Here is a 66,969-nt window from a genome sequence, read left to right as displayed (position 1 = left end):
TGGTGACCCCCGCAGGATGAACCACAAGAGCAAGAAGCGGATCCGTGAGGCCAAGCGGAGTGCGCGCCCGGAGCTGAAGGACTCGCTGGACTGGACCCGGCACAACTACTACGAGAGCTTCTCGCTGACCCCGGCGGCCGTGGTGGTGAGCGCGCGGGGACCGTGGGCCGGGCACGTGCGTCCCCAAGCGGTCGCGCACCTCCGCCGGGGCACAGTCCACCGGCCCCGGTCGCGGCACCCCGGGGTTCCGATAGGCTCACCCGCACCCGGCAGAGGTCGGGGTCCTCGGGGCCATGATTCCAGGGAGTGTCTCCTTTTTCCCCTGCCTGTGCAACTGTACTCTAACGCGTTTGGCGCCCCTAAAGACAACTCTTGTCGCCCCTTGATCTCTTTGGATGGCGAGGCCCTCGGGGTCCTGGCTGTCAAAGGCCACAAAAGTGGGAGATGATGCGAAGCCACCCGTAGTGCGGTGGCTCAGGCTACAACGTGCTCGAACTCACGCACGTCCTTCTCCTGCCCCCCATCCAAATCCATAGAAGCCGGAGCAAAAATCTTGCCCATTAGATATGTCATTGTTAATTGGTCCTGGGGACACCCTTATTTGCTTGATTTTTTTTTTTTTTTAACTGCATAGATCTTTTCTGATTCCCTCAGGATAACGTGGAGAGGGCAGACGCGCTGCAGCTGTCGGTGGAAGAATTTGTGGAGCGATACGAAAGACCTTACAAGCCCGTGGTTCTGCTCAGCGCCCAAGAGGGCTGGTCTGCGCAGGAGAAATGGACTCTGGAACGCCTAAAAAGGAAGTACCGGAACCAGAAGTTCAAGTGTGGGGAGGATAACGACGGCTACTCGGTGAAGATGAAGATGAAATACTACATCGAGTACATGGAGAGCACTCGAGATGACAGCCCCCTTTACATTTTTGACAGCAGCTACGGTGAACATCCCAAAAGAAGGAAACTTTTGGAAGACTACAAGGTGCCCAAGTTCTTCACTGACGATCTTTTCCAGTATGCAGGGGAGAAGCGCAGGCCCCCTTACAGGTGAGGCGCGGTCGCAGTGTCCTCTGCAGCAGCTCCTGTCCGCCCGCTCAGTCAGCTGCCCTTGTTGAGTCCAGCACTGGCACACCAGTGGTTTTTCTCTCTCTCCGTTAGGGATCAGTCCACGCACAATTCACTCGGCGTTCATGTGTCCCGAAATTCGTGTAGTCTTTGAAACAAAGATAACAGTGCAGTATGTAAAGTTGCAGTGTATGTGTGTGTAGTTTAATTTCTCTTCACATCTTGGATCTGTCCGTCCTTTAGGTGGTTTGTGATGGGGCCACCACGCTCTGGAACCGGAATTCACATTGACCCCCTGGGAACCAGTGCCTGGAATGCCTTAGTTCAGGGCCACAAGCGCTGGTGCCTTTTCCCCACCAGCACGCCCAGGGAGCTCATCAAGGTGACCCGCGAAGAGGGAGGGAACCAGCAAGATGAAGCTATTACCTGGTTCAACGTCATTTATCCCCGGACACAGCTTCCCACCTGGCCACCTGAATTCAAACCCCTGGAAATCTTGCAAAAACCGGGAGAGACTGTCTTTGTACCAGGTACAGAAGAGCTGAAACAGGGTCTTTCCTTGAATTTAGTGATTTGTCGTTTTGGAGCAGAACTACCTATAGAGCAAGTCAAAGAAATCCCTGTGGATGCGGACTGAATGAACTGGCCTGCGCCCACCTCTGACAGTGATAGGTCACTGTGCTGGCAAGTTTTGAGGGGGCCGCCGTGGCCTTTCTTAACACCTAAATACATAGTGACGATTGGTAACTTTCTGCAAATGAAGTTCTTACTCATTTTTATCCTTAGTGTTTACCTAGTGTCTTCTGTAATGTCTGTAAGTTGGGGTTTTGATACAATGTGGCATTGGGTGGGTTGGGTCAGGAAGTAGTGACTTGGAGCCTAGTGGCAGGGAATCAGCCCCACACTCAGTGCCTCTGAGAGGTCACGTGTGGCAAACGTGTCCTCTCCACGTTTTGGTTTCAGTCAGGCCTTCCCCTGCGAGAGGCCGAAGAACTCACTAATTTGGACGAGGAGAGGACACACTTATTCTGCCCCCATAGCAAGAGAACAGCCGTAGACAATCCCAAAACGAGCAGGCACAGCCCTACTCCAGTGAAACCCGACACGGACAGGTCCCTTGTGCCTCCGGGATCAGGAGCGAGGCCATTCAGCAGCCTGTCCCCGAGGCACTCCCTCGCAGCTTCTGAAGATCCCGTTAGATGTTGCATGAAGTTGATATCACAGTGACTGTGTCCAGAACCCGACCCCACTGAACTATTCGCTTGTTGGATTTCAGGAGGCTGGTGGCACGTTGTCCTCAATCTTGATACCACCATTGCCATCACCCAGAATTTTGCCAGCAGCACCAACTTCCCTGTTGTATGGCACAAGACGGTAAGAGGGAGGCCAAAGTTATCCAGGAAATGGTATAGGTGAGAGACCTTTTCTTCTTGTCTTTGCTTTGTTCCGACGCCCACCGCAGAGATGAAATGGAAAGAGCCCACCGCTGCGATAACGTGCTGAGCTTAGGCAGGCCTGACCGAAGCTGGGGCTGCCGGAGCTCTCGGGTGCAGGAGAGTGAGCCCAAGGTCAGGGCTAGCTCTCAGGATGCTTGCCAGCCTCGGGTGACAGGCGAAGGCTCTGCATGCTGATCAAAGACAGTCGCTCAAAACATGGTTATAATTGGGATTGTTTCTTGGATTTTTGGGGGTGTGTGTGTTTGTTTTTGACCCTCCCCGCTACCAGAGCTAGCGCTAGCAAAGGAAGTCATTTTGTTTGGGTTTTGTTTTGGGTGTTTCTTTTTCTTACCCAGAAGTGTTATTCCCATTTGAGCTTACTACCTTCAGTTCTTGCGAGTGAGGTCACTGCCCTGGAGACTTAGCTCCTTTGTTTATCCACAGAACAGATACAGCACGGGCAGCGGCAGTGCACGCCACCCCCAGCCACCCCGTGCCTCTGTGTCCCAACCCTGACCTGGAGGGACCAGCTCGCGGGGTAAGAGAGGGATGCCGGCTGGTTCAGCGCTCAGCCCCTGCTGAGAGGGCAGCAGGGGTGGCGGCTCGTTCTCCCCAGACTCTCAGGCATGTGAGGCCAGCTCTCCCTCTTGTAGGCTGCCGCGTGCTCCGACGGCCTTACCTGCGGCAGGGTCTTGTCCTTGGTCTCAGCGGACACCGCGTAGTTCCTAGGGGAGGGCTGCGGCCTCCGATGGTCCAGTTCCATTTCATCCCTGATGAGGGGACCCTCTCTGTACTTGACACTTCTTATTTCTTACAGACCTAGTTGCTTCCTCCCACAAACAGAGCCTCACCGAGCCCGACTGCAGCCGTTAAGTGCTGTCCTGTGGATAGGAAGGTTAAAAAAAAATCAGCTAGGAGAAGTTCAGGGAAAAAATGAGGACGACAGACTGTCTCCCAAGGGGAAAAAACTGAGACTAACTCAAGGCAACGTTGCCTCACGGCAGGCACACCCCAGCCCGCGCGCAGTGGCGGGAAGTCACGTGGAGCCAGTTCTCTTTGGGAAAAGCCTGACTGAGCAGCACGTTAGGGCTTTCGTTCCCAGCCTGCGGATCTGCGTGTCCTGGCCGCTCTGCAGCCCTCTTTCCCTACGGGCACCTGGCAGTCCTGGGCGCCTCTGAGAGGGACGGTCTCCGGCTGAGTCTGGAGTGTGTGTGGGCGCCGCTGCCCATCCCAGCACTGAGAACAAGGTTTCTTGTGCCTCAGGATCTTGAAGCAGGAGCGCCCCGAGCTGGCGGTCCTGGCGGACTCCGTTGACCTGCAGGAATCCACGGGAATCGCCTCGGACAGCTCCAGCGACTCGTCCAGCTCCTCCAGCTCCAGCTCGTCTGACTCCGACTCAGAGGTGAGGCCCGCCCCCTCGCCAGGCCTCCGGGGCCCGTCCCCGTAGAAGCCAGCTGCGACTCTCCCTCCTCCCATCCAGAAGCGAGAAAGACGTGAACTCCAACTGCCATCTTTCCTGCTGCGGAGTGAATTTTGTCCCCTTTATAGCTGTGTGTGTCTGTGAATCATCACAGTATCCTCAAGAGGTTAAAGGACTAGTTGAGGATTTCAGTAAGTAAGTGGCCCGGGACCACACAGCCAGCAAACAGCAGTGTCGAAACCCAAACTTCGAGCATTCTGAGCACAAAATCCAGGTCAAAAATTTTCCCTGTGGGGGTAAATTGTGAGCCTAGAAACCCAGCAAATTCAGTGACTTCGTAAAGCTCCCATAATACCGGGTGAGCAGGTCCTGTGCCCTGTGTAGAAGGAATTTCTGTTCCCTAAGTACTTCTCCACTGATTCAGTCTTTCTATGGGGTGGGCGGGGCATGTGCTGTGAGTGGTAAGTGCGGTGCTCGCCTTCCTGCCCCAGGCAGCGCAGGCCATGTGAGGCCCCCTGGCGCAGTCTCCGAGCACCCGCACACGTCCTCAAAGCAACTAGGCTGGTGTCAGATGGCCCTGCCACTAGCGAGCACGGGGTGTTGGCCACCTGCCGGAAGACTTGCGTTCGTTAGGAACCAGGAGTGTCCAAGGCGGTGGCTGCCCAGGCTGGGTTGCGAGGTGGTCACAGGCAGCTGCTCTGCTTGGGGGGAAGTGGACGATGTGCGGGCTGTCTCCTGAGGTTCCATCTGGGTTGAGTTTCTGTGTTTCCCCCATGTCCAGTGCGAGTCGGGGTCTGAAGGTGACGGCACGACGCACCGCAGGAAGAAGAGGAGGACTTGCAGCATGGTGGGCAATGGGGACACTGCATCCCAGGATGACTGCGCGAGCAAAGAGCGCAGCTCCTCCAGGTGACCGAGCATGACTCTCATCGCTGTCGGAGGATGTGCCGCGGCCAGGGGCAAGGCCCAGGGAGGGCGGCTGTCGGCCCCTGCAGACGCGGGGAGGGCTGGCGAGAGCCAGCGAGTGAGGCCGCTCCTGGAGTGAGGCCGCTCACTTAGCGTTTGCTGCGGCAGCCTTTCTGTCCGCTCCCGGTGCAGATCCCCGTGGCTCGTTCTGTGCGCAAAGGCAAGGATCTATGTGGACAGTGCCAAGGAAACCCTTTACATTATTTAATAAAAATGAAATGCATTTTACATCTTTGAGTTTTCTTTTCTTTGAGAACACCAGAACCTTCCTGTACTGCTCTTCCTGTCGTGGCCTTGGGGGAGGGGAGTGACTGCAGAGCTCTGTGCCCTCGATGGGGATATCACAACAGCAGTAATGGGGAAGGGGTGGGCCCTCCCCCTCCCCAGGGCCCTCCCCCTCCCCAGCATCCACAGGCTTGAGGGGTGGGCCCTCCCCAGCATCCACAGGCTTGAGGGGTGGGCCCTCCCCAGCATCCACAGGCTTGAGGTGTGGCTCCTTTCTTCCCATTTTGTCGTAGCTGCTTTGACGGTCGGGCTAAGCTGGACAGAGGCAGAAAACTCAAGACTTTTTGAATAAAATCTGAATCGTGTCTCCAATGTTTAAAAACCAGAATCGATTTAAAGAAGTTAAAACGCACAGTGAAATCAGTGAGGGCGAGGCCACAGGCATCTGCCCTGGTACTGGGCACGTCGTGGGCGCACAGAGGAGGCTGGTGACTCTGGCACCCAGGGTCTCTGGGCCACGGGGCCCTGCCTTCCACGTTCCAGCCTAGGGGCCGAGGCTCCGGGAAGACGGCGAGATGCTGGAGTTCATGGGAGTCCACATGCCTGGAGCCCCTAACCGCTTGTCAGGCAATGTTCCTGATCACCGCCTTGCGTCTGTGAGCAGCTGAGTGTTCTCCACTGTCGTGTTTTCCTCGTTCCCGCTGGTCTGGCCGGAACTCCAGGGGACAATGCAGGTGTCTTAACTCAAGTGAACTGACGGGATGAGAGCGTGTGCCTCCGCCTGAGATGTCCTGTTCACGGCCATACTTGGGTGTCCGTCACTGTAGACTTGTGTCTGCCCGTGAGGTGTGACTCTGTCATTTGTAGGAAAAACTTCCAGAGAAAGCCCTGCCATCGCTTCAGCGTGGGGGCCCAGGGGGCCTGCGGCAGCATCGTCATCCCACTTTGCACGCAGCTGTGCTGCCCACGTGCTGATCGCGGGCAGGTGGACTTGCCCTAGCCGGGTTAGGGACACTGGTGGAGGCCATGCTCACCCCCCAGCACGCAGAGACTCCCTGAGCCGGCTCTCGTGTCGGTTGTTGGTGTCCACCCAGCTCAGCTTCCACGCCAGCTCCCCGCTTCTCCTTTGTCTTGGAATTGGGATCATCCTTCTTTGGCCCAAGGCTCTGACTTTGGTCAAATGCTGCCTTTACTGTGCGACCAGCTCAGTGGAACACCGAAGGCTGCATGACGCTGGGTGAGAGGTTTCTGTGCGTCTCCTTTAAGACCACGCTGGCTGACCACAAGGCTGGCGGGTTGTGAATTTGCACTGTCCCCAGAGCCAGCTGCGTGGACGCAGACACACTGACGAGCCAGCGGGTGGACTTGGATTTGTGGGCGGGACCAATTACGCATGAGAAGCACTGTGAGTGTGCGGCGTCCCCATTCGCCCAGCAACGCCCCTGAGGCTGTAAGACATTTCACAGTTGGTGCCCCTGTCGGTCGGACCTGCACGGCATCCAGTGGGTGGCTTGCGTCACATCAGGAACAAATTCAGAGATGCTGCTCCTGCTCGTGGGGAGCTGTTGAGGCTTCTAGCCAGTTCTGCTACCAAAACCTGGGGGTCGACCCACAGGCTGTATCTCTCGCCCTCCTTAATCATCTGCTTGCCTTGATCTGTCCCTCACCCAAATAAAAACGGGGGGGTTGTCAAGGACATGCCCGGGGGAAAGCACCTTGTGGGCTGGGATGCAGGTAAGGCACTGTCAGCGTGGTGCCCCAGAGGAGGGAGGACTGGCATCGTGTGCCAGCACCTCCCAAACTCCTTCCTAAAAATAGGTACAGTCAGGCGAATCCAGGCTTCTTTGCTAAATGTGAGGTTTTTAACAGATCGGTTAGCATTCCTGACACTGGGCTGTTCATGTGACTTTTCTGTAGGAGTTTTGTCCCTGTTGTGCCCTAGCCCAGTTTTATGTGTCCTAAAATGCCAACCTGAACATGTGGGCGGTTGGATGGAATGCTGCTACTGTCTGTCGTGGGCACCTGTCCCTCTACCTGCCCTGGTGCTCCTCCCCTCCCCCACCAGGGAGCAGAGCCTCTGGTGCCAGGGTGGCCTGGCCTGTGTTTGGGTGAGAGTGAGGTCAAACCCTGAAGCCATCGTCTCTTCGTATTAATATCTGAGTGGTGTTCCTCCTCCTCTTCAAAGAACGTTTCTTGCCATCCTGAAAATGCTTTTATCTTTCCCCCAGTATTGCTGTCAGGCAATGCCACTCACTTTCTTCTCAAACTCGTACCAAGGGCTCCTCTCTGCATTAGTTTCAGAGAAAAACACCAAAACCAAAGGCTGTTTGCCACCAGGGGGCGTAGTGCGCAGTAGCAGTGGCTAGGATGGTGCAGTGGCAATCCGCACTTGGCCGGCCCCTCCCCCAGCCTGGGTGGCAGGTACTCCGTAATCCACAGAGCTGAGGCTGCCACTCTGCTTTCAGAGCCTGAGTGATGGGCTCTGGCCTGCCTGGGTTTTTGCTTTTAGAGTCTGACACAGACCCTATTTTTCAAAACTCAAACTGAGACAGATGGTCTGCCCAGTGATGTTTCCTGACTTGGCCATTTACTTACAATAAAAAGCCTCACCCTGCCCTGGCTGGTGTGGCTCAGTGGAGTGAGTGCCAGCCTGCAAACCAAAGGGTCAGTCAGGGCACATGCCAGGGATGTGAGCCAGGTCCCCACCGAGGAGCGTGCAAGAGGCAACCACACATTGAAGTTTCTCTCCCTCTCTTTCTTCCTCCCTTTCCCCCTCTAAATATAAATAAATAAAATCTTTAAAAAAAGATTAGCCACCCATTTTCTTTCCCCGGATGCCAGAAGTGACCCCTGTTTGATAAAGGACACCCAGAAGCAAGGGGTCAGGGGTAAGGTGGGGAGACGGTGACAAAGACGTGGAGTGGGGGCTGGGCAATCAGGACCAGGGAGGTTGGGGAACAAGGGGTTCCGTTAACCCGCTACCCACCTGGCTTAAGCTGCTCCTTTGAGTGGAGTCAACAATAGTAAAGTGAAGGGTGCGATGTCACACCATTTTTAGGGATGATTCTCCAGCTAATTATAAAACCAGCAAGCCGGGTCCTGAGAGGAAGGACCCAGGACCACACGGCTGATGGGGAGGGGCAGTGGGGCATGGCAAGAGTGGGGGCCTGGACACCTGGGGCACCAAGGGGCCCTGGTCTTTGGGAATGGGAGAGGCGCCCGTGGCTTTTCCATCGGCTGGAAGCCTCCAGGGCTGCACACAGCGGCCTCCAGGTCTTCAGGAGCACTGTGATGTCTAAGGTGACACCTTTGAGGAGACAGCCACCCAAAACAGGAACATTGCTCACACTTCATTCACGTTCGCACATGCCCATTTATTACACATCAAGCATTCAACATGTTTGCCTGCCAGGCACTGTCCTAGGAGCTGGAGGCGCAGCCGTGCGGAGCCCCTCAGGCAGCGAGCCCGCTGTTCGCCGGGCGGCTGGTCAGGGCGGCAGGGCCTTGCGCAGAAGCCCTTGGTAAACGCACGTGTGCGAGGTCTTCGTGAAAGGACCTGAGTGTCTTCATAGCTGTATTCCTGACAGTGGTGGTGTCTTTGCACACTCACTAGAGGTACTTAAGGACCAGCAACAAGGTGCTGGTGGAAGAGCTTTCCAAACCTATTTGAGGTTCAGCGTGGGCGTGATTTAGGACGGCGGGCGAGAGTGTGGGCTGGAACAGGAGTTTTGCATCAGTGTTGTAAGAAGGGCTGTCCAGGGGCAGGCGAATAAGCAAGCCGTGTAGGTTCCTGGACTTGTCTGCAGCCTTCCCCGAATAAACTGCTTGTCACCCGCGTTTTCAGTGTCCTCAGGCATTGGCCCTCAACCTGGTCTCATTGTTAGCTCAAAACCTGGGAACAGCTGCCCGCTTGCCAACTCGCAGGTGCCTGGGCACCGCAGAAGAACTGGGACTGCCTGCTGGGTGCGGGGCCTCCTGCCCTCGTCCACGCTGCCTCTCGCGGCGGGGCTCACCGCAGAATGCCTGCGGGCCCGCCACTGGCTGGGCGCTTTCACCTTCACTCTAACGGGCGAGACTTGTTCATCACTGCAAGTAAAGCGGCTGGACTTGGAGTTGGGTTTTGGGCATTGTCTTATCCTTGTTTCTTTTCATGGTAACCGAGTTCTTGCCTCCACATTAGGGCCTCCTACATACGTATTTTCATACAGTAGGGACAGGGGGCAAAAATAGGGCCTAAGCACTGTGGCTGAAAGTCCCCCAGGGGTCAAAAGCCAGTGGCCAAGAGATGAGCCCCATTCCACATGTTACTGTTGTGGGCCATTTCCATCAACCAGCACCGAGATTTTATTTTATTTTATTTTGCCTGTTCCCCTTCATATTTCTGTGATGTGGCAGGACTGGGCTCTCCTCCTGTTGCGGAGCCCTGTTCGGCTTGACGGGAGGGAGGAAGCCCAAGGGCACCCTTGCATCTTCCGTTTGAGAGGAAGCCCTCCATCCGGCATCTTAGCTGACGTCAGATGTCAGCTCGGCACGGCAGGTTTTCCCAAAGGGCACTAAATGCACCCTCAGCAAAAACCAGACCTTGTTTTTTTCAACAGGAGGCCTTATGTTTCCCACGGTACCGGACAAACCTGGCCAGCCCCGAGTTTGTTTAAAATAACTACAGTGGGGGCTGGGAATGGTAAAGAAATAATGTTTGGGGTAACAACATGTTTATCTCAAATATATACTCTTCAGCTGCAGATCCTGGGAGGATCTGGAGAAAGAAAAACAGTAGACTCCCTTTACCTCATGCCACCCTCCCAGACATCCAGAACTCCACACAGAAGGTTTGAAACGGGGAACAGGGTTGACCCCGAGGAACTGGAGCTGAATTCCAAAACCTGCCCCGGGGGAGTGGGGGCAGCTACGTTACAAAGAGGCTGCAGGGGCGGAGCGGGAAATGGCCTCTGTGAAAGTGTATGAGGGAAGCCCCACAGAATAAAAGCGGCTGTCCACGCGGCTGTAAAGTGGCTAAAAGTAAGCGGGGTGGATGTGTGGTTTTCATTGTCCTACAGGAAGTACAGAGCCAGTTTACAGAAGCCTTCCTGGCTGTACTTGGCCCAAACTAGCACTTACATTTCCAAAATGCTCTAAGATGACCTCCACAGGGCTAAAATGACTCCCAAAGGTGACGATAAGGGCACCTGAGTAATGAGTTCTGTCCGGTGTTCAAAGCTCCAGGCCTGGCCCCCCCCACCTCCCCCACCCCCTGGGGCAAAGGAGGGTTGGCCCCCTCTGGCCTCAGATGCGCTTCCCGAAGGGTCAGGGCTCCTGTCCCCAGGGTCTGTCACCCCAGGGGGCGGAGAAATCGGGGCAGGGGCCGGGCAACGTGGGGCTCCACCCCGGGCGGGGCTGGGCGGGGCGCAGAGGCTCCCTCGGGGTTCCCGTGGGCGCGCACTCCAGCCGCCGCGGCGCGATGGAGGCGCCGGCGGAGCTGTTGGCCGCGCTACCCGCGCTGGCCACCGTGCTGGCGCTGCTGCTCGCCTGGCTGTTGGTGCGGCGCGCACCGGCCCCGAGCTCGGACCCCGCTGGCGCGTCCCTGGAGCCCGCACCCCGGGCCGAGGCCAGCGGGACCTCCGCGCTAACCAGCCGGGGGGCCCAGGAGCCGGCGGCCGTGCCCGAGGAGCCGGGGGAGCCTGCGGGGCCAGCGGAGGCAGACGAACAGGCCACCGAGGCGAAGCAGGTACGGACCTGGCCCCCCAGGCACCCCTCCTCACCCCGGCCCGGTTCCTCCCCTGGCTCCCGCCGCCCCTGCTGCCCCTCACGGAGCTGGGAACCAGGCCCCCATCCTCGAGCAGAGCAACCGCAGGGAGGAGAGAGCCCGCGTCCGGTAGGAAGGGAGGGTGGGCGAGCAAACTCACGGTCCTGCCCCAGAAAAGTGACGCCCAGAGACGAGCCTGTCGGAGTAGTTTCGCTGTTTTGCTTGCTTTCTTCTTCCCGGCGTTTCCCGAGCCGGAGCCCGGTTCCCAGCTCCCTCTGCCGCAGCTTTTCTCTCCGGACAGCCGCCCCACCCTCCCACCCACGGGTTCCCAATCCACGTGCAAGTGGCTTATTTCGAGGCGGGCATAGAGTTGTCTTGCTTGGGAAATAATAATACTTAGAAAAAGAAAGGAAAGCTGCCTTTTCTTTGTGGGCCAATTTGAACGCCAGATTCCAGAGTCAGTGATGTCATGTTGCGTGGGCTGGGACTGAGAGACAAGGCACCGGACAGTCGCAGCCATTCTTATTGTCGTTTTCAAACTGCACCTGCGCCCTAGCAGGTCTCCCCTGGGAAAGCAGATCCGCCTGGCCAGTGTGGAGCCCAGAAGCCAGATGAAAATCCGGCAGCCCAGCTGAGCACCCCACACTCGCCCTCCTGGGGCTGCCCAAGCCCACTCCAGCCACATCCGTCAGCTCGGCCCATCAGCTAGCTCTGCCCTGCCCGTTTTGCTTCAGGGCACCCAGAGAGGTGTCTGGTAACTCGCCTACATTCACCACCCCCACCCCCAGCCCCATACACTTGCCCAAGCCCCTCCTTAGATTGGAAACGTGCTCCCCAGGCGGAAGCCCAGGCGCCGTCCCTGCGTTTCAGCACCATGGGCCCTCTGGGCCACCATTCTGATCCCAGGTCTGATCAGAATGCCTGCTTCTCTCTCCTGAGCTCCTGCTCTTGGGAGGACAGCCAGGGTGGTAGAAACCTGGAGCAAGCGGCTTTGGTGCGTTGCCAGCGCTGAATTTTGCTGGACACAATGGCTTACACTGGAGAGAGCCCGTGGAGGGGCGGCGGGGAGGCAGCCAGGCCACGCAGAAGCTTCTATCTTTGCAGAGTGAGTGTACCAGACGCCCTCAGAGCCGGCACTTTGCTTGACAAGTGGGTGACTAATTGTGTCAATAGAGCTGGTTCTAACCAGCCCAAGGGGGGCTGCTGTGTTCAGCCCGGGACAGAGAGTGGTCCCGGCTTCCCAGGAGCTGGCGTTCTCCAGGGGCAACTGAGGCCCTGCTGTTCTTGCTGACGTCACTGGTGGTGGTGGCCGGTGGAGTCTGCTCCCGTGTTTGGGATCCCTGCCTGTGCTCCAGCCCCTTGGGAATGGGGAGGGTGGGCTGCTCTCCGGCTGCATCTTGCTCTCCGTCAGCCCCACTCCTACAGTTTCCACGGCGGCCCATCTTCGCCCAGTGCAGCTTCTAGACTTTAGTTTAAAATGCCCGTTAGTGGCGCCCAGCCCTGTCTCAATCCTCCAGGTTACAGCACTTCTTAGAGAACTCCCTCCCAGGCCCTGGGCTCTCTGCAGTGTGACTCCTGATGCGGTGGGTTCGGCACTGCTGTTTCAGTAACAGCCTGCCTCTGTGGGAGGGTGCGAGTCCTGGTCCTGGCGGGGCGGGGCGGGGGGGGGGGCACCTTACAGAGGTCACAGGCAGTTTCCTCGCTCAGCGGGCTCACCCTTCCCTTCTGGGGTCAGGTCCCCAGCCCTTCCTGAGTTGTCCAGTGCCCCGGAACTCTGACTGGCAACCATCAAGTCATTGCTGAGCCTAAGGGCCTGGACTCGGGTGCTGGGGGACACAGCCACTGTCCCCCCACTCCCCTGCCCTCCAGTGGTGGGGTTAGCCCAGGAGGAAGCTGCTAAGAAATTGTCTGGAAATACACTTGCGCATTTCAAGAGCAGGTCCCAGTGCCTCCTGATCACCAAACGCCCCGAGAAGCACCCCTGGGGGAAATAACTCAGGTCAGGGGAAGCAGGGGTGAGGCCAGCAGGGCAGCAGGGGGGAGCAGGGAGCAAGAAGTCACTGTTCTCTGAGAGCAGCACTTAACTCGCCTCTCCCCTCCCCCTGCTTTTCCATTAACTGCATCCCTTCTAATCCCAATCGGCTCCCTTCCCTGCCAGCCCCCCGGAGCCTAGGGCAGCTGCTGCCACAACTCAACAAAGCCGATTATGGAAAAGGGTCTGGAGCCCAAAGAAGCAGCCTTCCGACACGGCTGTGGGTTGCTGGAAAGTGTCCCCTGGTGCTGGGGGCCCCTGCGGGCTGGGACACTGAGCATGGACTGAAGACATGCTGGCAATGAGCCAGGCCCGGGCAGGGAGGCCGAGTGGAAAGCGTTCGAACCTGTTCCTCTCCATCTCCCCCCGGGCTGGTGTGGGATGGGCAGCAGAGGAAGCGAGCGAGCGCTGCAGGCGTGCCCCCCACTCACCGAGAACTGCGGCCACTGCGAAGGCAGGGAGCCAGTGCTCCTTGTGCTGACACAGGCTGGGATTTTAGGGTTGCCAGACTTCTGCCGGCGGCGTGGGTTCTAGGAAGGCTGCGTTTGAGGGTTCCCAAACAGCGGCCAAGGGCGGAGGGTCAAGTGGCATTCAAGTAGTGCTGGAGTTAAATCGCTGCGTCTGTGCCAGAACGGGGGCACCGTGACCCTCGGTCCTGGCTCTACTCAAACATGGATCAGGGACTTCCTACGGAGCAGCTGGCCCGCGTCACCAAACAAAAGAGGCAGGAGACTCTTTTAGCTTGAAGGAGACTCCCGAGAGACAGGACAGACAAATGCAGCGCCTGGTCTTTGATGGGCTTCTGGGTTAGGGTGGGGGTGGGGAGCACCGCGAACATTCAGGAGATGATTGGGACATTTTTCAAGTGAACGGTCTATGAGATCATTTTATTGTAGCGATGTGCGATTTCTGGAGGTGCGGTTACGCAGAAAAATGTCCTTGTTCTCAGGAAGATGCAGGCTGAGACATTTAGGGGTGACAGGCCATGGTTCAGACAGTCACACATGAGTGTGGGTGCGTGTAGAGAGACAGCACAAAGATGGGGACGTGTTAACAATCGGTGATTCCAGGCGACCGGTATGAGTGCTCATTGTATTATCCTTTCCTTCCAACTTCCCTGTAGGTTTGGAATTTTTCAAAACACCATGCTGGACAAAAGGAGCCCAGTGGGGAGTCTCCCAGGAAAGGGGCTTGGGTTTTTGGACACCCCAGTGCTGTTCGTCCGTGGGGAGTACAGCCTCATTGTCCCTGCTGAGCAGCGGGCCCTGGGTCGCCTTGCAAAGTCATCCTGCAGCTAGGTCCCTCTTGCACCCCCTACCCTCACCTGCCTTCTTGCCACAGGTGTGCCGCCCACCCCCCACAGGTGCAGAGCCCCTAGCCTTCCCAGAATGAGCGAGGAGCAGGTGCCTCCCCTGCCCCACCAGCAGCGTGGCCCCATTCTGTGTTCTCCTAACGAAGCGGAAGCCAGAGAGCGGAGGCCCAGTCGGTACCTGCCTTCGTTCGCACCATTGTGGAACCTTGTCTTAGTCAGCTTGGGCTGTTCTAGTAACATGTCACTGACTGGGGGGCTGAAACCGCAGGCATGTGTTTCTCAGTTCTGGGCGCTGGGAGTTTAACGTCAAAGCGCAGGCAGATTTGGCTCCTGGTGGGCGCTCTCTTCCTGCTCTTCCTGGCTCCCAGACAGCTGCCTCCTTGCGGGGTCTTTCCACAGCAGAGACGGAGCTTTGCTCTCTTCTCTAAGGGTCCTGACCCCCTCAACGGGACCCACCCTCTTGACTCGCTGAACCCTAACGTCCTCCCGATGCCCCCCTCTTCACACCTACACATCGTCACGTTGAGGGGTTTGGAGTTCAACGTGTGAGTTCCGGGCGACACAAATAGCCTGTACAGGAGAGGAACTGGATGGAGACAGTCCGCAGGTCTGTGGTGTAGGACAGTGGACCGATTAGCAAACTGGCGGAAGTAAGTGGGGGGACCAACAGCACACAGGACGGCACCGAGCGACCACACGGCCTCCAACGGTGTGCGTCCTGAACGGAAGGGGCGGGGTGGGGGGGGGGGTGGCTGTGGACAGAGGTCCTGTTCAGCAGCACCAGGGGGCGTCTTTTGTGAAGTCGCTTACGCTCAGAACATGATCTGTTTTCATGGGAGGAGAAGGCTGGGGGCTTTCCTGATGGTGAGCTTTGTGCTTTCTTTCAGAGAGAAAACTTAGCTGTCAGGCAGTTTTCTGCTTAGAAGTAATGAATTTTTAAAGAACATATCTTAAAAAAAAAAAAAAAGAAGCTGCCTAGCTTTGGAGAGTTAGAAATAAAATGTGGCGCTCAGTCCCTTTTAGACAGATTCTGCTTCGTAGCCCTGCTCTCTCCCAAAGCTCTGTGGAGGAGGGGCGAGGCCGGCCTGACCACGGTGGGCCTCCCTCCTGGGAACTGCCAGAGCGCTGGTGTCCGGAGCATTTCCGGAACAGCCTGGGGCTGCCCATACGCGTTTGCCACCGGATGCTGCAGAGAACAGAGGAATCGGCAGGGCTCTGATCTGCTCGAGGCACCTCCCCCTGAAGGGCACTATCACCCTGACAGAGTGCCTGCTGGCTTTCGGTGGCCTGGGGCTCCGTCAGGACTGGAGGGGAAGTCAGAGATGCTCTGCAGTCACGGCCACCCCCCGGCCAGGGAGGTGGGAGCACTCAGGAATGCCTGATGAGATGAGCCAGTCCAAAGGAAGCCCAGCGCAAGAATCCAAGGAACTTGCTTATCCAACATTTTGCCGCAGCGCATCCACTCATCAGGGTCAAGGAGAGGGCGGACCACTGCCCCAGGCTGTTTGTGAGGCCTTGGATGTTCTCTGAACGCTCTCTGTGGGAATGACGTCAGAGCCCATTAATCCCAGAGGACTGAATGTGGCACGCTTGGTCACCTGAGGGACAGACAGTGTGTGTGTGTGGGGGGGGGGGACATGAGGCTGGAGACCAGGACAGTCCTTGTAGTCTGCACACTTGACCACGTGGCCCCGCAGGCTGGCTCCGCACTGGCCTGGGCACCGTGCGTGAACACAAAGTCTCAGCCTCTCCCGCCCCGCCCCGTGAGGCAGGGGCTCCCCTGGTAAAGGAGGGCCCCAGCTCTTCCCCTCCCTAGCAAAGGTCCCAGCCTTCTTCGGGGCCCGCAGCACAGGTGCTGCCCTCCGGAGCACGCTGGCCCCGTCCTCCTGGCCAGTAGCTGAGGACGCCCAGCCCACCCTCTCCCTGAGCTCCACCTCTAGGCCAGTGCCCCCCCTCCCCCGCCACTTCCCCTCTGCTGGAACAAGCACCTCAGACCAACAAGTCTGAGGAGAGCCTGGTTTCCGCCCCCCCTTCCCACCCTCAGCTCACACTGAGCTCCTGCGCCAGCCCAGAGCCCAGTGTCTCCCTGCTGTCTCCTTCCCCTCCCTACCCACTGCCTCTCCATCAGCACGTCCTGGCACCTCTGTCTGCAGAATACCTCCTGAATGCGGGCCCTCTTCTCCATCTTTCCGGCTCTACTGCCTGTTCCACGACTCGCCTGAGCTGTCCGAGAACCTATGGCCTGGACCCTCGCTCCCCCTCCTCCCTGCTGCCTCTCTCCCACGCTACACCCAGCAGCCAGCCTGACCTTGGAAACCGGATCTCACATCCTCCTGTTACAGCCCTCCAGTGGCTTCCATGGCATGGAGTAAATTCCAAATGCTTCCCCGCTTCCCCGGGTGGGACCCCGAGGCTCTGCCTCCTGTCCTCGCTGCCCCTGCCCCTCCGCCGCAGCCACCAAGGCCTGCCCAGCACTCTGACGCACCAGACCTGCGTGAGCCTTCCCTCTGAGCCTTCCTGGCGTTTGCTCTGTGCTCCGCCCAGCGAACCCTTCCCTGCTCAGGCTTCACAGGATCGCCTCCCCTCACCCTGTGGGCCTCCATGTCCTCGACCACTGTCGTGGACGTGCAGTGTTGGCGCCTGACCCTTCTTTGAGTGGCGTTGTCGGCACAGCGGCAAGTCCACTCGTGAGAACAGGGTCCCTGCCTGCCGCGTTCACAGCCCCTGCCCAGCTCCTGCCAGGGCTGCGGCACACAGCGGCTTCGTGAACGAGCGAGCTTCCACAAGGACAAGAAAGAAGGCACTGTGGCTCCTGTCAAAGGTGGGGCTGCCTCCCTGTCTGTCGGGCTGCTTGTTTCTCCTCGCGCCCCAGGCCTCCGGCCAGCGCTGCTCTAGAGCTGTGCGTTATGCCCCACGCAGGCAGACTGCTCTGGCAGGTAGTGAGCTCCCCACGGCTAGAAGTGTTCAAACAGAGACAGGATAACTGGCAATTCATCAAAGGTTTTATCGACATTTTTAAAAGCATGGGATTCCTTTTCTCCTCTTCGATCTTAGCTGGAAGGCCAGGACGCAAAGCAAAGACAGAGCTGCTCTGGGGGGGATGGGCCCCTATCCTGTCCCGTCCTCCTTGCTGCAGCCCCCACAGTACCCCAGGGAGCTCCTGGGCTCTGCCCACCGAGGTGAGGATAAAAACAGCTCAGGATGAGCCAAGGTCCAAGCCAGACCCAGCAACCCCAGAGGCCCCACCCAGGTGCAGGCAGGTGGGGGTCCAGAGGTAAGTGGGGAAGGACAGATGCTGTGCGGAAGGAGGCCTTGGTCCCAAGGACAACCCCAGGTGCCAGCTCACCTTCCCACTCCATGGCATACCCAGTAACCAATAGAGATGGACTACTTCACTGAATCTGGAAGCAGGAGGACTTGGAAAGCTGGGAGTATTTGAACTGAGCATGGCAGCCGTCGTTAGGAGGTTCCAAGCAGGAAAAGCCTCGGAAACTTGGCACTTTAAGGTGTCCCTTGAGGAGATGAACTGGAGGCGAGTGGGCGCGGGACCTGGGGCCATGCCGAGGCACGGAATGACGGCGGCCAGGGTGCGAATGAGAGGGCAAGTCCCAGAGACCTTCCAAAGGCAGGGGAGAGCGGAGCAGTGGGAACGGAAAGGATATGTCGGGCTTCAGTCCACTGTCCTGGGCCACGACGAAGTGTCCAGGATGCTGTGACCACAGAAAAACTGCCGAGGTGAGAGCAAGCCAGTTTGGGACAGGAAGACATCAGTTCCTTTGGCACCAGGGACGTGCTTTCCAGCTGCCAGTACAGAATGAGAGAGCTGCCTGAGCGTGGAGCCTGTGGTGGCTGAGCTGATGGGACGGTCTGTGTGCAGGGAACCCGCCGTGACCTCCACCAGCACCGCACCGGCGCCAGCACTCTCTCTGCTAGCTCTGCACCAAGCCGACGCTCCCCTCTGAATGCAAGAGATGAATGGCCCGATTGCCTGATGGAATCCTTCTGGAAGGAGGGAGCACTATCAGGCCCGTCAGCCTGCTGCGGGAGCTGGGAGCCCCTGCCCCTCGCTGTGCTTGGTGCCCATCTAGGACCCTCCAGAGATAGTGGGGTCTACTGGACCCCTCCCAGGCTGCCGGGAGTGCAGGTACTGTGTATAGACTGTTTGAGAGCTTCCTGTCATCTCCGTCCCAGCCTGCGCCAGGAGAGGGAGGGCAGACATTCCCATGGGAGTCAGGCCTCCCGCTCCGCCTTCCTAGTGGAGATGTGGGCCTCTGAAATCATCCCAGATCAACCACGGGGGCGGTGCGGTCGGAGCAGGAGGCAGCTCAGGTGGCTGGTCACAGGGTCCCAGCAATCCTGTTTGCAGGACCCTAGGGCAGAGCCAGCTCCTCAGCAGGCAGACAGACAGACAGACAGGTATCTGTATCTCTCTGTCTCCCTCCTCCTCCGTCCCTCCCCTGTCTGCTTCAGTGCTGAGGGCCAGCGCTGGATCAGCCAGGGCAGCCATAAATGGCAGTGTGCTGCCTGCAGGGTGTGTGTTGGGCTCTCAGTGGCTCCTAAAAGCCTCCCTCTGAGTCCCTCTGTGCCCTGCAGCCACCTGCCTGTCCCCTCTGCTACCCCTCCCCTCTTGGTCTCCAAGGGACCTACCTGGTACTGAGCCCCTGGCACTTGGGGAGGTGTCAGATGGCACTTCCGCTGTGCTCCCCCCCCCTTCACCCCCCACATCCACTGGAGGAAAAGCTGTACCAAGGAGTTCAAAGCAGTCGCCATCCCCATAACAGACTGCCGGGACTGCTCAGTGGGGTGACTGGGGTTGGGTCTTGGCCCAGGCCTGCTTTGGGGGCCAGGACACCACCAGCTGTCTGTCTCGGAGGGTGTCACCAATTCACAGTTTTCATTGTGTTGATTTACTTTCTCTCCGAGCTGAGGTCAAGGTGTCGGTTCCTCCTGAGTCCTCTCCTTGGCTTGCAGGTGGCCGTCTCCTCCCGTGTCCGCACGTGGTCCATCCTCTGTGCGGGCGCATCCCCGGCGTCTCTCCGTGCGTCCCAACCTCCTCGTCTTATAAGGACGCCAGTTGGATTGGGTCCGTGCCCGCTCTGATGGCCTCATTTTAACGTAAACTGCCTCTTTAAAGACCCGTCTCCAAATGCAGCCACAGGCTGGGAGCATTTCAGATCTTGTTTCCAGGCCACTGTTGTCAGTTTGGGCTCAAATCAATTCTTATAAAAATTCTTTCAAAAGGTACAGTCACAGCCTGAGGCACTGGGAGTTAGGCCCCGACCATATGCACCTGGGGAGGGACACAATTCAGCCTGTAACTCCGGGCTACCGCGCATCACTCATGACCAGGACATCAGTGAGCGATGAGCAGTGACAGTCTTTTTGTGAAGTCTGCCGTCAGCCCTCCCTCCCAGCAGTGGCTGCATTCAGGCTGCCTCTAGAGGGCCCGGTCCTGGCCAAGCGCAGCTGCCCCTCGGGCCAGGGGAGAGCAGGACTCTCCAAGAGTGGGACCCAGGCTTCGCAGTCCTGAGGGACTGCCTTTGGGCACCTGCGGCCAGTCCTCCTCCGACTCATTCCACAGACACCAAGGTGGGGCCCAGACTCCTCTAGCCTCCCAGTTCAGGCTCTCGTATCTCTCACCTAAGCACTGACCCTTCTCAGAGTGCTTCCTGCCTCCTCCGGCCTTGCCCTTTGCCGGTGCATTCCCATGTACGGCTCCAAAATGCAGCTCCCATCCTGTTTCTCCCCGTTTAAAAGCTCCCAGTGGCCCCTCACCGCCTCGTCCTATCATAGGTTGCCCTGTGATCCTGACCACTCCCCACCCTCCAATCACACGAGACTCCGAAGAGTCACCGGAAAAGCCAGGATGTTCCATGCCCGGCAGTCTCTTCTCAGAGCCAGCTCAGAATTCCTGCCCCACCCCAAGGCCTTTCCTGTGTCCCTGAGGCCCAGCTGAGCTCCTTTCCTAGACCCCTCTGTGTCACTTGCACACATCATGTGTTTCTGAGAACACGCGTGCAAAACCACACATGCCAAAGGACTGGAGATGGAAGGCGCAGTCAGATGGTGAGAAGGTAAAATCCCTAATGACAGCGCCTCAGCACACAGCTCGGGCAGCGCAGTTCCAGCATTGTGTGCATGCTTTCCTTTAGTTCTTTCCTTTGCTCTCAGGCCCAGGCCCACTATTCTGAGGCAAGGAGCACTGGCCCCAGGCTACAGAGCCCCTTCTCCCACAAGGGTTTCCATCTTGGTCTCAGTCGCAGTTTCTGAAACCCACCCTTCTGCCTCTTAGGGCCAGTATCGGCACTCTTGTTTTTAAAATAAGGGAATCTTTTCCGTTATTCTGATATTCTCTAAAAGCCCACTAAGAAACCCAGATAAATGCAAGGCCCTGGGGTGCCTTCACGGAGCACAGCTTGAAAACCACTGGCCCGCTGGGATTTGACACAACAGTACACCCCCTGCAACAGTATGCAACAGTACCCCCCAATCCCTCCACGCCTGCCCAGCCCGAAGAGCTTGCCATGTTCTTCTGGGCTTGCCAAGTGGCGCGTGAGTGGACAGTGACAGTGGCCGGGACTCCCTGGCCATTGGAGATAGGAACTTGGAGTTGAGTGGCCCGCACACAGGGGCAGAGGGGTGGGACAGCCTCTGGGGCCTCTCCACTCGAGCTCCCTTGTCCCCATGGGGAAGGCGGTTCCCTGGGTCACTTGCACATGCTGGCCGGAGGAGGGGCAGGGCAGACCACCCCAGCCGGCACTTCCCACCGGGACCACGGGCTTCAAAGGGCACCTTCCGCAAGGAGGGGCCTCTGTGTGGACGGGAGGCAGTACGCGGCCGCTTTACAGGGTGCTCGGCGCTTCATGGAGTCTCGTAATGGAAAATGGATTGAACTCGTGTATCTAGAGTGACAGAACTGCACCAGAACTTGTAAAACACTACCTACCTCTACCACACACACCACACTATTCATATTTAACTTAATCCTGGGATGCAGGGGCGCCCTCAAAGTCTTAGTGCAGTTTTAGTAACTTAAGAAGTGTAAATGCTACAAACCTACAAAACACATCTGTTGAATATTTACTTACTCAAATGCCTTTTACACTTAGTTTCCTGACATTTGAAAGCCAGGTTTTCCATTTCAGTTCTGCGCATGTGCCAGAACCTGGCCGGGCTGCTGGGGAGGGGAAGCCTCTCCCAGGGGCGCTGTGGGCATCTGGCCGCCCTCCCCTGAGGTCCCCACGCCCACACTGTCACATGTGCCTCCAGGCCTCGTGAGGGGGAAGCGACAAAGGCAGTCCCTTCAGCCGCTGACCAGCGTCAGCCCGTGACTGTGTTTTCAAAGTCTGAGAACCAGCCGAAGCAATGGGCAGTACCAGGTGGTGGTCTTACGTGAATTTGAGTAAGAGACGTCAGTACACTGAAAATGTGAATAACCTTTCAAATGTCATGTTTGGGTGTGTGTGCAGCATTTGTGCTTCTGAAGTTACTGAAGTGTAAAACCACACTAAGATCAGCTGCACGTTTGAAAGAACGACAGTAGCAATGGCCAGACTGCTATTGCGGCCCACCTCCCGGGGCACAACCACGCAGAGCGCACCGCGCTTCAGGAGTCAAGTGAGAAATCCAAACGCAGACCAGCCTCTCCCAGGAGGGTGTTGGCAGGCCAGCTGACGCCGTGGCCTTTGGGGACGACAGGTCTGCCGTGGCTTTTGGGCTACCTGTGCGTGTCTTGCCTGCTAGACCACGAGTTCCTTCTGGACAGAGACTGTGCTGGGTCTTGTTGTAATTTTTCCTCTTCATCTGCATGTGCCTCGAACATAATTGGAGACCTGACCTCCCCTCTAGTCTCAGTATTTAGCTATTTCCCGGGGCCCAGCCCTGGACAGGTTAATGGCTGTTTGTCTCTTTCTTTACTTAAAATAAAGAAAACTCTACACTAGCCCAATTTCAACCATTCAGAGACCACGTATAGCATGTTAAAAATATGTAAAGAGTAATTCGTGCATATTTATAAAATCCAAATTAAACAGAAATGGGTGAGATGAAAAGTAAAGGCTGCCCTGCCCGTCCCCGAGGGCAGCTGCAGTCCTTGCAGAAAACGTCTTCTCTGCACTTACGAGCAGGTACGTGCACTTCCGCTGTCACGCCTGCGCCAGAGAGACCGCGTCCCTCTCCCGGGCTGCTGCCTGCCGCTCCCTCTCGGGAGTTACCCTCAGGGTTGCTTTCTCATGTCACTGCGTCAGGCTGCCTCCTTTGTAATGCTCGGTGTTGCGTGGCCCATGTGCCTGGTAATATATTTAACCCGTTAACATTTCGGTGAGCATATTACCCAAACATACTTAACCCTAACACATTAACCCTTCGGGAAAACACGTAGCTGTTTCCAGTTTTCTTTTCTGCTGCGCACGATCGGAGTCACTGTGTGAAGGCCCAGGTTTTCCAGTCCAGAGCGTGCCTGGCAGTGGGTTTGCTGAGGCACAGGGGTGTGTCCGCTGTGACCCCCCCAGAACGGTGCAAAATCGGAGAGGTCCCTGGACACGGAAGCCCCAGGTGCGGACTGGTGAGCAGGGCAGCTTCGCCCTTGCCAAGACGGTGCCGCGGCGAAGGGCCTGCCGGGTCTGCTGCCCACCTCCCCCACTGCGTTTTGTGTGGGCCCAGAGAGAGCAAGTCCCTAGCTCTTGGGCTTGGGCAAGCACTGCCTCCCAGCTCCGCTCGCTCTGTTTAGTTTGGCGCCTGCCTGACGCTCAGTGCTCCTGCTGAGGCTGCCGACTCTGGCTAGACCCCCAGATTGGAGCCCTGAAAGCCTGGTTCTGGGTCTGCCTGCTGGGCTGCCCCTCTATGGAGGGGCAGCCCATTGGTGCTCGTCTCCCGTCTTAAACCTGCGGGTATTTCCCCACTGGGCTTCTAAGTCACAGTTCCTCGGGTGGCCGGTCCCCTTGCTGGAGCAACTGGCATATCTCATCCTCCAACACTCCTGCAACTTGAAGTCACTCCTTCCTTCCCCCGGGGCCATTCTGGGATGTCCCTTCCAGCCACATGCTCATTGTATCTGTGTGTGGGCGAGAACTGGGCTGAAGGAGGCAGAGCTCCGGTTCTGGGAAAATGGTTAGGGACACAAGCGACGTTAGAGGAAGCAGAGGCGGACGGAGCCTGTGACCATAAATGCAGCTTCCCTGTGGGACCCGGTTGCTTCGGCCTCAGAGAAGCTACCCGCTCTCCTCGTTGCAGTGAGGGCGTGGGATTCCACTATTCTACTCATCAGAATGACATTCACATCCTTCGACCAGCGCCCAGCTGAAAAGGGACGGAGGCACAAGGACAAACACTGTCCCTCGGCCTGGAGTCTCCCCCTCCCTCATCTTGGCCAGACAGTGTCTGCGCTGACATCATGCAGTTTCCACGGCTGTTGACCATGGCCTGCACCATCCTCCCGGATGTGCTCATGGTCAGGCTGGCCCTTGGCAGTCCCTTCCTCTCTCCCCGACATTCTGCCCACCACTGCCCCACCTCACCAGGGTGGTCACTCGCTTCTGGTCCCCATGCTGCTGCAGGACATGTCTCCCGAGACAGGGCCCAGGGGTCAGGTGCTGGGGAGTAAACCGTCCTGCACTCCGGGCGCTGAGGGGTACTCCTTGTCTTGCAGGAGGAGGAGGGGCAGGAGCAGGAGCAGGTCGGGGAGCAAGACCCGCCCCCAGCAGAGCCTGAGGAAGAAGAAGGTGAGTAGGCCCTGCCTCCGGGCCACACCCCTTCGCCCCTCCCAAGTCCCCTCTCTCTGGCCACAGATGCTGGGCTGTGCTGTGGGCCTTTGGGGTTGGTCCCCTGCTGAGGATCTGAGTAGCCGCAAGAAAGCAGTGGGTGGATGGGGAGAGAATAAGGGAGAAGGGCTGAGACATCGAGCCCCGTGTGGTCTTGAGGACGTCCAGGTTGAGCCCGCTCGCCGACCCCACCTTCTGTACCCACCTCCCCGTACACCTCCTTGGCTCTTTCAGCCTCCGCCTCTCCACCTATAAAATATGAGCTGGGTCCAAATACAGGTGCCCCATCTCTTAAATGAACTGAGCACCCCGACCTGCTTCCTGAGGAGCCTCTTAACCCCCCTCTCGGCACAGCCTTATGCATTTCCCGTTTCTTTCCCCACCTCTCCAATCTCTGTTTTGGAGACTGAAGTCACTCACAGGGCTGCCGCCTGTGCTTTCTGCAGAATAAAGGCCCTGGGGGAGGAAACGCCTGATTTCTGAGCAGCTGTTGCTGACTAGCCAGGCCTCCCCGGCCATCAGATTCCAGGCGGCCGGGAGATGAGAAAGGGAGTGACCAGGAACGTTGAGGAAACTGACCAGTTCAAAACTCGACCCCATGGAAAGTGATGTTTGCCCAGGCCGCCCACCCAGGGGCAGTCCCTGGACAAAGAGAACCAGCACGGGTGGGGCTTCCGCTGCATTCATCATGTTTCATTTCTCTTTTAAAAAACCTGAAGCAAAACAGCAAAATACCACCATTTGTTATATGTGTGCAGCAAGTACGTGGACCTACTGCAGTACTTTTGTTCATGTTTGAAACATTTCATAATTTTTTTTAAAGGAAAGGGAGGGAGGAAGAGAGGGAGAGAAACATCAGTGTGTGGTTGCCTCTCGTGCGACCCCACCCGGGACCTGGCCCGCAACCCAGGCTTGCGCCCCGACTGGGAATCAAAATGGTGACCCCCTGGTTTGCAGGCTGGCACCCAATCCACTGAGCTACACCAGGCAGGCAAATATTTCATAATTTTTAAAAAGCGAGGCTGTTGCTGTGACTTTAAATCGACTACTGGCAGGAGCCCTGGAAAGACAGGGTTGCAGGAATGCAGTAACCAAGGCCAGTGTGTGTGGGGGGAGCAGGGCTGGGCTGTCCGCTCTGTCAACACAGCCTCAGAGGCAGGGGAAGGGCAGGCGGCTGTGGGGGGTGTGGGTGAGGTGGACCTCAGCCCCTTCTAGTGGCTCTCCCTCTGAGCTGTGGCTTGTCCCAGATTGTCTGCAGAAACTGTGGCCCCAGGGTCTGTCTCTGTCATGTTAGTGGGTCCTATTAGTGACTTGGGGACACAGGCAACAAAAGCTGAGGCTGCTGGAGGCCCCTGGGCCAGTGGTCTACAGACTACTCTCCAGCCTTGTGCCCAGTCCCTGGGCCTCCCTCCTTCCTGGACTGCTGCCCTGGAATCCCCCACCCCCAACCATCCGCAGTGGGCTCTGTCTAGGAGGGGGAGGAGAGGTTTGAGGCCCCAGCTGGTAGAAGAAAACATGAGTGGACTGTGAGGCTCTCTGCTGTGAGCAGCTCAGCCCCTGGGCTAATTGACTTCTGTCCCCTAAGCACACCGTGGATTCACAAAAGAGGCAGGAGGAAGCCCGTCCTCCCCAGGGGCTGTACGCAGAGCCCTCCTGGTCTGGCAAAACTGGAAATGGCTATGTGTCACTTGGTACACGCATGTGATCACATGAAAGCCTTTTTACATCTCCCTGGCTCGGAAAATATAAAACTAGTCAGACATGCCCCATAAATTGAAATCCAGCTGGCAGCATTTTTCAAGTTTTATTTCTCTAAAACGGCAACACACTGACAGCGACGTGGAGGTGAACCAGCTTTCTTTGTTGCCTCTTGCTGAGGTCCAGGGGCGAGCACCGGCGGCCAGCTCTTTCTGAGTCTGCAGCTCAGTGTGACTTCAAAGGCCCAGGCCCTCAAACAGTGGCCCCGCGTCACTCAGCAGAGTTCCTAGACCCCAGACGCCGTCTCTCCACACCCTGTGCTGCTAGAAGCTCCTGGTTCCGAGGGACCAGGAGGAATGGTGCTTCCAGGCCCTGTCCAGAGATCAGCCTGGAGGGAAGAGCTGGCCCATGGGAGTGGGGATCTCAGTGAGGAGGGAGGGAGTCGCCTGTCTCCGCATGGAGCCCCATCTCACCCAGAGGAAGGCCATGTCCTCCTGTCCCTGGCTCTGCGCCACCCAGGCTTCCTTGCTTTGCTGGCTCTATAAAGCCCTCCCTACCCCCCTGCCTGTCCCCCTGCTGTCCTTTCCACGAGCACCCGTGACCAGCCGCAAACTCGGTGTTTTCATTACTCCTCTCTGCTCGCTGTGCTACTTACTCACTGCTGTGGCCCCAGCACCTCGAACAGTGCTCACGAACCTCCGCTACGGGCGCAGGCAAGCTAACCCTTGCGCGGAAATAGTGACTGCTCCGAAACAAGAGGTTTCGCCCTCGGGCAGTTGGGGCATAGGGTGAGGAGCCACTGGACCATGAGTGTGCCAGTGCCGGCCTTCCCCCAGGCATGGTGTTGGTAAGAGGCAAGCCAACCCTCACTGCAAATGGCTGGGTTCTCACTTTGCATCCAGAACCTCCTTGGTTTGGCCGAGAGAAAACGAGAATCTGAGAGGCCGAGGCCTCTTCCTCCCGTGGGCCCCCATCAGCCTCTCTGATCACGTGGGACAGACGGCAGCTGGAGGTCCGGGTAGGCTGGCAGGCAGGACGTGGAGGTGTTTGAGGTTCCCAATGCTGGAGTGAGACCAGGGTGAACCCTCCAGAATGGGACTGAAAGAGAATACACCGTGTGGGAGGGTGATTTGCTGGTCTCTGCTTTTCCCTCAGTTCTTTTTGCCTTAATGGAAATGAGGGTAAGACAAGCCATTCAGCTTCTGTCCCCGGGCTGGCCAGAGGCCAAGTACCCTGCACCTGCCAGGCTGAAGGACCCCTTAAGGTCATTGCGCTCCAACAGGCTTCTCTCCACATGGATGCTTGGTCTCTTCTGCGCTTGCTGCCCTCGGCTGCGTGTGCCGCCTGCGTCTGGGTCTGTGTGCCCAGCGCCTGCCTTCGCTCCACATCACATTTCCCTGCTTTCCTCTGTCGGACCCCCTGCTGCCCCCTCCTCAGGCCTCGAGAGCTGCCCTTCTGTGCTTCCAAAGGCAGCTGTGGCATGGAGAGAATGAGCCTGGCCAGCATGACACCCCGGGACTGCAGGGCATGGACCCCAAGTCCGTGAGACTAGAGGACCTCAGCAGGAGAGGCAGGGGTCCCTACACGGGACCCAAGACCCCGGAGAAGCAGGGAACCAAATGCCTTTGCATGGCCTGCTTCCCAGTGATAAGCCCCCTCCGTCTGACTGTAATTAGCACGGCAGTGGAGAGGGGCTTCTGATGAATAGGCCTCGCAGACAGCGGCTTGGTGAGAAAGGGGCAGAGAGCCAGCTCTGTGGACAGCGTAGCCTGGCCCTGGGAGGGAAGCATGTGGTGGCAGGAGCCGTATTATTCTAGGAGTGGGCGCTCATTTCTCTCTGGCTGTCTCAGCAGGACGTCACAGAGAGGGTATGGGAGGAGGACCTGCGAGGTGCAGGTGAGGGCGAGAGTCCTGTCCTGGGCCGAGGCTGCACCAGTGGCGCTGGGCTGATGGGACCCTCTGCTCCTCTTCGAAGGAGGGGCTCTCTGGCTGAGATGGTTCTCCAAAACTAACAAAGGGGAACGGGATTCAACCTGTGGGAGGGGCCCAGCGCCCAAACTTCTGCCAGCTCTTACCCGGTCCTCTCTCCACAGGAGGAGAGGCCTTCTCCTTCAAGTACAGCCCTGGGAAGCTGCGGGGAAACCAGTACAAGAAGATGATGACCAAAGAGGAACTGGAGGAGGAACAGAGGTAGGCCCCCGCGATTCCTCAGGACGGCTCAGCTCTACTGGGGTCTGCAGGGAGCCCTACTGCCTCGCCCTGTGCCCTCGGCACAGGAGCGGGGAGGGAGGCCTGCCCCCCTGTAAGCTGCAAGGCCATGATCATTTCCACGTTCATCCCAGGGCTTCGTCCTGTCCCGGCACTATTCATCCGGGTTCGATGTCCCCTGGAGACAGGCCCCTTGGGTGCTCCGGGAGTCGGTGCCAAGCCCATGACTTGCACTCCCACCGTGCCCCCCCACAGAAAGAGAAGAGAGGCAGGATGCCAGGGAAGGGCCTGGAGCAAATCCGGCTACTCACTTACACACTGAGTTCACAACAAAACCAATCTATCGTTCAGGGCAGAACGTGATTCTTCTTGCTCATCCGTGTGGCAGCCGCCCCTGCCCCTCCCACTCCAGAGCCCGCGGTCATTTCCTATCTGCTCTGCTCGGTGGAGCTCTGAGGCAGCTGCAGCTGCCTGGCTTCTCATTTTTAGAATCAGGCTGTTCCCCCACCCCAGCCAGCACCCACTGCCCACCACGGGCACCCCTCTGCATTTCCCATCCATCCCATCCTGCCAGAGGCTAAGGAGCTCTGGAAGCAGCTGGACAGCTCTGGCAGGCCACGGGAGGGACTAGGGCTGACCCTGAGCCAAGCTGTCCCCATGCACATGGGTGGCCTAGGGCCCAGAGTTCTTTGGTTACAGCAGGAGTCGAAATGGCTGCTGTGCATTTTCTGTCTGGCCACTCTGAGAGGCTTGGGTGACTGCCACCCAACTCCCCGGCACCCAGAGAGGAACGTAGAGCGTGTTATTCAGGCTCAGCCACCTCTCATTACCCTCCCCAGCCACCCAGTGTCCACCAAAGGTCAGAGGCCACTCTGTCCCCATCTGGAGCAGTCATCTGTTCTTCCAAACCTGGCTCAGAGGCTTTTCACCTGGGGCGGAGGGGCGGCAGTGCCATCCCAGTGGAGGAAGGCCCTGCGCAGGGGAAGGTGGCTTGGGGAGTACCCACTCCTCCCTGCGATGACGCTGCCTCCGTGTGACCTGGTTTGCTGCCTTTGTATTTCAGGATTGAGCTGACCTCTGACCTCACTTCCCTGTAGCAAGTTCCTTAGGTCCTGAGACACAAACATTCTTGCAAATCCTTTTGGTAAGGAGACTGACTTCCTAGATTAGTGGTGCTTCCTTCACCCTGTCTGTGAGCGTGTCCCCAACATGACTGCTGTGGTGAAACCTCCCCTCCATCGCCTTCACAACCAGTGAACATGCGCATTGCTGTGCACCAAGCCTCGCATTCTCCTCGGGCGCAGGGACCGCCCTGTGAACAGGCCCCTTCCCGGTGCCACCAGGTTCCTGGAGGCAAATGGACCTAATGGGCCAGCTGGTGGGGGCTAGCACCCTCTTGTGGGGACCACGTGGGGCTGCGGGACGTGCAGGGTGTCACGCCACAGCTTTAGTTCTACCCTAAGAAGCTGACACAGCTTGGGGAACAGTGCTCGGCAGAAGGGACCCTGCACTCCCAAGGTGCCGGCCAGGCAGGTTCTTACGATCAGAGCGAGGGCTGGCCTGCCTCAGCCCTGTTCTTGTGGGTCTGGGGACAGTGGAACACGGCCCAGCTCCCTTTCCTACGGTCTGCGGGGGCTGTCGCCCTGCGGTGGCCCGAGCTGATGAGCTGCAACAGAGATCCCATGGCCCACAAAGTCTCAGAGAGTCAGCTCTTTACAGGGAAGGTTTGCAGCCCCTGGGTAAAGGGCAGAGAGGGGACAGCACATCTGTGGTCCCTCGAAGGTCCCTGGAGACAGAGGCTGCGCCCTTAGTCTGTGTGCACTATGTGCACTTGAGGGGCCGTTAGAGCAGGAAAGACCAGTCAGGGGACTGGACGCCAGGCCTCGGCGGGGGTGGGGGCCGGGCTATCAGGCTACACTGTCACTGGGTCCAGAGCTGGGACCTCAGGGATGTGGAGGGCAAGTCCCTTCTCTGTCATTTTCAGACAGCAGACCCTGTGTTACCCAAGCGGGTCTTTGCCACTGGGTCTCTGAGAGTCTCTAGGTCACTGATCCCACTCTGCTCTCTGTGGGGCAGGGACTGTGCCCAGCGCTGCTGCCGGGGTGAGGGGTTCTCACCCCCTCACCCAAAGGCTGCAGCGATCACCGGTGCATCCTGAGCTGAGAAGGAGGGACAGGTGGACTCTGTGGCCCTTGAACAGTTCCTCCCAGGGTGGGGCTGGAGTTCACGTTCATTTTCATCACTGCCCGGCCAGGCATGCTCCCTGTGGCTGTCCGACACGTCTGCCTGTGATGTCTGCTTGCTCCTCCTGCCCCTGCATGTGGTCAGCTCCCGCAGCCCTGAGGGGCCCCCTTGCGTCCCCCCCCCCGCCCCCCCCCCCCCGTCGCAGCCGCTCCTGTTCCTGGCATGGCGATGCTTGGGTTGCAGAGGCTGGCGAGTCTGGCTTTGACCTTCCATCTACAGCACGATAGCTCTGGCAGGGCCTGGGGCCGCTGATGGGTGCGAGACAGCTCGCCCAGCTAAGCCCAGAAAACCGCCCTGAAAGCATCAGTGTGGAAAACTCCATGCATATTACTGTCAAACCCTAAAACCACACGCCAGTGGAGAGTGTGTGCTCTTCTTCGCCGGCAAATTCTTATGACCAGGCTCTGCCTGTTTCTAATCCCTTTCCTGGCATTCAAGGTCCCAGTCAAGTTCCAAGCTAGTGACCAAATAAACACGGCAAGCCCCTGACTTTAACTCACTAACTCCACCAGCACACAGTGTCTAGAGCCTAACTTGTTCGAGGTCACATTACCCAGCATTCCCCAAAAGCCTCAGTTTATGAGTTTTCAGGGAACGGCCCTAAGAAGCAGGACTGAAAGCAGGAGACCCCAAATTTGTTCCTCTGTGTGTTTAATTCAGCAACCCCACCCTTGAGACTGCTCACAGATCTGATTCCTCTGCCTGAGGGGCAGAGTGGGGAGGTCTGTAAATCCAGAGGCAGCTGTTGCTTAAGAAAGACCTGCTTTGTCACCATCCGCCCTCCTCCTCCTAGCTCTCTGGGGCGTGGGGCTCACAGGCATCCTTGGCATTGCCCCTGCCTGGCTCGGGGACTCCCTGGGTTCCCACTGCAGCTTCTCTGGGAGGTGCCCCACGCAGCCCGAGTATGGCTAGGACAGTGGGCTTGCAGGCTGGTGACTGTGCCCCCGGCTCCCAGCAAGATGTCCCCTGCACTCCAGAGCTAGTGAAGCTTGTAGGCTTGGCTGGCTCCTAGTTTGGCAGGAAAAAGATGAAGCGCCACCATCCACTCCTCTCACTGTGCACCACCCGCTCTCCTCCGCTCTGGTTCAGAGGAAAAACGCAACCCTGGCTGCACCCCAGTCTGGCTGATAGATGAGGACCCGGGCCCCCAGCACCTGCTCCATTCTGAAGGTCCGCAGGACTGACGGACACCATTCCAGTGGACGGTATTTTGTGTGGCATAATGGGCAAGGGTGAGAAGAGGCAGAGAAACCCTGGCTGTGGGACAGTCTCCTAACATCTGGGGCCTGATATGGCCCCAAGTGATTGGCCAGTGTCCTTTTCTAAAAACACGTGCTGACTCTGACCTCCAGAAGAGGGCGCCAGAGGGACAAAATTGAATCCCTGCGTTCTCTCTGGGTCTCTGTGTTTCATTTAGAAAAAGTGGGGTCACTGTTGCCCTTGACTGGAGGAGCATGGAGTCCTAAGCTGCCAGTATCCCCAAAGGGGTCAAAACCCAGCCAGCAGGAATAGGAAATAGTCTGGAGTGGCAAGACCGTCCAGCACAGCCACAAGGCCCGAGTGCCCGGTGTGTGACCTGCCTACTACCTAAACGCGGGCTCTGCCCCAGTTACCCAAATGCCACGCAGACTTGGGATGGGGGTCGCAGGCTGTTGGGCCTCCATGCCGGGTCCCCTGGGGGGGCCCGCTGGCTTAGTGGAACAGACTATCTTGCTGAAGGTGACGAGAGGCGAGGCGCCCCTCGCGTGTCTGGGAAGCCAGCATCCGCCGGCTTCTGCAATTCCAACCTTTCTCCTTCCTCATCCATTGCCCCCTCCCTCTCCACGGCGTTCGGAAGATGCAACGAGTGGGATCAATGACCTTTTCTCCCTGTTTCTCTCTACAGAACGGAAGAGTAACGAAGTTGCCCTTAGCGCGCTCCTAAAGGCTTTTCCACTTGGTGTCCTAAAGGCTTGAGAGAGAAAACGAAACCCCCAGAGAGCAGCCTTGCAGGCTCCCAGGTCCTCGCGCCCGCAGTGCCGGGTCGCAGACCCCCGGGCAGGGCCTCCCCCTGGGCTGAGGGGCCCTGGACGCCTGTGCTCTCCTGCTGTGGGGTGCTCCTCCTTGCTTGGGTGGGGTGCTTTGTCATGCTGAAGGGTTTTAAGAGTTTGTTCTTGCTCCCTGCCCCCCACACCCTCCACACCTGAGCGCGCCACGGGGTGTGCTGCTTCCTCACTTCTAAATCCGGATGGTTTTATCCCAGCCCTTCTGCTTTTTCCTTCACTGACGCCCAACCCTGAAAGGCTCTGAGATGTGGGGGACAGAAGGGACGGAGCCGGGTCCTGGGTAGCCCACTGCCCTCCTCTGCCTGGGCCACGCCCTTCTTGTTCTCTGTCTGGCTCAGCCCTCGGGGGTGGGGGACGCTCTACTGATGTCTGAGCAGCAAGGAACCAGAGCTGGCTGACGTGCAGTCACCCTCGCTTTCCCCTCAGAGGGGGCGGAAAGCAGCGCCCGCTGCTCAGAGGCCTTTTCACTGACGTCTTGACCAGTTCAGCCAAATTGCCCGAAGCAGTAATAACAGTGTTCGCTTAAAATAGATGACTCGATGGTGCTTTTTCCTAGAAACTTTCAGAGATGAGTTAGAACTTTACCAGATGATCAGATCAGCTGGAATTCTATATTTGGCAATATTTATACTATGCCAAACTAGTCTACAGCTTTTAGATATGTTGGTTAAAACATTTTTTAAGGCAATAAGTTTATAGAAAAACTTTTTCCATGTAATGGAAGGCTGGGAGATGCCCAATGCCATAGGGCGTGTTGCGTCCCCAGTGGCCTTCTCTGGGCCTAATACCGCAGGTTCAGGGGCCCGGGCAGAACGGGCCACAGCGCAGCCACGTGAGGTGGCATGCTGTGGTGAGCACATGTCCCACACAGCAGTAGTGTCCCCGCCTGGGCTGGGCTCTTACTGACGCAGTAGGGAGGTGGCTACCCCCAGTTCAGTAATCTAATTTGTCTGGAACCTTTTTGAACGTAGGCGCCAAGCCTCACGTATGCCGATGGCTTGGATCTGTGTTTTCAGCCTTTGTTCAGTCCAATAAACTCTGAGTAGATGATCTTGATTATTGTGTGCTTTTTTTAGTTTTGCTTTGTTTTTAAAAAAAATCTGTGAACCCCTTAAAATTTGAGCTTCCTTTCATTTTGATGCCCGGTACTCTCCAGCAGAGTCGGAAGTCCTGTGTCCACCCTATTAAAAATATGCAAGTGTCCCAGCCACCAGAAACACAGGAGAGAATCTGCATTCACGGAGGGGGGGGCCCACACGTACATCTGGACTATGAGTCCACCCAAGAGGCTAAGTAACACCCTTTCTATTCCCAATACTGCCCTTTGTTCAGACAGTAGAGTGCTTATCACAGGCTCTTCCTCCTCCAGAAAGCAGTGACTTTCCCAGTGTGACAAAGAGAGGCTGGCCTTTGGGACTTCAGTACTTCAGCTTGTAGATGCCACTCTAGTCAGAAAACCAACTGCTGGGTGGGAGAACTGGGGCTCTAGCAGAAGGAATATGTTGGGACAGTGCCAGACACGATATCGGGGCACTCCCTGCCCAGGCAGCGTCAGGGCCGCGTGGCCGGAGGCTGTGCCGAAGCCTGCTCTGCTGGACATGCCGTGACCACAGCAGGCCCAGCTGCAGGGAGGGGTGGGGGGTCCCACCCTGCCGTTGGGCTGACATCCTCTGACGGTGACCGGTGCAGAAGCCGAAGCCAGAACAGTGAGCCGGGGCCAACACACAGTGCCCAGCCACATGGCAGCCTGGCAACCCAGGGCAGAGGGAGCCGGAGCCAAACTGTCCCCTGGCGAGCCGGAGCCAAACTGTCCCCTGGCTTCTGCTGCAGTCTCACCCCACCCCTTCATGTCTGTGCTTGTGGGCGTTGCCCTGTGCTGGCCAGGTGGCAAGGTGGAGCCTCAGAAAGATAAAGTTTACCTCCAGCCATGCCAGGTCCCTGGAAGAGAGTCACAGACCCCACTGGCCACATGGTGTCTTTGTGCAAACTAGGAAAAGGCACCCCTTCATCTGGGCAGCAGAACCCCACACCTAACCCTTGCCCCTTGGCCAAGCTTATCTGTAAGCACCTCTATTTCCCAGCCCATAATGTTTTTTCTTCCTCTATTTCTGGCTCATTTCTCTAAACTACGACTGTTTCTGACACATTTCCGCACAATCCCTGGCCACTCAGTGAGGCCCACGTTCCTCCTCCTCACCTCTGTGAGACGTGTGGTCAACAGGAAAAGGGGTCACGGGAAACTGAGCACCAAGAACCTGAGCAATAACGGGATCCCCAAATCTCCAGGGTAAACCCAACACTTAGAACCCCAGTGTTTAGAACCAGCTCCTGTGCTCTGAGTGGGTTTTGTCTGAGTTTGGTTCTCTTCTTGTTCTGGAAAGCTAACGCAGCGACACAGGAGAGGAGCGTCCCGACCGCCCTGGGGGCTCACTGCCTCTCTCTCTGCCTTGGGTCAGAAGCAGCTTTTTCCTCTGTATCCTTTCTTCTCGACAGAGTGCAGAAAGAACAGCTGGCGGCCATCTTCAAGCTCATGAAGGACAACAAGGAGACGTTTGGCGAGATGTCGGACGGCGACCTGCAAGAGCAGCTCAGGCTCTACGACATGTAGGCCGCCACCGCCGCCACCCGGTGGGATGTCCGCGCCCCCCGGCCCTGCTCTGACCCTTGACCCCAGCCCTCATTACTTTCGGACTTCTGTAGGCTTTCTGTGATCACGCACCCACAGCTGCAGAGGTGTACGGCAGACGGGCTGCTCCATTCTTGCAGTTTCTACATGATGTTACAGGAGTTAGGTCTTCGGTCTTCAGAGGACAAAGTCCCCGACTCCTCTGGCTTCTGCCTGCGGGGCAGGTTCCAGCTGTCACGTAGGCTGCCCTCCGAGACTGCCCTCTGATCCCAGCGAAAGCTCCCGTGCAGACCAGGGCAGGCAGCAGCCTGGGAGGGACAGCTTGTAGGCTCAGCCCCCAGTACAGGCTGCGGACAGGACACACGGTGCCGTGGGGAAGGTGAACATCAGGGCCTGTGAGTCCTGTCCAACAACACTACACTCTCACCCTGCCTTAGAAGGATTTCTGGAAGGTTCCGTAACTATGGAAGCAAGCAGCAGAGGAGCACTCTTTGAGCAAAAAGGGTAATTCAATCTCTCCTTCCCTCCTGGAACAAAACAACTGCATCTGAGTTAAGCCCTCTAAGAGTTTCTCTTATTTAAGCATGAGACTTCTCTGCACGTAGTTAGGCTCATTTGAGTGCTTATAATGCACCTAGAACTACACTCGACACTGCAGACAGAAGAGCTGGGTGACAGCCCAGTGCCTGCCTTTGCGGAGGTCGAGTCCTTCAGAGAAGGGGCGGGGACACATGCGCAGGAAGGAGGGCCGCACCGGGTGGCAGTGCCAAACAGCCCCACAGAACGGAGTCTGGGACGCCATGCGAGAGCGGCGCGTCTGAGTCGGGGAGCACGTGATGACGGCAACGCCCGGGGCTGCTCTGCGCAGCTCAGGCCTGGCTTCCGATCACCCCACTGGCAGGAAATTTCGTAGCCAGCTGAGTGAGGGAGAACCCATGAAGTTCTTATAAATATTTTTTATTTGCTGGAATAAAACTAAATCAGCCCTAATTGGTGTGGCTCAGTGGGTCGAGCATCATTCTGCAAAGCAAAGCACCGCCGGTTCAGTTCCTGGTCAGGGCACATGCCTGGGTTGTGGGCCAGGGCCCCAGCTGGGGTGCGTAAGAGAGGCAGCCGGATCAACATTTCTCTCTTTCTCCCTCCCTTCCCCTCTCTATAAAAAGAAATAAATAAAATCTTAAAAAAAAAACAAGAAACCTAAACACAGAATTAAATGAAGCCATGGCATCTGACGCACCTCCAGTAATAACGATGGGACAGCCACCCTCCTCTCAGGCTGGCTGGAATTCTCGGGCCTCCTCCACTGGCGCTGTAACTCCTTTTGCTGCTTTGCTGACCATATGCGTGGCGGGAGGGGCTGCTGTGTCTGGTTATAGCCACGTGTCAGTGCACCGTACTTCCCTTTCCCCCCTCCCTCCCCCAGGCCTTTTCTGTTCACCAGACTCTCCTTGCTGGAGGCTGTTCAGAACCTCCCCCTGTGCTCGCTCTCGGAGGGGTCCACGGTGGAGGGGCTGCAGGCCGGGGAAGGCCAGGCCCAGGCTGCGGTTCAGCACTGCCTTCCTCATAGTGCGGGCTTTTGTCACTGACCGCCTCGCCTCGTGGTTGCCAGATGGCTGTAGGAGTTCAGGTGTCACATCCAGAAGCAGCAAAAGGGTCATCAGCTCTTGCTTGTGTCTCCAGGAGTGAGGGAACCGGTCCTCCCTTCAGGTGCCATTTGGCCAGGATATGTCCTGTGTCCACGCTTCAACGGGGCACCGCGCAGACCACTGTGGTTGGCTGAGACGCCTGGGGCAGCAGCCAGGTCCCCTGAACACGCGGCCACTCAGACGAGGGGCAACTGGATCCCACTGGGCTCTGTAAGGAAGGGACAGGGGGTGGTACTGGGTAGACACTAGGACCACTGTCACCTGCCAGGGACTTGGAAGCCAGTGTCTGAAGTACCTGGGACATTTGACACTCCCCCTGGGCCGCTGAAGCTTCCAGAAGCCCTGCTGGCTCCCTGCAACTGTTGGGGGCTCTGACACCATTCCAGATAAGCACCCCCTTCTGTTTATACCATTCCTGTCACCTCATCTGCCTCACCGGGACACCCTCGAGTCCATCTGTGGCCAGAGTCCTCTCACCACCCACTCCAAACGGACACCCCTATGTCGCCCCAGATGTCAGTATTGCTACCAGCCAAGGAAATCAAAGCGCCTTCCAACACAACGTACCAGCTGATTCAAACCCATTCTTACCAGTCCCCGGGAGGTGATGACAAGAACATAACACACAACCTGAGACAACACCCGCCCTGCGATCTGAAACGCAGGCGCAACACCCTGTTTGTTCACAGGTGTTAAGGGGAAGACAATTCCATCTCATTGGGGCCTCTAAACCCAAACGGTCCCGGAGAAAGAAAGTGCAGGTGGGAAGGAGAGAGGACAGAGAGGTAAGACTTTCACAAGGCGGGCCACGGCAGGCCACCACCCCTGTGGCCCTACCACACAGGGCTAGAGCCACAGGGGCTGACAGAGGCCAATCAGAATGAACTCTCCGGGTCTGTAGGTTCAGAGACTTCAGGGCTCAGTCTCCACCAGCACCGACCACCAGCTCGGAGCCTCTGAGTGCCCGCCCGCCCCAGTCCAATCACCGCCCTACTCCGGAGCCCAGCTCCGGAGGTGCCCACACAAATAGCAGTGGCTCGTCACCCATCACACACCTGCAATGGGTTACAAACCATGGCCACAGACAGTCCATTTCTGTTTACCTAACTCTCCTTGCTAGAGCTCTTTCAGGACCTCCTTCTTTCCTCCAAGTGTCTGCAACTGCATCACCTGGACAAAATGAGTGTCTCCTCGCTCCCCGTCCTCCAAGTGGCTGCTGTCTCCCACGGCCATTCTGAAGATAACACGGAACACAAGCAGCGTTAAGAACGGGCTAAAGCTAAGGGCAAGCCTGCTGTGAGCGCCGTGCCCCTGGCTTTCCCCCCACTCTTTGGCTGATTTTTACTTGTTTTCGATTTTTTAAAAGCTGAAAATGTAAATAGTTTTCCTAAGAACAGATCACTTTGAGGTTGTTTTGTTCTTCCCAGTTTGATTAGAACATACACTTGTCCAAAGGACCTCTCCATACTCACAGTTTGACAAAGTTTATCTTCCGGGCAGCTTGCTGGGCCTGGAAGACGTCAAGTGTTAAGGCGGGGCCTCGTGTTCTGAAGGCCCAGCGTCGCGGACGTGGGATTGGGATCTGCCTCCACCTGAACCGCAGCTGCAGGGCGGCTGGCGTGGCCGAGACCCACAGCCGTCCGTAGGCCTCACCAGCCTCACCATCTGGGATCCACGGCCAGGCCGAGCTCTGCACTGTGGGAGGAGAGTTTACAGTACCCTGCAGCAGGTGAAAGTCATTTCCTCTCTGCCCTCTCCACCTCCAGATGCCCTCGGCCCCGCGGACAGCAAGGGCCCATTGTAAGGAACTTGAGGCCCAAGCCAAGCATGCCGGTCCTTCCAGGGTCTAGCCCTGGGTCCCTGGAGAGCGGTGGCCAAGCCGAGCAAATTCCCATTGTCACAGATTTTTGTGGTCTTTGGTTTTCTCTTACAATTATTGTTACTATTACTTTACTCCAATCCCCCCTCCCCTCAAAAGGCTTCCACCAGATTCTCCACCATCACCACCTGCACTCCTTCTGAGTAAACCACTGTTATTAGTTTGGTTCCGGGCGAAAGCAGCCCGTTTCACGAAGTCTCTGGAAATCACTCTAGAAAATACCGCTGGCCCCCTCACCTTTTCCCACGCTGCAAAGTCTGCTTTACAAAAATACTGTGCTGGTCCGATGCCCCACAGTTTGTGCCGCCACGTTCCTACTAATGGACGTTTGTGTCGTTTCCGACCTTGTGCTACTTCAGATACCACTATGAGTAAAGCTTCGTGCGACTCCCTGTGGAAGTGTGTTCTCAGGGTCGATTCCTGATAACGGACTGCTGATTCAAAGCTGGATTAACATGTTATTTTGTGATATTACATACCCATCCCCCACCCCATGCCAACTGGCCCTCCACCAGCAACACACGACAGAGCCCGATTCTACGCTGATTTTTAACGAAATACCTTGTTAAATTTTGGGTTTTTACCAATCTGACAGGTCCGAAATGTTAGCTCGGTGGTTTTAACTTGCATTTTTCTTATTATAAAAAAGGTTGAGCATCCATTCAAATGTTTAAGTGCTCCTTACATTTTTTTTCTCCTGTGAACTGTCCGTTTCTGCCTCTTTGCTATTGACTACCATTCATTCAATCTTGGCTTTAATTCACCTAATCGCACACACTGCCCATTATTTTGGCCACCACTTCCGGCGCGCCCCGGCGCGGGTTAGTCCAGCTCTGATCCTGCAACAGGGAAGGGGGCGCCTCACTAAGGGGTCCTGAGGCTTTAGGTAATTCCAGGAACAGTCTACCAAATTCAGGAGCCTTAGTTGAAAACCAAAATAATAGTTGAAACAAACACAGTCGCCTGCAACACAGTTTCATTTACGCGGTAATTAACCTCCCACTTTATATACCAAGAGAAAACACACACTGAGACAAAACACTTATCGCAGAATGGACGCATCATTTTCCACGGTCAATATCCCTCCGCGGAGCCTCAGTGGTTCGAGCATCTGCCAATCTTCTGCGGAAGTGAAACTCTTGACTGCCATTGGGTACTGCATCTTCAACCCCTCCCCACTTAGCACCGAGAGGCGTCTTCCCCGATGTCCGGCCCCGTCCAGTAGCCGTCCCTCAGTGATGGACAAGGGCCTTTGTCCAATGAGGAGCGCGGGATGGTTTAAACGGTCCCTGCGAGGCCGGCGCCTCGCGCCTCCCGTGCAGAACCCGCGGAGTGCCGGGGCGTTGGGTCCCGTGGTCAGAGGCGGCCGGTGTCGTGCTGCCGCGTTTGCCTCAGATCTCGAGCCGGGGCCCGCGGTGCCCTGTCTCTGTGCAAGTCTGGAGATGCGTCCCTACCCCGAGTCCCCTGCCGCGATTGGATGGGCGTCCTGGCGGTCTGCCCCGCCTGGAGCTGACTTCCAGTTCTCTTCCGAGGCCGGGCCAGCCCCTGAGCACCATGCTAGATCCTCAGTATGAAGATAAATTCAAGCCGGCCCGGTACCCCAGGATCCCACCATCTCCACCTTCCACCAATACTCCCCGGGCCCGTTCTAGAGCGGGCTCGAGAGAATGACCTGGGGTCTCGACCACCGTCCTGCAGCCGAATCCAGTATCTCCCGTCCCTCCACCCCTTGTTTTGCACATTCCCATTATCCCCGCGCCTACGGCCAAATCCAGCAAATCCTTTCCATTGGGCAAACTGCACGCACCCATTTTCTCACGGGGTGTCTTTGGTGCTGGCCTGCTGAAGGTGCAAGGCAGATGGGCCACACCTCTCACCTACGCTTGCCCTTTCACGTTGTGCCCCGGGCACTGAAGCTGGGGTTGGCAGAGCACCTGAGTAAGTCTGTAGTCAGGTGGACTCTCCCTCCACTTGGCTGAATGAATGATCAAATTACTGCCATTCCACCACCCAAATCCGGCCCACTGCGGGCTCTGCACCCCTAGAGAGGGGTGCCACCAACCTCGATTTAGGGGCCTGACGGTGGTCGGGTCCTTTACAAAAGAGAAAGGGGGCTGTGCCTCGGAGCAGGCTAGGTCATCCGGGTGACTGAACTGTGCTGAAGAGCTCTGTCAATATGTAATCAGGCTTTTTCAAAACCTCATTTCTCTCACTGCACTCAGTACTTGAATGACTTTCTGTCAGGCTCTCCAAAAGGGGACAGGTTCTTTTGACAGTCATTTAAGCTCCTTCAAAGGTTACTCATAGTCCCCTCAGAGCTGTGACAGGGGACGCCTTTGATTCTCCTGTAATCAGCTTCAATGATACTGCAAGTTAGATTTCAGGAGAGGAGGCAGCTGGCAAGGGGGATGAAATTAAGGAAATTGTTCCCAGAAGAAAAGGTCCAAGGAAAGAAATGGGAGCGAGGGGGCAGAGCACCTGGGATGGAAATTTGAATACTGAGTGGTGTGAACTGGCACGTTATACTTCCCAGACGTTTGCGGAGCCTGTCTTCATGCCAAGCGCTGTGCTAGCTGATGAAATGTGAAAGGAGTTCGACTTGGTTTCTACTTTCCAGGCAAGGTGAGCTGAAGGTCGGCTAACTTTTCAGAGCGCTGGGAACCTTGCCAGTCACTGCTGTCCTGACCTTAGCTCGTTAAGGAAGCAACGCCCTCCTTTCACAGAAGAAAAGACGAGGCTCATACATTACTGAAGATAATCCAACTTAAAGCAGAGCGAAGCATCTGAGCATCATTTCTGCAAAAAAGATGTACAAATGGCCAAAAAGCACATGAAAAAGACGTTCTACATGCAAATGAAATGCAAATCAAAACCACAAGGAGACACCACAGGATGTCTCTAGGAGACACTAGGATGGCCATAAAAATAAAACAATAAATAAAAACAAGTTATTGGTGGGGCTACGGGGAAGTTGGAGCCATCACACACCCTTGATGAGAGTGTAAAATGGGGCAGCGCTCTGGAAAACGGTGGCAGTTCCTCCAAAGATTAAACAAAGAATTGCCGCGTGGCCCAACAATTCTACTCCCAGGTAGATACCCAAGTGAAATGAGAACAGGTGTCCACACTCATTACAAAAAAAGAAAGGGATATGACAAGACGGAAGCGTGAGCTAACACCACGGTGGAAATCATTTCACAGTATAGATCTAGATGAAATCACCACATTGTACACCTTCAGTTACACAATATCATGTCAACTGTATCTCAGCAAAGCTGTTTTAAAAAAACCTGCGTCTGTCCACCAAAAAAACCCACTTATGCGTAAGTGTTTGTAGCAGCATTACTCACAATAGCTAAAAGGTGCAACCAACCCAAACATCTGTCAACTGACGAATGAATAAATAAAAGTGGTATATCCCTATAATGGAATATTATTCGGCAATAAAAAGGAATGAAGTGGTTACATGCAACAGCATGGATGGACCTTGAACACATTACACTGAGCGAAAGAAGCCAAACGCAGAAGGTCACATATTGTGTCATTCCATCTACACGCCATGTCCTGAGTCAGCGCATTGATAGACACACAAAGTGGACCAGGGGCTGAGGAAAGCTGGGAGTGGGGTGGGGGAAAGAGGGGTGACCGCTAATGGGGATGGGGGACGTCGGGGAAGTGATGAAAGTGTTGTAGAATCGATTGTGGTGATGTTTGCCCAGCTCTGTGAATGGACTAGAAGCTATTAAATTGTATGCTTTAAATAGTTGAGTCGTATGGCATGTGGATTACACAGCAATAAGCTGAACATATACAGTTTTTGCTTTTGTGTTTGGTCCGCAGACCGGCGCTCAATCCACTGAGCCACAGCAGCCAGAGCAAGAACTGACTTGTGATGCTGCTGCTATTGATGGGGATGAGAGTGTGTGAGCTGTGACTGTGTGTGGGTGTGCGTCGCCTGGCTGGAGCTCGGCTGGCTCTCTGACTGTGACCGTGCCTCCCCCCCCCCCCCCCCGCCATGTGGGAGACTAGCTGGCTTTGTGGACCAGTTTTTGCAACGCAGAAAATCTGGGGGACATTTGGCCTTTGTCCACCGGAGTGGCTTGGGGTACAACTCATCCTAAAATGAGTTTTCTTACTCATTTTTTTTTCCGGACAGATTTTGTTTTATTTAATGGCTTAGGAGGTTCGTATTTGTTTTTCCTTATCTGACATTATTAACACGCACAGGAAACGCAAACACAGAGCATTGGGAGGCTGTCAGGGGAGTGTGGGACACCTGTATAAACACAAGGTGACAAAAAACCTAACTCTGATTAAAATTAAGCAGTAAATATACCCTGCCACAGAAGACTTTTCTTAGAGCGTTTGCTTTAGATAACTTGGAAGTTCTTTCTCTCTTTCAAGTGTATATGAATCTTTTTAAAGGTACAGAATCCTCTTGCCATACCCTGGAATGCCTTTCTAAAGGACCAGAAGCATCATTTTGAAACATAACCAAAGACGATAGCACCCCAACTACCCAGCGAAGTTAGGACGAACTCTGCACGTGACAAACCCCGTAGTCAAGTCTTCCCACTTAAGGACCCGTCATTGTTTAGCTCGCTATCATGTTTGGGAGGGGCTGTGTCAGACTGCCTGTGCAGAAGTGCAAGATGTCTTTGTCCCGTGATTTTTTAACGGAGCGTACCTGGGACCCTGGTCGAATGCTTATTCAACAATAAAATTGTTTTCTTTCTCTTTCACCTTTGTGGAGAGGTTTCCTGGGTCATTGGCTTTAATTCTATTGGATACTAGCTAACCCTCCACGCTCCTTCCCTTGGTTTGCTCCACTCTGTACTGGACTTAACAAGCACTAAGCGGGTGCCTGCCTCGAGACCTTGAACTTCTGGTTTCTGTGGCTTGGCCCAGGTCCTGCCCAGCCCTCCCCGTGGTTTGCTTCCTCTTTTACCTGGTCACACCTCAGAGAGGACGCCGCTGGCACAGCTCACCCCCCTCATGTTCCTCACAGCGCCAATCACTACCGAATTAACTGATTCCTTCCATCTCTGCTCTAGGAGGGTGACCCCGGAGGTCAGGACTTGCTCTCTGTTGCTCAGCACTGTGCCTGCAGCCTGGACACTGCCTGGTGTTTGGGGAAATAGCTTTCAAAATAAGTCTCCTGCCAAGCCAGAAAACCTCTCCAAAAGGCACCTTCGCCACGATTCGATTATTAACATTGTGGGTGGACCCGGTGCAGATTGCTCACAGATTGTCAGCCCTTCCCCGCAGGGCTCTGGTGGCCAGGGTGGTTTTCCCACTCGAATCTCAGCCTCAGCTTCCCGCTTCAGCCACACCATCAGACTCATCCCCCCAAAAGCAGAGGACGTGAGAGTTTAGTTGGCTGGCATGTGCCGGAGAAGGGAACGTGAAGATCTCGGAAAATGAACAAGAGCTCTTTTGTCGATATCGGTGTCTTGCAGAGACCGAAGAAATATCATCAGATAAATTCGGTAGGGTCCACCTGGCCTTCCCAGGTGCCTGGAAGAAGAGCGCCACAGCAGCCCAGGGGCTCTCAGCAACCCCCCGACCCAGGTTCAGGGTTCCAGGGCAAACCCTGCTGCCGCCCAGGACCGCCCAGGAGGGAGAACACCCCACGTCCTAGGAAGACCAGAGTCACGTTACAGCGGAATCCTTGCCTGGGGCGCCCCTTCATCCTCTACTGCCCCCTTGAGCCCCAAAGGCCCGGAGTCATAGCTCTATTTTTAACTCTTCACCAGACAGCATTATTTTCACCTTTGAGTTTCTCTGAGAAACTTCTAAGAAATGGCTCTGCCAAGGGAGCCTGTGACAAAGTCAAATACTGTGTCTTTAGGAACCAGAGGCATTCTAGCCAGGAAAAAGAAGAAGGTTTGGCCAAAGGGGAGTATCCCCTTTAGACGCAGGCGAGAAGAGCCCCTTCCCTGGACCTTGCACTTTATTTTTATTTTTTAAAAGATTTCATTATTTATTTTTCAGAGAGAGGGGTAGGGAGGGAGAAAGAGAGGGGAAGGTCAATGTGTGGTTGCCTCTCACACACCCCCTACTGGGGACCTGGCCCACAACCCAGGTACGTGCCCTGACCGGGAATTGAACCGGAGACCCTTTGGTTCACAGGCTGGTGCTCCATCCACTGAACCACACCAGCCAGGGTAGGACCTTGCGCTTTAGAAGCACCCTGTATCACAAACATACAAACGCAAATGTATTGAGGAGCAGCGTGAGCCTGCGTCACCTGGATCTCTTGCTCAGCACAGGTGCAGCATGACCCTTAACTGTGCACTCAGGCCTTCGTGAGTAACACTGTTCGGGCCTCAGAGAAAGGTTTCTTCACCATGTGTCCCATGTCCTCAAAGTCAGAAGCGCCAATGTCTGGGTGCTGTGAGTGTTGGGGACTCTTCAGGGACCAGCACATTTTGAGCATGATACCAGTAGAAACAAGCACAACAGCAGACCAGCTGGAAGTGTAACAAAGAGACCGTCAGAGAGAGTCCCAGCCCAGGATCACACTGATCCCCGTGGGTCCAGAAGGCGCCCGCACGTGCCAGGCTGCACCCAGGCCTGTTCCACATTGGCGGCAGGAGAGCCCCAGTTTTAACCTCCCTTCCTTTCACAGCTATTTTACCGCTCTGCAAAGTCGTGTGTAGCCGAGGGCCCTGCAAATTCCCTCCACTCTGCGGAAAATCCAGTTTTGCCCCAACTTGCAATTCAATTTAATAATCCTTCCTCTCTATTCATTTGCGCTCCTGCACTTCTCTTTTAAATCGGCTCTTACGTCTGCCTGGTTCTGTCACGAGTAGAATAAAATCTGTAACACATTTTCATGCTTCCTATCTGCGTAAGGGTCACGGTCTGACCTTTCTCTGAACATCCTCTAAGGGTTCGTCTCTGCATTTAAGCTCACACATCCTGTTGGCTGGTGCATTAAAAAAGAAAACAGAAAAAGACTCAAGTCAGAAGCTTTAGCTTAAAAAGGAAAGTAGACCTCGCCAAACATGCAAATTGTGACGATGTTCAAAAAACTATCGGAAAGTCAGTTTCCACTAAAATCTGTACTTCGTCACATCTCCCCTTCTGCGCAGTCACACAGGACGGCCGCTTTGGGCTGGAACCTGAGAACCAGGAAGCTAGCACTGGGGATGATCCTGCTTTCACCAGTTGGCTTCCTGAACTCCCAAGTTCAATGCTCGCCCGAGGGGGTAGAAGCACAAGCTGTGCACAGTCGCTCAGCTTGCACCCTGGAGGTCAACAGATCTCCACGCTCTGTGGAGGTCAGAACACTGAGAGCCTGTGTCTTCTTCAGGCACCGGTGAGGTAAGAGAGATGCTGTGTTTAGTCGAACCAACGCTGGAGGTAAGAAAACACCTTCCCACTGTGCACCTGCTTGGCATAGCATTGCCCACGGGCACCAGGGCGGAGGGTAGTCGCTTGGGCCAAGTGTGCAGGCCACCCCGGGGCAAAGGGTCAATTACGGCAGAGCTATGACTTGACTCAGGTCCGCTGAGAAAGTGTTTACAGAGCCTGGGTGCCAGCGCTGACACATCAGGTGTGCTCGGAGAGCCAGCGAGGGGCTGAGCCTCTCTGCGCGCTCGCAGCCCGTCCCCCTGAATGGTGCCACAGGGACAGCAAATGGTGTGGGGGGAAAGGATGCCCATCAGTGCTCTGGATTCCTTTCGGCCACTCAGAAGCACGTTCTGACCTTTCCATCCCCCTTGGGGAAGGTTGTTGAAGCATTTCTTGGTGTGTGCCCGGGCAAGGCCAAGGACTTCAGGTCCAGCACCGAAAGCCACATTCAGAGGAATGGAAAAGGCCCCGTGTGAGCAGCGGGCCAAGCTCCCAATAGAGCCCTACTCTTCCAGGCCACACCTGCGCCACCTTCACTCCTCAAAAACACCTGCTTTCCAGCACCTGCGTGACACACTGTAAGCAATATTTTTAAACCGAATAACCCGCTGCTTCTCTGAATGTGCTTTTTCTGCAACTGATCTTGACGTCGTTTCTCTGAGTTGTCGCTTTGCTCTAAGCATTAGGTATTTTGCTTTTCATAACAAGGCAAAGTACACAATTTCTCAGGGGTGCACTGTGCCTCAGGTAAGGATGAGCCTCCAGGTCAGCGGGATCTGGTCCCCAGGCTGGAGGCTCACTCCAAGACCTTGGCTGAGCTGCTCACCCCTGGGGAGGATCCCCTTGACTGTGAAATGGGGTTGCTAACAGTGCCCAGCCCCTGGAGAGGCTGGGGGTCTGCGTGGGTGCCGTGGTGCCTGGCTCCGGGCACACCCGGGTCATCGCCAGGCTCCTGACTGCGGGTGAGAAGGCCGGACAGAAGGGTGGGTGCATGCCCTTCAATAGCGCTTTCATCATAATCCCACGAGGTAGATGCCTCGCTTTTCCCGTGTGTAGGCAAGGCCAGAAACTTAAGGAACTTGTCCAAGGTTCCAGGAAGAAGGAGGCAGAAGCTGTGAACTTGCGACGTTCACAAGGTGCACTTTCTTGGCCCCAGGTTCCAACAGGCGCACTTGTAGAGCAAGCTTCGCTCATTTGTAACTCCTCTGACACCCCTCCAACGCCAATAAATCAGTGGTTTGCCACCGGTTCACGCAGCTAGGTCACCTGGGAACTGAAAAACACCCACACCTGGAAAACACCTATCCCCGAGGATCTGGTTTCATCGGTTAGGGTGCAGCCTGAACGTCAGGGCGTCTCCGAGGCTCCCAGGCGACTCTGCTGTGAACCTGACATTGACAGCTGCTCCTCTACACGCTAAGGATGGTCTCTCAGGGGAGTGATCACGAGCCAGTCTCGCCCCTAATGGGTCCCCTGTCTTTCCCGTGAGACTCATGTTGGGCGTGGAGGCCGTGTAAGGCTCTGCCAGCCCGTGCCCTTGTCCAGGGTCCCCCAGGATTTGGGACCTATGACCGTGAGGTTCCATCTCATGCGTGTCTGTTTCTTATAAAGCTTTACATTCAGAAATTGGCTTCAGAGACACAGAAAAGGAATGGGAACTTGTTTGGACAAAAGGAGTTTTCCCTCGATCACGCCAGCCTGTAAGCCTCCATAAAGCAGCTGAAGTGGCTCCTCCTTTCCCTGGCAAAGGTGCAAAGGCTCGGTGTTTATCAGAGTGGCTCCTATGAGGACAAAGGGTGTGTGTACTCCCCACCCAGGATATCCCAGCTGTCCATCTTGCTGCTGTCCCACGTCCAAGCCACAGGGCCCGCAGCAGTTTCCCGAGGGCCTGGCCCACCACCATGAGGTCTTACCTGTGGAGCCTCGGTCGTCTGCGCCAAGCCGTCTGGCTCTTCACCGTGGTTGTGTTGATTTTCTTCCTGTCCACCCTGCTCTCCTCCACCAAGGAACCTAACACAAAGCCTACCAGGTAAGATCCTGACCCTTCCCAAGCCCATCCTCACTTAGTAGAGGAAATTGAAATGCTGTGCAGAGACCTGGGGGACTCTGCCACACCGCTGTGTCCACACGGGTGTCAGGGAGCAAGAACCACTGCCAAGAACAACCCAAGGGGAAGCCTGGGGAACACGGAGGTAGTGGGATCAGGAAGCCAAGGCCCCCGAGGCCACGGGGCCACGCGGCTTGTACGCAGAGGAAACGCAGGCAGGAGCTGGAAACTACTGCGCTGGGTCTCCAGAAGGCAGAGATTGCAAACAAGACTGTTTTCCCCTCCGGGACGTGAGCTAGCTGAGCAGCTTTGGGGTTAATTCTTACCTGCCATTCTCCGTGTCCTGGGGCAAAATTCGCCCTGTGCTCTCCACTCCTTTCAGATCATACTCTCCTTCAGAAGTCTGTCACTTCTGGCCACCGCTTGAATTCTGGGCCCCAAGTTAATCCTTTGAAAGGACCTTCTAGACCACTTTTCTTATGGAATAAACACATCTCCAGCAGCGAGGGACCCTGTTCTTTCTAGACTCGATTTTTAAACATTTTGTTTCACGATTCTTACAATTTGAAAGTAATACGTGCTCTTGTGAAGTTTAAAAAAATACAGAAAGGCGGAGCAAGAAGAGGGGTTCTCTCCATTATGGACACCAGACCTCCGCCCACTCTTCTGGGGTGACCACTCTTCATACCTGGGTGTATACATCGTTATTATGTGATTATAGCATTCGCTAGATGCCAGGCGCAGTCCTAAATGCTTCCTGTGCATTAACTCACTGACTCTGACGATTATGCGTATCCTGAAACAGAGCATCCGTGAGTCACCCACGCCCAGTTCACCCTGCTAGTAAGTTGCAGGGCCGGGATTCAAACCCAGCATTTTGGTTCCATAGCCTGTGCTCTTCATGCTGTGTAAACCCTTACAACAGGTGGACGAATGGGTAGGTTGATAGGGAGGGAGGCAGATGACAGACAGACACACTTAGTTCCTCAGGTCAGCTTTTTAAATCAACACGGTGTCATGGATATCCTTCCCCCAGTACACGCAGCTCTACTCCCTTCTTTTTCATGGATGTCTAGTATTCCGTAGACTGGATACAATTTATTTAATTAGTTCCTATCCATTGACACTGGGGTGGCCACTCATTTTTCACATATGTTTGTGTACTTGGCTAAGCATTTCTCTAGGTAGGTTTCTAGAAGTGGAATTGCCAAGACAATGGCTATGCTCACTTTGCATATCAATGGGTACCATCAAATCACCCTGTGAAAAGGCTCCATCAACCAGCGTGAGAATTAACTCTCTCCTCTGTGGCAACGCTGGATATCACTGATGTTGACATTTAATCCTCTGATGCGTGAAAGGGTATTTCTCTTTTTCGTTTGCATTTCTTAGGCCTCTGGGGAATTTGAGGATCCTCTTAAGTCTATTAATCATTTGTATTTTGTGATGAATGACCTGTTCATATCTTTTGCTTTTTTAAAAAAATTAAATTATTTATTTTTCTGATTTGGAGGAGCTTCTTTGTACATTAGGAATACCCACCCTGTCCTGTTATAGATTTGCAACAGTACTTGGAATAGCCTCGCCAGCCTGACATTTGGGGCGGAGGGGTTGTTGTTGCGTCATTTATCTTATGGCTACACAAGTGGCGTGCACGCAACTGGCCTGTCTTTTCCTTCATGGCCCCGGACTTTGTGCAGTTCTTAGGAAGCTCTGTCCCGGCCCGAAGTTATAAAAGCATCCTCCATACTGTCTACTAATATCTTTATTCATACATTGGTTCTAGTTTGCTTCCTTATGTTCCAAATCATTGATTTGATTCTCGGCTTCATCCACTCTACCATTTTTTCCTGTAAATTGTTATTTCAATTAATGTATCCTTCGTTTTGACTGGATCTTTTTTATGCTGCTGAGGTCCTCACTGAGTTCCTTGAGCGTCCTTATAACCAGTGTTCTGAACTCTGCATCTGATAGGTTGCTTATCTCCATTCCCTTTAGCTCTTTTTCTGGAGTTTTGGTCTGTTATTTCACTTTAGCCATGTTTCTTTGTCTCCTCATTTGGCAGCGTCCCTGTGTTTGTTCCTATGTGTTAGGTAGAGTGGCTATGATGCTGTGTCTTGGTCATGTGGCCCAATGTAGCGGTGTCCTGTAGGGTCCAGTGACTAACCCTACCACCCAAGCTCTGGGTACCCACGGTGTGTCCGTTGTGTGGGCTGAGTACATCCTCCTCTCGTAACTGAGCCTCAGTTGCTGTTGGCAGGTCAGTGGGAGGGATTTACCCAGAACGGTCAGCTGCAAGGCCTGGGTGTGACCACTGACAACCAACCTCAGCCCTCTGTGGGGGATCAGCTGTGCAGGGGCAGGGTGGTAGTGCTCTGACATGGTCTGTAGCTGTCCACTGGGTGCTCTGGCCCTGGGGTTTCCCAGGTAGTTCAGGCCAAGGTCAACCTGCACCTGTGTTTTGCCCAAGGCTGCCCTTCCTGAGCTATAAAGCAATCTGCGATGGCTGCTACTTGTGCTGGGCTTGGAGATTCCCAGGTGAAGCCGAGCTGTGAATCTAGGCTGGCTGCTGCTGCTGCTGGACCTGGAGCTCGCTGAGGCCAGCTGTTGCTTGTTTGAGAGGATTTAGGAAGCTGTGAAGCAGGAGCCAAGACCAGTTGTTCACATAGAAAAGTAGCCTGAGAGGGCCCGTAATTTGGGCGGAGCAGAGTCTCTGGGGATCTCCCAGGCAGGGCAAACGGTGCTAGCCAGGTTGATGGAGTCTCAGGTATGGCATTAGCCTGCCAGCTCCGTGGCTTTGTGGAGGGGAGGGCTCAGAAAAGGACAAGGGCCTCTGCCTATCTTGATGCCAGACACTTCAACCTCTCCCACTGGTACGCCACTGGTGCCCTTCAAGCTGCCACCCCAGTGCTGGAGCTCAGAGAGAGTGAGTCTGAGTAAGTGAGTCTGACTGTGGGTTTTTAAAGAGGACCTGCTTGGGGCTCTGGTGGTTTCTTCCACCGACTCAGTCCCTACTGGTTTTTACAGCCAGAAGTTGTGGGGACTTATCTTCCTGGCACTGGAACACTGGGATGGGGGACCTGGTGTGGGGCTGGGCTCCTCGCTCCTGAGATATCCCTCCCGAATTTTTAACCACCACACATGGGTGAGAGACCAGCCCGTTTCACATCTGCACCCCTTCTACCAGTCTGGATGGGTGTGGTTTCTTCAATTCCGTAGTTGTCAGAGTTCCATTCAACTCGATTTCTGACATTTCTGAGTGATGGTTGTGCTGTACCTCAGTCGTAATTTGATGGGGTTGTGCGAAGAGCCGAGCCGTGTCTGCCTATGCCGCCATCTTTCTGAGATCTCGGAAATCTTTTGATTGCAAGTGATAAAAACCCAACTCAATCTAGTTTAAATAAGAAGATGAGGGAGGGAGAGAAGCTCAGAGGATTCCAGTATTTCTGGCAAGACCCTTTGGGGGGAGACTGGGCTGCAGGACACCCACTCATCTGACCAGGGCACCTGGTCTCCTTCCCCAGCCAATGCCTTAAGCCCTGGAGTCACAGGGAGATGCCAGGAGCCCGGTGCCCATTTCCAGTCTAGAGATTTCTGAAGGTGGGAGGTGGTTGGAATTGCCCGGGGTGCAGTGTAGCTGGGAAGAAGGCCTGTGCCATCCTGCCCCGGCCCGGGGTCCTCACAGTCCAGGAAGCTGTGGAGGGCCGCTCAGCACGTCCCATGGTGCCGTGGAGCGATCAGAGCCCCAGAACCACCCAGTTGCCTTCTGGGACAAAGAAATGGGACATCCACTCCAGAAAAGTGTTTGGGGACACTGGATGCTGTCGGGGAGGAGGGACACATGGTCCTGCAGGGACCTTCGTGAGGAGATCCTCAGTACAAAGGAAAGCCCACCTGCCCCCACCCAGGAAAACCACATTCACTGACCCTGCAGAGTCCACCATGTCAGCATTACACAGAAGCCCGTGAACTTCAGTGCGAGCTGAGATGATACCAGTAGAGCTAGGCTTTCAAAAGGAAGCGACAGTGTTCTCACGGTCTGATCGTAATTCTTGCTGCCCCTCCTTCCAGCTTCCCAACCGCTCGCCCGCGTCTACGCCAGGATCTGAGCTCTGGCCTGACCGGACCGGGTCGGGATGGTGGTGTAGGTGTGGTTGGGGATGGGGGGATGGGACGGGGTGGGGAGGAGTGGATAAGAAAGCAGCTTTAAACCAGAGATGACATCTGGAGGTTTAAACTGAATTAGACTGAATTTGGGGGTGGGCGGTGGGGGGAAACCATTCTTGTAATTTTGTATAGATTGAGGGTTCTTAATATATATATATATATATATATATATATTCAAATTAATCTATTCATGAACATGTATGGAGTCCCCACCCTGCGCCAAGCCTATGCTGGGGCCATAGGAATGAACAAAACGAAGTCTGTAGCGGCAACGAGCGCACCCCGCGCTGGGCGCAGTCGCACAGGGATCACGTAGCAGCTTAGTCTCTAGTTCTCCGCAGAGCATGTTTAGACTCAACATCGGTCAGCCCTGTCGCCCTCGCCCAAATGTCCTAAATTGGAAAATTGCAGGAAGCTACCCAAGGGTGTCCAACCCACGGCCCGCGGGCCACCTGCGGCCCAGGATGGCTATGAGTGCGGCCCAACAGGAAATTGTAAGTTTACTTAAAACATTATGAGATTTTTTTGTTTTTGTTAGTGTTTGTGTACTTAATGTGTGACCCAGGACAACTCTTCCCCAAGCGTGGCCCAGAGATGCCAAAAGTTGGACACCCCTGCCTGGCCTCATCTTTACAATTTATTTACTTTTTAAAGATTTTATTTATTTACTTTTAGAGAGAGGGGAAGGGAGGGAGAAAGAAAGGAAGAGAAACATGTGAGAGATACAGCAATTGGTTGCCTCTCACATGCCCCCAACCGGGGACGTGGCCCACTACCCAGGCATATGCCCCAACCAGGAATCGAACTGGTGACCCATTGGTTCACAGGCCAGCACTCAATCCACTGAGTCACACCAGCCAGGGCTGACATTTATTTTTCAAAGTATAACATTTTATAGTTTTTACTTCCCAAATAGATGGTGAAAATAAATTGCTTTTGGCTTGGATGTGATCGTGATTGATTTGCCTATCCCTCTGAACTAGGGACTCTTAACAGAAAAAAGATGCCCATCTCCCCACTTCACCCTCACCCAGCCCATGGTGTGGAAGTTCTGGCCAAGACAGATGTAGGGCACTCAACATGTGGATGGAAGCAATTAGAATATTCAGTAACCACCACACCTGAGAATAGGTAATGCCTATGTCAATTGCCGCATCCCTAGCAATCACAGGTGTATTTAATTGTAGGAAATTGACATGAAATGTAATGACACAATTTTGTCACTACCTGGGTCATTGCTAAGACTTCCTGTAAAACATAAAGGAGTCTTCAAGAACTTACAGCATTTGCAGGCTGAACCCACCTGCCAGGGGTCGCTGTCCCCTTGCCCCGACATGGGACCGCAGAGAGGTGTCTTGTGCTGTATCTCTCCAGGGCCCGGGTGACTGCCAGGCAGGTGGCCAGCCTTCGGTGCTGCTGCAAGTGTGACATGTGGAATGTAACAGCCCACCCCACCTCATTGTCTCCTGAATCACAGCCTCGTCAGGGGCTTGTAGCTGGAAAGGAAAACTCCTGTGGACCTCTTGAGGTGTGGGGATGGGAAGTGGAGATGGAGGTGGATCTGCCCGAGAGTCACAGCCCAGTAACAAGAGTGGTTGCTAAGTGGAGGTCACACCTAGGCTTTTGCGATGCCCTTGGAGCTTAAGCTCAATTATCAGCTTAACGGGTAGTTCAGAGTCGCATCCCCAAGGTGATGGCGCTCAGCTCTTTAGGGGCAGCACAAGCTGATCGCAAATGTTCTGCACTAACTCCGGCTTTCCATGATGCGCCGGGGGGTATTCTTTCACAATGAATACTTCGGGGGTGTCCTACAGTTCTTGAGCCAGTAACCCCCAGTTTCCCTGGAGACTGTCCTCTCGCTACGCTTGGGGTGGACCCCAGGATGTCACCAGGTACCATGTTACCCAGACCCCTGGCCAGGGGTGGAGAGAGGACCCAAGTGGGTTCGAATCTCTCCTCACAAAATTAAAAATTGGGAGCATAGAGAGTCAACAGTCCCCAGAACAGGCGTTATGGGCTGGCCCTCCTCCACCACTGCGCCGGCTGAGAGCAGAGCGAGAAAGAGAAGGAAGCAGACTCCAGGAGCAGAGGCCGGAGCACAGAGCGAGTCCCAGAGACCCCTGGTTCTGGGCTCTTCAAGAGGCCTGATCAACCACCTCTTGTGCTTGGGTTCCTCAAAATACTTTCTAGCCTTATAATAAAATTTTTTTAAACTTAGTCAAAAATGAAAAACAAAAAAGGAACAAAGCCTTGAAGGCTGTTAACCTTTCCAGGTTCCTCCATGTCCCGGGGCCGGACCAGTGTGGCTCAGTGGCTTGGGCATCGTCCTGCAAGCGGAAAGTCACTGGCTTCCCAGTCAGGGCTCATAAAGCCTTAAAATAAGTAAACAGATAAATCACTGGTATAACAAGGCGCTGGGACAGGGCTGCCTCCTCAGGGTCTGTGATTTAAGAAAGAGATGACATTGCCCCTGAGCAGGTAGCACCCCAAAACAGGACAGATTCGATGACTTGTGGAGTATTAGTGTCCACACTGGCCTGGGGGCTAGAGCTTGGGGCAGGCTACTTCCCACCGCCTCGTCCTTCGCACCCATTTCCTGGCTCGGCTCCTAGTGACAGCTTGACATTTCCTTATGTGATGGCTCGTCAGCCCCTTTGTGTCTGGGGTTCCATGCAGGGAGGGGCGTGCCCCCCCCACTAGTCCAGTGTACACAGGCGGTGCTCAGTGAATGCACAAAAGAATGAGTTCTTCCCTGTTGAGTCAGGCAGCGGCAGAGGAGGTGGAGACCAGGCCAAACAGATCTGCAGCTTGCATGGGAAGAGTCCAGGCTAACAGGAAACGAGGCACCTCTGGGGGGCGGGGAGAGAAGGGAGGGAAATTATTTGGTTGAGTCTGTATTTTGTGCCAGGTGTGTAGCACCTGCTTTCCATTAATGCTCGCAGCAGACTCCTCTCAGAAGCAAAAGGCAGCAGCTCGTGGTGCCCATAATGAAAACCCCAAGGGCCGGGCAGGTCAGGAAGGGTTCTCCCGGTCACACCAGCTAATAAACGGAGGTGCGGGGATGCTCCCTCGGTCCACCTGGCTGCACACTGCGTGCTCTCTCTCTTCACGTACCCTCAGCAAGTCTGTTATATGTGGCTTAGAACGAGGGAGGGGGAAACAGACAAAGGGAGCCTGGGACAAGAGAGATCAGGCAGAGTGAGGTTGCTCCGACACACCAGGTAAGAGTTAAGGGCACCTGGAAATCCATCTGCACTGTGGTTAGGTCATGAGAGAGGAAGATTCTTTTATCCAAAGCTCCTGGAGTCCCCCCAAAACCTGCATAGCACAGGGACCCCACACACGAAGTCCAGTTAAAGGACCATGCCGAGCAGAGGCCCCACGCTTTCCTCCGCAGAACACCTGACACAAACTTGCATAAAGCGGTACCTTGTGACAGCCTCATGATAAAGCAGAAAAGAAAGTAAATCCAGTCCCTGGAGCCCCAAACCTTGAGTGCCGGGAGTCAGACCAGCCACGGCGAATCCGTCTTCCACGGTGGCTAGAGAAAGCGTTCAGGGATGGAAATCTTGCGTGCCCCGCTGTGGCCCTTCAGCCCCCTCCCCCCACCCCAGCCTCACTCGGGAAATCCTTCCACAGCTCCTCCTGGATGAGTGAACGGGTGATCAAGTGATAGCGAACGCTAACAGTGACCTGGCCCTGCCTGCCCCCAGGCCCCAGCCCCACTCTGCTTCATCAATACTCAACAGCTCTGACACACCGTAAATTTTCATGTTTCTGGGACTGAAACTTCCCCAACTCCTAACCCTCTTTGGAGGGGAGCTCCTCTGGGAAGCCTCCCTTCTTTCCCTGGTGCCCAGACAGAGCCCTTTTCTTCACACCCACTGAGCCGGCAGGTGCGCCCCTCCCCCCGCCTCCAAGGTGACAGATTTTCTTTTTAAGATTTTATTTATTTATTTATTTGAGAGAGGGAGGGAGGGAGGGAGGGAGGGAAGGAAACATCAACCAGTTGCCTCTTGCAGGCCTCCCCGACAGGGGACCCAACCCGCAGCCCAGGCATGTGCCCTGACTGGGAATTGAACCTGCCAGCTCTTGCTTTGTGGGTTGACGCCCAACCCACTGAGCCACACCGGTCAGGGTGCAACATGTGCCTGGCATCCTAGTGACATGACTGACCCCGCACTACAATGCCTCCTGCTTGTGGCTGGGAAACACGCCTTTCACCATCTCCAGCACCTAACACAGCGTGTGGCAAACGCAGGGGGCTCTGGACCAGCACTTCCTGAGTGCCAAAGTGCTTCCTGACGATGCCAGCAAGAAGCCCTTGGTCTTCACGCAGCATTGCAAGTAAATCTGTACGGCGGGTCGTTCTCAGAGATCTTGATTTCAAAGTCAGGGTCGGCAGCTCTAGTCGAAACACAGATGCGCCTTTGGACAAGGTTCCCTTTGTTCCCTACGGCTCGTTTAAAAGAGAAAAAGGTCGCCCTGGCTGGTGTAGCTCAGTGGATTGAGTGCAGGCCTGTGAACCAAAGGGCTACCAGTTCGATTTCCAGTCCAGGGCACATGCCTGGGTTGCAGGCCAGGTCCCCAGTAGGGGGCACGTGAGAGGCAACCACACATTGATGCTTCTCTCCCTCTCTTAAAAAAAAAAAAAAAAAAAGATAAAAAGGTCGACCAAATCAGGCAGCTATGAGGTGACAGGACCAGGGCCACACAAACTCGTTCTAAAATTCACAGTCCGGGACCGGTGCCCTTAGGCGGAACCTGGGAAGAGCCAGCACAGAGACCTGGTTTGAAGTCTACCTGTGCCCCGAGCACAACTACTAGTCACGTTCTGACCTGCTTCCATAATCTCCACCCTTCATCAAAAGTTCTCTCTGTCTGCAGGCCCCAGAATATAGAGAACATTAAAGAAAGGTCTTTAGAATTGCTGCGAAAGGCCACGCCCCCAGCACCCACCATGGAGAGGAAGACCCCTGCCCGTGGAGGGTCCGTGCAGGGGAGCAGCACACTGGAGATGCGTCCCCAGGCCACAGGCCGCATGGAAGCCAGAGCGCCCAGCACAGCAAAGACAGCGTCACTCAAGGGTCAGGAGAAAAAGGACACTGAGGTGGACATGCTGTCCCAGAGAAGTCGGGACAGGGGGAGGGCCTCCAGCGGGACAGAGGCACTGTCGCCAGGGAGGCAGGACACAAGGACGCTCGAGGGAAGGAGGAGCATGAACAAGAGGCCGACAACCGTGAGGACGGAGCCCGCAAGGCCCCTGGCTCCTGTTCTGGAACGTGGGGCTGAGGTGCTCAGCACCAGGGGATCAGGGCTGCCCCTGAGGAAAACGAAAGGAGGGGCCACAGCCACAGTCCTACCCAAGCAGCGAGCCCAGTCTGCCCCGAGCTCTACCCCCTCCCAGGGCTTCACCACACGGACGGGCCCAAGGCTGCAGGCTGCCAGCTTCAAGTCTGAGCCCAAGTGGGAGTTTGAGGAAAACTATAGCTTCGACGTGGGGGGCCTACAGACGGTGAGTTTTCCCGTGGCCCCTGCCCTAAGCTGCCCTGCTCCGAGGCCCCACCTGGCACTCAACCTGCCCCCACCCTCTCCCTCACCTCCCAGGCTCCACCCCAACCTTCCTTCCCCTAATGGCCAAAATGAGGGAGGAGAAGGCAGGCCCCGGAACCCCCATCCCAGCCCAGGCAGCATGGGAAGGTGTGAGTGAGAAAGAGCCCCTGGGAGGTACAGAGGGTCATCCATCGGGGTGACATAGTGCAGCCTGTTCTGGGGTTTGACACCTGATCCCCATCCTCTGGGAGGGTAGGGGGCAAGGGGGGCAGACACTAACAGATGAGAATACCCCACCTGGTGCCCAGCGCCAGCACCACCTGGGAACACCTTGCCGTCTGCACAGATAATTCCACCACCTCCCCTCTCTTCCATCCCTGAGAAAAATGCCCATAGGAGGACGACATTGAAAACATATCTGATGACACATGGTTGCAGCCATGTCCACGACAGCACACGGGCGCACACACCACATCCCAGGCTGCTGCATTTCTCTCTCGCTGACAAGGGTGTGCTTACCTTGAGGGCCAAGGGCAGCCTCCGAACCACAGCGGGCCTGCCAAAGGGATGGCCGAGGCAGCAGGGGCGGTGCCTTCCAAACTCCAAGGCCAGCTCTCTGCCCGCACCACCCAGCCCAGCGCCCACTCCCACCCCCGCCCCCGCCATGGCCCTGCAGGTCTCGCCCTGCCTGACCTGCCCTCCTGCATTTAGACCTGCCCCAACTCTGTGAAAGTGACTGCTTCCAAGTCACCCTGGTTCCAGAAGCTCTTTCTGCCCAACCTCACCCTCTTCCTGGACTCCCACCACTTCAGCCGGAGCGAGTGGGACCGCCTGGAGCATTTCGCGCCCCCCTTTGGTTTCATGGAGCTCAATTACTCCTGTGAGTCCCAGCCCCCAGGAACCTGGCTGTGCACTCTGCTGTCTCTGGGTCTTGGGTCTGCCTCTTCCCTGGGGGCCACCCGCCCTGGGAGAAATGATGGACCGGATCCCTGGCCATCCCCGGGCTCTGAATGGAGGGTCGCCCTTGTTCCAGTGGTGCAGGAGGTGGTGACACGCTTCCCTCCAGTGGCCCAGCAGCAGCTGCTCCTGGCCCACCTCCCTGCTGGGAGCACCCAGTGCATCAGCTGTGCCGTGGTGGGTAACGGGGGCATCCTGAACAACTCCCACATGGGCCAAGAGATAGACAGCCATGACTACGTGTTCCGGTGAGCTGTCCCTCATCCCGCCACCACCCCCACTCTTTCCTGCAGAGACAGGCTCTTCTGAGAGCTGATAGGGCGTCCCATGCCTGTACCTGGAAGGCGGAATTCCTGGGCTCCCCAAGAATCTCCGTTTATGTCGAAGGCCTCCCTGTCTCTCCTTCCTCTCGCCACCCACCTCCACGCCGCTCCCCCCAATACTCATGCGTCCGGTCTGATCGGTGTCTTTCTGCATAGATTGAGTGGAGCTGTTATCAAGGGCTACGAACAGGATGTGGGTACTCGGACATCTTTCTACGGCTTCACTGCCTTCTCCCTGACCCAGTCACTTTACATACTGGGCCGTCGGGGTTTCCAGCACGTGCCTCTGGGGAAGGTGAGCAAGGAAGAATAGGCCTGGCCATACAGACTCTGGGGAAGGGAGCACACAGCTGGCACAAGCTCATACAGGGCGGGGGCGGGGAGGGCAACGACAGGGCAGACTGCAGGCAGGACTCCTGGGCCACTGGCTGTCCCTGGTCCCCAGGACATCCGCTACCTGCACTTCCTGGAAGGCACCCGGGACTTCGAGTGGCTGGAAGCCCTGCTCCTGAACCAGACCTTTGTGAAAAGGAGCCTTTTCTGGTTCAGGTACTGACTGGGCCTCCCCTCCCCCCAGGCTGGGCTGTGTAGCCAGCGGCTGGGAAAGGTGGGACAGTTCCCCTACCAGATGAGGTCGGGGAACTGAGCCCGACTGAGCGGCCCGCCCACAGGAGAAGGCCCCAGGAAGCTTTTCGGGACACAGTGCAGTTGGACAGGTACCTGCTGCTGCACCCCGACGCCATCCGATACATGAAGAACAGGTGGGAGCAGAGGCACGGAAGGGGCTGCGTCCTCTCATCCTGGCAACCGCTGACAGCTCTGGGGACGTTTTACAGGTTTCTGAGGTCTAAGACCCTGGACACCGCCCACTGGAGAATATACCGCCCCACTACAGGGGCCCTCCTGCTGCTCACTGCCCTCCAGCTCTGTGACCAGGTGAAGCTGTGCCGCAGGAGCCCAGGGGACCTGGGGAAACCGCTCTGCGTGTTCCTGGCCTGCAGCGTGGGGCGGCAGCGGGGCTGGCTGCACACCCCATGGGTGGAGTGGGCGTGGCTGTGGGTGCATCCAGGGGCCCACACCCAGACCTCAAGGGACGGAACCCAGAAAGAGCGCCCACGCCCAACAGACACAATTAGCCTCTGAGAGGCAGCAGCCTGGGGCGGGGAGGGGTAGGCCACGGTGAGCCCTATTTCTCCTCCTACCTTTCCACAGGTGAGTGCCTATGGCTTCATCACCGAGGGCCACGAGCGCTTCTCGGACCACTACTACGATACAACATGGAAAAAGACAGTCTTCTATATCAACCATGACTTCAGCTTAGAGAGAACGCTCTGGAAGCGGCTACACGATGAAGGCATAATCAGACTGTACCAGCGCCCCATAACTTCCAACCAAACATCCGACCAGGGCAGTTCCAAGGCCGCGGCCAGGCTCCCAGCCCCTCCAGGCCACTGAGGGAACGTTGTACAGAGGGACGCTCTCGAGTGCCAGGTGGCTGAGGCTTTGGAGACCTTGGAAGGTTGCCGAAGGTCCTGTTCCCAGGATGGGGAAGAAGGGCTTCTTTCTTGAGACCAAAAAATTTTAACTAAATGGGGTGATGAGGGGCCAGGACAAATTTCTGCTGAACATTGCCCGTCACTATTTGAAAACTACTTGGCACGGAGGAAAGAGCCTGAATTTAGGGAAACAGAGGTTTGGGTTTGCATGCCAGATCTTACACTTAGCCGCTGTGAAACCTGGAAGGCGGCTATTTAATTTCACCCTACATCGTTCGGAGCAGGAATTTTCAACCAATGCACCGTGGCAGGCACAGGGGGGCCACGGGGAAGAATTTTTAAAACGTGCAATGCCTGGCTGTTCAGTCAGGGGCACAGACTTCTTTTCCCTTAGACTGTCAAATTTTAAAAATGACAAGAGTGGCCCTGACCGGTGTGGCTCAGTTGGTTGAGTGTCATTCTGCAAAGCAAAAGTTCGCTGGTTCGATTCCCATTCAGGGCACAGGCCTGGGTTTGTAGGCCAGGTACCGGGTCGTGGCATCTATGAAAGGCAATCTATCAGTGTTTCCCTCACACACTGATTTTTCTCTCCCTCTCTTCCTTCCTCCCTCTCCCTTCTCTAAAAATAAATAAATAAATAAAGGGGTGTGTGTGTGTGTGTGTTTTAATGACAAGAGCCAATACAACAAGAGCTATCTGGTGTGAGTGTATCAAAATTATACCTATGTTTTTGTTTTTTTTGTCAGATTGACAAAAAATGTAACATATCTTCTGGTGTGTTGCAGAATTTTAGTAATTGGTTTCTGTGGGCCAGGAGATGAGAAAGGCTGAAAATTGCTGGCCTAGAGGACCCTAATCCCGGGGGGTTATCCAGTTCTAAAAGGGCCGGCATCGTTCCTCGTCTCTGAGCTGTTTGACAGCTCTCCGGGTGGTAGAAAACTGATGGTGATAAAAATTCTGGTGCACGGAGATGGAAACGAATTTTGTGCAAAGAAGACGCAGTGCCGACTCCCCTGTGGCCGGCGACCCGCACTGTATCATGTAACGATCACCCGTTAGCGCCCTGACCGTCCCTCGCGTGTGCGTCTGTGGCTCTGGGTTCTCCTGGGAGCCAGTTTTTAACGTCTTACTAGTTCCTTCATTCATTCGTGAGCGAAATGAAATCTTTGACACGTACACAATTTTGTAGTTGTATGAGCGTCACAAAACATCCCTGTACATTTGCTTAGGCTACTGTTTTCTAGTCTGTAACACGACTTTTAGGGTACCCATTTCACATGGGTTAAAAAAAATTCTTGTGTGTAAAACGGCTGATGCAACAAGGAACTAGTTTTCCTTCCTCTTTCATTCTTGTCTCCCATCAGTCAAACCCCACGATAAGGATCAGGGCTAAACCACAGATATTTCAGTCCATCTTACTTCTTGGAGCTTTGTCCCCATGATTTGGAGTTAGTAGCCCAGCACGCTAAAGATGCTACACAGAATACGGGCCCTTGGTGAGGGCGTGAAAGGCAAACAAAAAAGCAGCAGCAGCAGCAGCAAGCTTCCTTTTAGACAATGCTCAGCATCCAAAAGCTAATCAACACCAATAGAATGGGATTTGCTTTGCTCAGAGGCTGTAGTACCAGCTCCGGGCGGCAGGTGGCGGCATCTCAGTGCCCCAGTCTCCTCAGTGCCCAGCTTTTCTTTTTCTGTTTCCCGAGCTCCTTTTACATATTTATTCTGCCATGTGAATTTTAGTATCCATTTACGACCTAGAAGAATGTTTTGGTATTTCTAGTCAAATTGCAGTAAATGGAAAGTGCACTTGGGGAGAACTGACAAATTAATTACATTGAGTCATCTTTTCCAAGAACTCCGCATTTGTCCAGGCCCACTTTTGTGACTTTTGGGAGCGTTTTAATGTTTCCCTCGCATAGACTTGGAACAGTGTTGGTAAATTTCCTACTCAGTATTTTATCTTCTTTGTTGCTGTTGTCCATGGGTTTTCTCTATATGGTCTGTGAAGGCTACGGATTTCTGAGTGTGAATTTTCCATCCTCCTTCCTCACTCTATTAACAATATGTAGTGGATTCCGTAGCATCCTGTCATATCGGCTGCACGCAGATTTCTCATTCTTATGCCTCTAATAGACTGCTTATCTAATCCTTCCGACTGATACCTTTAGGGTGAGTTAACTCAACATTTTATTCCACTTTGGATCCAGCTAAGCGTAGCCGGAGTTTAATGGAGGAGGCTGTTGGGGGGTTCTCTGCCGAGAATAAATTTTGGTAGACTTGTGTCTTGGGTAGACAGATGACCAGAAGAATGGAATAGAAATCCAGAGATCCCAGGAACACGCAGAAATCACTGGGTCAAATAGAATTTGCGACTGACGGTGCTTGGACCACCAGATGGCCGTTTGGAAAGAGATCAGCCTGGGCATACAACCGCACCACGCACAAGAATGGAATCCAGACGGCTCTGAGACTTAGTGGGGAAAAAAATGAAACGACAAGCACACTAGGGCCTCGTGGGTGAATACTTCTTAGGCAGGGGGGCGAGAAAAAATTTCTTAAACATGACTCAAAGGCAATGAAAAATTGATAAATTTGACTCCCTATAAATGATAAAACTTTGTTTGACAAAAAAAAAAAATCATCATAGGGCCAAAGACAAATTTTTAAAAACTGGAAAACGTATTTGCCACCTATATCATGGATTAAGAATTAATATATTTAATATATAAACAACTCAACGGGAAAGGAAATGAGACCAAAACCCGAATCGAAAAAGAGGCACAAAACACAAACAGCCCCAACTTCCCTCAAAAAGGCGCAACTTGGACACGGCCCACAGTTTGCTGCGTGTCCCCCGTGGTTCGGCTGGTACTTCTAGGTCAGCGGTCTCTGGGTTTGCTCTCTTTGTAGTGAGGCAGCATGCTGGGGTTTTTGAAGTTCATGAAAACAAGAGTAGGTAACAGTGAGCAGTGGTCCCTGCGTCTACAGTGCGACGCAGGCATGAGGAGGGTTAAGAAGCAGGATGCAAGCCGCTCTGTGCCAGTGGCGGAAGACCTGGAGTTGACTTTGGCGATTGGCAGCGGGCCTGGGCTGATGCCCCAAGCAGTCCTTATGCGTCCTGCCCCTCGGTGGGTAAAGGAAAGGTGTAAGTCGAGCACCGGTGTTCCCAGGAGAGGCGTAGGTCGTACCAGGCCTCAGGATGTATATACTTTATCCTCAAAATTGTTTGCAAATCGGTTTATACTAAAACGTGGAACGCACTGATCATCACCTTCTGCGCAGGCGCGCACAGCAGCAGGGAACCAGCCGCAGAGGCATTGCCCTGACCAGTGCACACACGCCAGCCCAGCAAGATCCAAAGGCACGTAGCACGCCCGGGGCAACGCGCCTGGCAGAGTCTCCACGGTGGGCTGCGCCAGGCCGGAGTGCAGGGAAATAAGCAGGCCCTGCGCACGCTCTGCTCTCGTTTCCGGCAGGCGCCACCCTCCTCCGAAAACGGGCTGACTCTTGGCCTAGGCCAGCCCCGCCACCAGTGAAGGATTCCTCCCCACCAGGTGCATCATCGTGTGGTTCTAACTGCTGCTTGTCGTTTGGGGGTATCACAAAACTGCATCGATTATCAGTATCTCAGCGTTAGGGGCCAAAGAAAAGTTTTAAAAACACATCCAGGTGATAGGGTGTGAGTAAGAGAGAAAGGCTTGGCGGGAGAGATTCGGGGTGAGGGAACAGGCAGGTTTCTGACTTCTGTAGGCACTATTTAGATAACCGGAGCTTGGCTGGGTGCAGAGACATGTCACCTCGCACTGGGGGAGTTTATGAGTTTATAAATACACCCGCACAGCTCAGCCGGCAGGAACCTCCTTCCTCTGCCTGTTGTCCTCCAGCCCCCAGTGCTGGGAGCCAGACAGAGCCCAGTGTTGGGCTACTTCTCCCTCCTTTTGAAGTTATCTGCCATTGGAAGCTTCTTTGTCTTTGGACTCCAGAGGTTCAAGGGGAAAGGTCTAGATGCCCATCGTCTCAGAGATAACCGCCCTGGGGGTCTGTGAGCCCCTCGCTCTGCAGACCCGACTCGATTTTTCACGTCGGAGCCATCTTTATCACTTGCCTATCCCTGTGTATTTCCTCCGCCTTCCCCCTGCCGTCTGTCCTCCAAGTCTCCTTCACTTTGCAATTTACATCTTTTTAACTTTTATTTTTTACCCTGTGTACCAATTACTTGGATTTCAACAAAGACTATCCTCTCTTTTCAAGTTATCTAATACATTTTTTTAACTTAAAAATCATGGTGGTTTTTGTTTGTTTGTTCGTTTTTTGGTCCCAGAACTTTTTGTTTTTTATGTTCTAATAGAATTTTCTTAAAAGGACTCGAACTACTGCTTCGTCAATGTTCCCATCGGGTCCTTCCCTCTTTCTATATTGGTGGGTGACAGTTGGGTGTTGAACTTGACCTTCGTCCCTCTGGTTGTGCAATCCTCCTAAAGTAGCCACTCTTGTTGGCCTGCTTAGAGCTTTGCATCAGGGTGGCCAAGAAGTCCCTTTAGTTTTTTCTGTAAAATAAAAGACACGTTTTCATTTTCACCCATAACCTTATTGATTTGGATGTTTTGAGTATGTCAGCTATCTCCCCCATGTATAATGTTGATTGTTCCCAATTAATGCCTCGATTTGGTCGCTATCAACTTCAGCTGGCCTACCCGACCGCGGAGCATCATCCAGCGAGAAATCTCCAGTGCGAAATTTCGCAAACTACTTTTGACATGCTCAATTCACCACAGCACTTTCTCCATACACGGCACAAATCTTTTTTTGTGTTTCAGTTGCATTTTTACCTTTCTTAAAATAATAAAGCATAACATGCCAAAAATGTTGCTTATTTTCTTCCACCTTCAATATTAAAATAACTACACGAAAATTCACCAATTTTGACGAGTTTTTTTTTAATGCACATTGATATGACAACCGTCGTAATACAATATGACAAAATTGTTTCCAATAAAGTTAAAGACAACTAAGCGCTACTAGAACCATCATATGGAAAAAAACAAATGAACTTTTTGGACAACCAATATTTCCTCAGCGACCAGGCCGAGTGTCTAGCGTCTGAGCAGAAGTAATGTCAGCAATAGTGGCTTCCATGATTGTGAGCAAGGGGTGGACAAAGAGCCCACCAGGGCCCTCTGTGCAGCCCCGCAGGAAGTGCCACGGTCGCCCGTGAAACTGACTTCCAGGTCTTCCAAAATTTGGAGGCTTCAAAAAATGGCCATGTGTTTACTCATGATTTCAGGAGCAGCCATTGGGATCAGCTCCCGTCTGCTCTGGGCCGGGGTTCCCCACACAGCTGCAGGCGTCCAGTGGCTGCCTTGGAGCTGGAGGTGGCCTCACTCCTCATCTGGCAGTGCACACAGCTGTCAGCTGGGTGCCTCGGTTCCCCACCACCCTGCAGGGGGCTGGCCGAGCTCCTGGATGCAGTGGCAAAGGGTTCCAAGAAGCTATAAAGCCACTGGAGGCCAATTGTCAGGCACCCAAGTCATTATGACCACATTCTATCGGCCAAAGGCCATCACAAGGCCCACCCAGGGTCAAAGGTGGGGAAACAGACCCGACCTCCCGAGGAAAGTGTGTGCGTTCAAGGCATTCAAAGCTGGGAAGACCTGCCGCCGTCATCTGCACCAGCAACACCCAACACGTCACTCTGGACTGTGCAAGCCACAGCAGGCAACACAGGTACAGGGCTTCCCACATTTCCAGAACGGTTACAGGCACATTGAGTGAGCACAGCCATCTTTATGACATGGGCGGTATTGCTGTTCCCGTGTGACAAACGAGGAAACTGACACAGAGAGGGAGGAGCTCGTCCCAGCCCACACAGTCAGGGGACCGTGGAGCTGAGCGCGGGCTCTGCGATTCCCCCCTCCTGAGCATCTGCTCCTCCGCCTTTTGCAGGTCAGCCTCAGAGGCATCTGGAAGGATCCTTGGATCCTCCTCCTTGGCATTCCTCCCTTCTTCTTCGTCTAATCCAAGGGGGTCATGCTCCGGGATTGGGGTGAGGAGGGCCGGAACTGGAGCACATGCCCGCTGCCTCTCTCTCTCTCTCTCTCTCTCACCAGTCACCTCTCTGAAGTAACAGCCAGCAAGGGCAGCCAGCAGGCAGGGCTCAGCAAGGACATCTGGCTCCAGGGTTCCCTGGGGAAGGAAGCAAGTCAGGACTTGATGTGTTTTGGTGCGGAGGCGGTGGGGGCAGGGGGCCACCAGGGACCAGCAGCAAACAGGAGAGCGTGCCTGACCCTGCACTGAGGGAGAAAGTGCAGCCCACGGGGGCTCCCAGGGCGCCCCAGGGACTTGGCCAAGTAGAAGGAAGGGCGGGGCAGGTCCGTCCAGTTCCAGGACACTGCTGTTAGCATTGCCTTCACCACACCCCCAGGCACACACACACGCACACACAATCTCAGTTCGTTCTGGTTTTTTGAGCACACCTCTCAGATGGTGCACTTACAAGGTAGGAGGTTAAACAGGCAGTCACGTGATTGGGCAGCTCAGACTGTGTCCAAGACCTTGCCACTGGGGTTGTCCACTGGGGACAACACCTTTGTGTTGCTGCCATCAGGGATTTGCAAAAAGGTTTGTATAAAATGTTTTTAACAGATTCGTTCATAACAGCTAGAAACTGGAAACAACCCAATGTCCACCACTAAGAGAATGGGTAAAAAATGTGCCCTGTAATCTCACAATGGAATGATAAAGACTCGCCGTGAAAGGGAAGGGACTGCC

The 66,969-nt window shown here is 55.1% G+C and overlaps 3 protein-coding genes and 1 long non-coding RNA gene across 14 annotated transcripts in view; 3 read left to right on the top strand and 1 right to left on the bottom strand.

Moving 5' to 3' along the window:
• Window positions 1-5,111, top strand: part of JMJD6 (jumonji domain containing 6, arginine demethylase and lysine hydroxylase) — a 5,240-nt gene extending 129 nt beyond the window's left edge. Inside the window, exons 1-7 of one of the 6 annotated variants that reach the window (XR_011650424.1) lie at window positions 1-145; window positions 655-1,043; window positions 1,305-1,591; window positions 2,338-2,473; window positions 2,947-3,035; window positions 3,761-3,899; window positions 4,699-5,111. The exon at window positions 1-145 is cut by the window's left edge and continues 129 nt beyond it. Coding sequence is in view for 4 of the 6 variants with exons in the window: in XM_024553725.3 (XP_024409493.1) it covers window positions 17-145; window positions 655-1,043; window positions 1,305-1,591; window positions 2,338-2,473; window positions 2,942-3,320 (1,320 nt within the window). In the remaining 2 variants the exon portion in view is untranslated. Of the gene's footprint in view, window positions 146-654; window positions 1,044-1,304; window positions 1,592-2,337; window positions 2,474-2,941; window positions 3,900-4,698 lie in introns of those variants that run through there. The other 5 variants (XR_006654543.2, XM_045190152.2, XM_024553726.3 and 2 more) reach the window with 5 other exon arrangements.
• Window positions 5,112-10,522: 5,411 nt separating this feature from the next.
• MXRA7 (matrix remodeling associated 7) lies at window positions 10,523-35,261 on the top strand. Of its 5 annotated transcripts, none has more exons than XM_053911306.1 (5): window positions 10,523-10,833; window positions 23,842-23,914; window positions 27,745-27,841; window positions 28,923-29,003; window positions 34,642-34,717. In XM_053911306.1, the coding sequence occupies exons 1-4, from the start codon at window positions 10,567-10,569 to the stop codon at window positions 28,954-28,956; spliced, it is 471 nt and encodes a 156-aa protein (XP_053767281.1). In that variant the 5' UTR covers window positions 10,523-10,566; the 3' UTR covers window positions 28,957-29,003; window positions 34,642-34,717. The 5 variants fall into 5 exon arrangements, with proteins under 5 accessions (XP_053767281.1, XP_045046083.2, XP_045046085.2 ...); XM_045190148.2 differs by lacking the exon at window positions 34,642-34,717 and adding an exon at window positions 31,989-33,204; XM_045190150.2 differs by lacking the exon at window positions 34,642-34,717 and adding an exon at window positions 31,193-31,978.
• A 507-nt stretch (window positions 35,262-35,768) lies between these two features.
• LOC123479058 (uncharacterized) lies at window positions 35,769-39,357 on the bottom strand. Its single transcript, XR_006654542.3, has 4 exons — window positions 38,537-39,357; window positions 37,893-38,115; window positions 37,524-37,654; window positions 35,769-36,628 (listed from the first exon to the last, which is right to left on the bottom strand). It is a non-coding gene; the product is annotated as an uncharacterized lncRNA (long non-coding RNA).
• A 6,111-nt stretch (window positions 39,358-45,468) lies between these two features.
• On the top strand, window positions 45,469-60,843 carry ST6GALNAC1 (ST6 N-acetylgalactosaminide alpha-2,6-sialyltransferase 1). Of its 2 annotated transcripts, none has more exons than XM_045190147.3 (10): window positions 45,469-45,628; window positions 46,036-47,687; window positions 56,760-57,387; window positions 58,137-58,305; window positions 58,459-58,630; window positions 58,862-59,000; window positions 59,151-59,254; window positions 59,377-59,466; window positions 59,542-59,641; window positions 59,918-60,843. In XM_045190147.3, the coding sequence occupies exons 2-10, from the start codon at window positions 47,560-47,562 to the stop codon at window positions 60,158-60,160; spliced, it is 1,773 nt and encodes a 590-aa protein (XP_045046082.2). In that variant the 5' UTR covers window positions 45,469-45,628; window positions 46,036-47,559; the 3' UTR covers window positions 60,161-60,843. The 2 variants fall into 2 exon arrangements, with proteins under 2 accessions (XP_045046082.2, XP_045046081.2); XM_045190146.3 differs by having other exon boundaries at window positions 45,469-46,236; window positions 46,815-47,687.
• The last annotated feature ends 6,126 nt before the right edge of the window (window positions 60,844-66,969 follow it).

This window comes from Desmodus rotundus, chromosome 9 (assembly GCF_022682495.2).
Source record: "Desmodus rotundus isolate HL8 chromosome 9, HLdesRot8A.1, whole genome shotgun sequence".
Lineage (NCBI taxonomy): Eukaryota > Metazoa > Chordata > Mammalia > Chiroptera > Phyllostomidae > Desmodus > Desmodus rotundus.
This window is presented reverse-complemented; position numbering and strand designations above follow the sequence as displayed.

What these genes read in the sequence shown, in the direction of transcription:
- MXRA7 (XM_024554030.4), top strand. Translation starts at nt 10,567, where the DNA reads ATGGAGGCGCCGGCGGAGCTGTTGGCCGCGCTACCCGCGCTGGCCACC. An exon ending in AGGCCACCGAGGCGAAGCAG is followed by an intron (nt 10,834 to 23,841) that starts GTACGGACCTGG and finishes CTTGTCTTGCAG; the next exon opens with GAGGAGGAGGGGCAGGAGCA. An exon ending in GAACTGGAGGAGGAACAGAG is followed by an intron (nt 27,842 to 34,641) that starts GTAGGCCCCCGC and finishes TCTTCTCGACAG; the next exon opens with AGTGCAGAAAGAACAGCTGG.
- ST6GALNAC1 (XM_045190147.3), top strand. Translation starts at nt 47,560, where the DNA reads ATGAGGTCTTACCTGTGGAGCCTCGGTCGTCTGCGCCAAGCCGTCTGG. An exon ending in CATGGAGCTCAATTACTCCT is followed by an intron (nt 58,306 to 58,458) that starts GTGAGTCCCAGC and finishes CCCTTGTTCCAG; the next exon opens with TGGTGCAGGAGGTGGTGACA. An exon ending in AGCCATGACTACGTGTTCCG is followed by an intron (nt 58,631 to 58,861) that starts GTGAGCTGTCCC and finishes CTTTCTGCATAG; the next exon opens with ATTGAGTGGAGCTGTTATCA.